At 43.5% G+C, this 72089-nt stretch overlaps 2 protein-coding genes and 1 long non-coding RNA gene across 4 annotated transcripts; all 3 read right to left on the reverse strand.

Moving 5' to 3' along the window:
• Window positions 1–6002: 6002 nt before the first annotated feature.
• Window positions 6003–43496, reverse strand: LOC119658270. The gene is made up of 4 exons (XR_005250206.1): window positions 43384–43496; window positions 6280–6733; window positions 6183–6203; window positions 6003–6120 (listed from the first exon to the last, which is right to left on the reverse strand). It is a non-coding gene; the product is annotated as an uncharacterized LOC119658270 (long non-coding RNA).
• Window positions 43497–52558: 9062 nt separating this feature from the next.
• On the reverse strand, window positions 52559–53379 carry LOC119658438. Its single transcript, XM_038065841.1, has 4 exons — window positions 53282–53379; window positions 53161–53222; window positions 52957–53106; window positions 52559–52887 (listed from the first exon to the last, which is right to left on the reverse strand). Exons 2-4 carry the CDS (start codon window positions 53218–53220, stop codon window positions 52759–52761), a joined length of 339 nt encoding a protein of 112 aa, XP_037921769.1. The 5' UTR covers window positions 53221–53222; window positions 53282–53379; the 3' UTR covers window positions 52559–52758.
• Window positions 53380–61205: 7826 nt separating this feature from the next.
• LOC119657835 lies at window positions 61206–62264 on the reverse strand. Of its 2 annotated transcripts, XM_038064955.1 has the most exons (5): window positions 62174–62251; window positions 62115–62118; window positions 61969–62036; window positions 61749–61913; window positions 61206–61694 (listed from the first exon to the last, which is right to left on the reverse strand). In XM_038064955.1, the coding sequence occupies exons 1-5, from the start codon at window positions 62231–62233 to the stop codon at window positions 61518–61520; spliced, it is 474 nt and encodes a 157-aa protein (XP_037920883.1). In that variant the 5' UTR covers window positions 62234–62251; the 3' UTR covers window positions 61206–61517. The 2 variants fall into 2 exon arrangements, with proteins under 2 accessions (XP_037920883.1, XP_037920882.1); XM_038064954.1 differs by having other exon boundaries at window positions 61969–62118; window positions 62174–62264.
• Window positions 62265–72089: the final 9825 nt, after the last annotated feature.

A 72089-nucleotide genomic window follows, 5' to 3' on the forward strand; every position in this document is an offset into this window, starting at 1 on the left:
CGCCCAGCGTTGACTATTGCTTGTACTATACTTGTATGATTGTAATCTGATTTCACACGAAAAGTTTCTTTTCGATTTGAATGTATTTCATACTAGCGATTTCATTGTCCTTTAAAGACAGCATCAAAGCCGAATGAAAAGCGAAGATGAAATATGCAGGATAATTTGACTAATTAATGTCTCGACATTCAGAGGGAGATGGGAATCAAATCAAGGTCATGCTAGGGGATAGGTAGGTATCAGTGGCCGCTTCCAGGAGCCCAATTAGCGCTTTGGTGCGCCGTTTTGATGCCACAAACTCCTAAGACCTTGACTGTTGTTATGGGAGCAGGGAGGCAGAGTCCAGCCGGCTCGGATCTTCGTAGTCAGCCCGTAGCATTCACGAAGGAAAGTAGCTCTCCGAAGCTGCAGCTAGAAATCTCTCTGAGGTCCCCAAAGATTGGTTTACCCAGTGTCCGCAGCCGATTCTAGCCAGCCAGGTAATCGCAGAGAAAGTGGATGAGGGTTTCCCTTCCTTCTCCGCAGCGTCGGCAATGCGAGTTGTAAGGTAAGCTGAGCCTGGCGGCATGGTGCCCTATGGGTCAGTGCCCCGTGCAGACCGCCGTAATCTTGAATGCATTTGCACGCATCTGGCACAGGAGCTCTAGTGATCGGGCCAAATTCTCCTTGACTTTGCACAGCTTGTAAGCCTTCGCCATCTCAGGCCCGCGGCTGTTAGGTAGTGCGAGTAGACTCCGCCCCGGACAGCCGCCAGCGCAACACCGACTGTATTCGCCGAGGGAATGCCAAGAGCAGAGCCTTGCCTGGCCAATCCGTCAGCCCGCTCATTCCCCTCTATGTTCCTATGCCGGGAACCCAGAGGAGAGTAACCTTGAGCGTGCCGCCCAGACGGTTGAGCGCGTCTCTGTACTGCCCCACTAGCCGGGAAGATGTCGTCGTTGAATACAAGGCCTTGATGGCCGCTTAGCTGTCGGTCAGAATAGCTATGTTACGCTTGGGGCTCGAATCACGCTCCAGCCATCGACAGACTTCTAATATCGCCAGTACTTCCGCTTGGAATACACTGGTGAAACCTGGGAGACCATACGACTTGGATAAACCGTGGGTATTCGAGAAAACCCCCGCGCCGACTCCATAGGCCATCTTTGATCCGTCCGTAAAGAATGCTGTGTCATAGTCTTGCAACACGCCGCCGGTCTTCCACTTTGTCCTGGTTGGAGGTTCCACAGCAAAGTTTCTCGTGAAGTTCAGCTTGCGTGTGACATAGTCCGTAGGAGATGCCCAGATTTTCCGAAGTATTTCATCTAGGATATTGCTGTAGCCGTAGGACTTCGCTGTCCAGCATCCGGACTCACGTAGTCTGAGCCCACTGCACGCTGCAAGATATTTAATGCGGTGGTCTAAGGGGAGATGCAAGAGTACATTGAGAGCATCTGGCGGGCAGGACTGCAGAGCCCCAGTAGCACCTGCACACGCGGTTCTTTGAATCCTATTAAGTTTTATCCTATTCTATTTTTGCTCAAAGCCTGCCACCATACAATAGAGCCGTACGTTAGGAACGGACGCACTACAGCGGTGTACATCCAGAGGACCATGCTCGGCTGGAGACCCTATTTCTTTGCAAAGATTGTCTTGCATGCATAGAAGGCTATACAGACCTTCTTAACCCTCAGTTCTATGTTCAGCCTCCAATTTAGCTTAGGATCCAGGATTACATCCAGATACTTTACATTAGAGGAAAGAACCAATCTTTGTTTATTCAGCCGTGATAGATGGAATTCAGGTTTCCTTGTCTTGGTGGTGAATAGTATCCGTTGCGTTTTAGTTGGGTTTATGCTGAGTCCGCATCTTGCGGCCCACAGGCCGCAACGCTCCTTCCATGATGTCGCTCCTAATGGACAGAAACATCCCTGACACTAATATCACCAAGTCCACGCCACCACCTTCACCCCGCTACTGTCCAATGTACGTAAAATTTTGTCCATTACTATTAACCAGAGCATCGGTGAGATGGCGCCACCCTGGGGCGTGCCTCTGTTTACAGCAAGGTCAAGTTAATTATCAATATTATTTCCCCCATTGCATTGATGAATGATAGAAAAAACAGACTGGCAAGGATGTTTTGGTGAATACCAATCCGAGGGTCCTAATTCAAACAAAAGACAAATTTCCCATCAGGTACGCCTCTTTATGCGGATAAGGAAACATTCTACGGAAGCGTTATCGTCATGTACATGTACGCATCACGAAGTGTGCGCACAGGGTCATGCAGACGCGCAGGCCGGGTAGGTGGAAGCAAACCCTCGCCTGTTGATAAAAATTCAAAGGAAAATATACCCAGAAACCAAATTTAGTGTGGGAGAGGGGAAAAGAGCTTGTTTTCCAGTACAGGTCTTCGGAACCCAGTACTGGAAGGGAAAGATGAAAGCGAAACCTAATTGTAGTGTGAGCCACGTCAGACGAACGGGGCAACGGGAGTCAAATGTTCGAGCTGTATAAATCCAGCGTAATCCAGGGCTAGTTTTTGCAGCCGGAAGTCGAAACTAAGAAATAATAATTGAGTGCAAGGACCTAGACGAGGTTACACCCTCAGAGGATATCTGTGCTAAGGGAACAATATAACCTTAGCGGAATTGAAGATAATGCTACAAGGAGGCCGAAGAAGGCTTGTCGGTGAAATCAGCGGTTGAACTGATGGTGTGCCAAATTAGGCAGCTTGTATTTCTCAGGAGATGCCTTATCTTCCGCCATTTTGCAGCAGCATGCTCTGTCAACAGATAGATCTAAAAGTTTCTGGAAGTGTGAAGAAGAGGACCTGCTGATCAAAGATTGCACTGAAGATCCATGGTGAATATGGCGCTTAGGAAAAGGGGGTTAGATGTACGGCACATTGCAGGTGGTGGCAGTTTTCCGACATGTAAGCAGGAGCTGAGTCGTAGGGCTAAATGAGGTTAATGCAAATCGACCTCGACCGCTGCAAAGCAGCTCAGAAGTTAATCTCAAAAACCAGGAAAGGGTCATATTTGGAGGTGGCGGACAACTACGAACCTCAAAAAACTCTCAAAATTACGGTAGTGTTCCGCGGATGGACGATCCGGCTGTAAACGCGGCGATATTGATATGCAGAAGCTAAGCCATACAAGAAACAATGGAATTCGTAGGAACCGGGTGTATACAGGCAAAAGTCTACGGTGTCTAAATCTAGAGCTGATACATCTCTTCCTAGTGCAACATGCAGAAAGGTTAGAGAGTTTGGTGTTGAAAGCTATAAGCCACAGCTATAAAATCATTCTCGGCGATTTCAACGCGTGAGTCCTGGAGTAGCGAGCTCGGCTCTCACAGTCCTGGAGTGCACGCCCACCTTCTAAGCTAGGGGGCTAGGCTCGATCGTCGATTTGACCTACCCCAGTACCTCGTTGGAGAGAGAGATCGTCTGGCGGGCGAGTGAACACCACACCCACAATGACCAACAACATTGGAAACGGAGGAGGGCACAGTCGAAAGCTCAACAGAAGTGAATAAGTCGATTCTATGTATTTGTATATATAAAAATCTTTGAGTGGACATTTGCTACATCTGTACCTAGTTAGTAAGGTTTATGCATTCAATTTGTCAAACTATTCACTTTAGTGTGATTGCCAGTGCCTTCGATTGAAATAAATTTGCACAAAAGAGAACCTATTATTATAAAACTTCGTTAGGAATTGTTCAATTTCCAACGAACATATTTATATATATATAAAATATATATAGCTCATCAAGCCAGGACTTACTGGCGTGCTGCGGGAGACTACTCATACTCACTCACAATGTGGGTTTAGAGCGATGTGATCCACAATTGATGTCATTAAGGAGGTTGTCCAAGCTGTAAAACTGTGTCCCTCGATGTAACAAACACCTTCAATTCTGCGAGGTGGTGCGACATGCTTGAGGCACTGGAAAATCCTACTCTACGAGACCGGGGAAGGATAGCGCCGAATGAAGGTGACATCGGGAGTGCTCCAGGGATCTATCGTTCATCTTAGTCTTATACGGCTCGTGATCCTTGATTAATCGTATCTGGTCGGGTATGCGGTTGTTGTTGCGGCACTAGTTATCGCACGCAAGTTCAGCGCACACTGGGAATGGTGATGCCACGAGTAAGCACTTGGATGCCTGAGCATGGATTCTTCCTAGCTCTGGAGAAAACCGAAGTCTTTGTGCTGACTAAGGAGAGAGTTCTCACAGTCCTTCCTGTTAAGATTGGTGAAAACATAATGAAATATCTAGGCATCATGATAGTCGCAAAGATGAGCTTCAATAAACAGATTCGCAACACCACAGAAAAGGCAGCGACTAGAATATTTGTCGGCAATGTCGGAGGTCCCTTATCCAGCAGGCGTCGCTTGCTGATGAGTGCGGTTCAGCCTCAGCCAGTCCTCTTTTACAGTTCCGAGGCTGACTTGCCAGGACAAAGACGAGGGAATCTGCGAGTTTTATCCGCCTGTCATACCACCTCGGGGCCAGCTGTAATGGTTATCGCGAGAGTGAACGAGCGGAGGTTTATACACCTCAGAAGTAAACAAGGAAGCTGTCGCTTGTGAAGACAGAGCCCGTACTTTCTGCGCATGGCAACTATTATCTTATTCCTTTCTATACTTTCTTTCATTCGGTAGCAGAGTTGAAAAGTCTAGATTGAATTCGCCATATTTTTGATCATAAGTTTGATCCAGGTGAAGTTGAAAATGTCTGGAGTCACCATCAAGTGTATTAAGTTATCACTGTTTTAGTGGACCTTTCGCGGAGACTTTGTTGGTCAAGGTAATCTAAAAAATAGTGAGTTCGCAATTTTTTTCAACCACGAATGTCCTCATTTCAGATGCGACCGAGTAAACGACATTGTGGTAGCAACGCTGATGTAATTTAATCGCTCAGCATACCGTCGGTTGGTAGCATTAATCTGAGGTACTTATACGTAAATCGCTCAGTTCTTGGCGGATCGCTGCCCATTTTATTGGAGTCGGTTCTCAAAAACTCTGTTTTATTCAAATTTAGTCGCAGACCACGTTGAATGAGGTGGTCATTCCACTATTCGATAAGTTTCTGCTTTGCTTTGAGACGCTTGGAAAATATTATCTGCTTAAAGTAGTATACAAAGCGCTGGACGTTAGATATCCCGCGTGGCAGGGTATGGTTATTATCGGAAAATACCAAGGGGCGCGACTCGATTGTTTTATCGACTTGCCACCATTTGAACTTTACCCTTCAAATCGCGATAGAGGCATTTTACCAATTGCACAAGTTGCTCTGGCCCCAAGTGTTGTTACAGTGTATATCAGATGAATTTGCATGCAGTCAAATGACCTTCTCTCTGTCTCTCTGCGCCAAGTTAGTAACGTACTTGCAACACTCATTGTATATATTGAAGGTTTTACCTATATGACACCAGCTGCCATCGGTCCTTTTGTCAATATAGTTGAACTGAAGTCACCCGCAATCATGATATTATTGGTCGACAGGTATGCCACGATGTGGTAAAACGATAACGATCTTCATCAGCCGCTTATCAAATTGCTTAACCTTTTGAATAATGTTGCGTAAATTCGGAGATGTAACGATGCTGGCGACATAATGAATAGGTGATCAAAGTAGGGTAATACTATTGTAAATGATGTACACCTTATGCTTTTATTATGTGAGGAACTTTGAGAGAAGTCTGTTCCATTTGGGAGTAGTTAAAAAATCAATAGTACGCCATTTTGCTGTACTCATTTAGACAACGAGTTCGTTCTGGAAAGTACTGAAATTTAGAGTCAACTTTTACCTGCACCAGTTGAACACTTTTTGACAGCCATATAAAAAATGACAAATAAATTTATTCACTAGTTTTTATTCCAAAGAAACTAACTAATTTACAATTAACTAAAAAAATAAATTTAAAATGATATGTTCCCATCCGGTCACCCATCTCACCGCTGATCATCTCCAACAATGCTTAACCTCGATAATTGAAATGAAGGATGACCTTATCCTTCCACTTCAGTTGCTGTGTGGATTTGTGTGTGGTATATATGTAGTGATACCATCAAAGATCACTGTCGTTTGTTAACAAATTATCATCTATGATATCGTTTACTTTCCCTAATAATAATAACACGTTTGCATTTTTAGAGCCAACAAATTATATTCTCAATAATGATTACCCTTGACCGCGACGAAATTGCCTGGATATGAATAAAGTAACAACAGAAAATGCAAATTCCTGCAGAATATATTTGAATGCAACACTTTTACACTTACATTGGAGTAGTTTGACCCTGATCTCTTGCCAAACACATGCATTTCAGCACCAAGTGTTAACCCTGGAAGTTGGAAGTCATGTTTCCTCCAGCTAAAGTTCAGCACCTTCTATATATGAATTAGTTCACTGGTGGATACCGCACAAGATGCTGAACCCACTATCAACTGGAAACTGAAGCTGATTGCATTAAAGCAGGGATTTTTATGCCCTGCGGTAACAAAGTTTTACTTCTGTGATATTATTTAGAGTGCGAACGAAACTTATTGCATCAGTGCTCCACCCCAACTTCAAGGATGTTCGAGACAAGCACTTTTCATGCTGTATTCAATTTTATATCATCCACGGGTGGAACTGAGCGGTTAGTAGATTATCCTTGTGGTGAATTTAGTATTCAAGTCAGCCAGTACATTGCAGCCATAACAGCCTGGAAGTAGAGAGCGATGGAGAGTTTGCCTGGAAAGAAAATTCGAAATTCATTTTGGATTTAGCAGGAACCTAATCAGCGTAACCTTGGAAAAGTTTATGAAGGGTGGGAAACGAGTTATCATTAGTAATATTCCTAGTTGCATTTCTGCATGCTAATCAGGACGTGGTGGGGTTATCTGGACCAAATAGCCTTTGTGATTTATAAATTTGGCACATGGAAGATACAAATATTTTAAAGCAGCTTAAGTACAATAAATTAATTAGTTGCATTTGTTGTCGGTTAAAGTTGACTTTGAATGAACTTATTGTTGCGCAATGAAGCAAGCGATCCACATTCGTCGATACCATATGGTATCATGATATTGCATCGTATCCCTTGATATATGCTATAGCAGTTTATCAGAAACCGATGGATATCAAACTAAATCATACTAACCGAAAGCATTCAGGTTTCATCTTCAGGAGCTATTGTGCAGATATTCCCGAGATATCTAAGTATTGATTGTCTCTGGCTCTGGCTCGTAGTGAATATTAGAATGGCGAAAAAAGTTACACTCACTAAGAGCCCTAAGTCGCTACCCCGCCCAGGGCACGCACTGAAATTGGTGTTTCACTGGTTTGGATTTAAGTTTCAAAACTATCAAGGAGGGCATATCTAAAATATGATAAGAAGGGTGCCTTACGTAAAGGATAGATCCATTATGAGAACTAGGATAAGCCACGTTGGAAAAGATAAGCGTATGTAGGGCTTCAGCTAAACGGAAGTTAATGTTATTTACCTCCACGACAAGGATACCCAAATTTCACCAAGGCTAAATGGACCAAAATTGCACTTTCTTCTAATATAAAACATAAGGTCTGTGTAGTCATCTATGCCTGTAAGGAGGGCTTCGTAAGGAGATGGAGCCTCCAACCGAAGATGGTTCTTTGAATGCACGCCCCTATGGTTACTTCCATTCCAATATATGAATATATTGTGTGGTGGCAAACGCTGAGCAAGAAATATAACAGAATCATGCTTCATAAAATCCAAAGAACAGCATGTATAGGAGCCACTGATGTAACAATGAGACAATGTGGAAAACCAACGATGTGTTTCAAGGTTTGGCACACTGTTCTTTACCGACTAATTAAAGATGGCTTGCGGAGTTGGTGCGGAAGTTTTCTTGGGAGCGGGGGTACTGCCGGTACTGGAGGTCTATCGATGGCTAAGGCCTGATCCAACCGCCAAGCGATCTGCAGCCATTCTGACCAAAAGTTAAAGTTTTGTACTTAATGGAGGCGTCCTTATTGCGGAGCAGTGCAATTACCCGCTAAACAGTCTGGGCGGCCCGCTTTAAGTTATCCTCCCCTGAGTTGCCATAGGAATAAACCAATGGATTGGTCAGGCCCAACTGGGCCTTAGACAGTTGTACTACTAAATAGCGCTAACTTTAGATGACGAAGGCTTACCACTTGCGCTAAGCCATTGACCCTGCTACAATAAGAACCCTTTGCGAGATCTCTTAGGGTAAACGCCCACAAATATTGTTGAAAATTATTTTTCGAAGTTGGTCAGAAGCAAGTTAGGAGTTGAGAAAAGTACAGGAAAGTGCTCAACAATAATACAGATTAAGTTAAAGGTTAATGACCTCGATAAGGAACTAACGTTCGAATTGTAGGTTTTTTCCAAAAAAAAAAACAAACAAAGGAGAAAATCAGCTTTCAAAGAGTTGCCAATAAAATTTTTGGTAGACGTTGGCAAGTAAATATCATAATTTAAGTTTTGAAGAGAAACGTACAATTCTCACGCAGAAGGAACAATTATCGAGTCAAGAATTATATAATCTTCGGAGAACCCAGTTTTCCGTAGCCAGAGCTTTTGCGGATTGGTAAATTGCGTAAGCAGGAGATGAGTGTGGAGAGCGATATTTATTATTTTTATTGATGTTTCTCGCAAAAATAGATTGAATTATTTGGAGTAGGCAGCATCCTGACTTCCAGTAAAATCGGGAAAAATCTTCATACTTTCTTCCGCTCTTCCCAGACTTCGTTTCTCTCGCGAGTTACTTCCGGGTTGTTTTGCTTCCCCTTAATATATCAGTAAATAGAATGGAAGCCGGTGGTTCCGTCAGCTTACGGCTGGATGAAGAGACAATTGAACATGTCTCCAAAGCAGCTCATAAAGCGCCTGTCAGTAAGTGAGGCAGCCATATTTAATCACTTACACTCGGCGATCGTGCGCCAAGCCAATACGAAACTAAGCAGTTGAGTGGTGACAAAGTCGGCACCGGTCTGCTACAGTCCTTGTGGATGCATAGACTTCCGGAAAGCACACAGGCTGCCCTGGCATGTACGGAATCATGGTTTCCGAAGAAGTTGGTCGCCACCGTAGATAAAATCCATAAGATCGACGTGACTTCCAGAAAGCACACAGGCTGCCCTGGCATGTGCGGAATCGTGGTCTCCCAAGAAGTTGGTCGCCACCTAGATAAAATCCATTAGATCCACATGACATGTCAAGCAGGTGGCTTGACTGATGGTGGCAACGTAAACAGCCACCATTTCTAAACAGACATAGGTAGTCGGTGCTTCCTGTACGGGAAGTAGGACTAGATCGCATTCAGTTAGTAGGTCGCTGGCACGATCGACAAGTACTGGAGCATGGTGGTACCATCGTAGGTTTGTTGAAAAGTCGAGGAAATGTACCAACCTGCACTTTCTCTTCGAAAAACTAAACTTACCGGAGCCTAGCAATTTCCGCCCCTTGAACTGGCGCCACTATTTTATCAATACAACCGCTGAAGTTTCCCTTCTTTCTGCAATCCGGAATAGACCGCAATCATTAAAACTCGAAGCAGTAAATTCCTCGTAATCCGCGCTTATGGCTACAGGTATTTAGACATGAATTTAGGGCTTCGACGAGCGTTTTCATGGCGCTTCATCATCGCTGACATCAGCATCCGCTTCTTAGACGCAGATTTTCTATTCCGCTTTAGATTGCTAGTGGATCTATACAGGAGGTCCTTTATTGCTAGATAACTTCCCTTAGGTCCTCAGAAAGAATGCAAAACTTTCAGTCTTTTAGATTTTTTAGAATGGCTTTTGGACCGTGTTAAGTGGCGCAATCCTTTTAGAGATTTCTCTTCTTTGCGCGGCAAAACCCCCACTCCACTGTTTCCTATATTTGGATGTCGTTCTGGTCGCGGCTCTGATTCCGAGCATTTTGAGCACCTCCAGTGAATTGTTCAATGTCTTTTTCAAGCCAGTCTGGTACTCAACGTAAAAAAAATGCAAATTATAACAATTCCAGGTGAAATTTCTCACCTACGTGTGAAGTTCAAGCTATTTAGAACATCCGCTTCTGAAAACAGTTAAGAATCTGAGGAGGTTCTTGAGCATGTTAAAGTCCTACCGGCATTTCTTCCTCAAGGCCGTCCCCGTCGATTGATCCTTAACACCTACTTGGCTGGTTCAAATAGTAAAGACCAGTAGAGACAAGACCAGGCATTTGAGGTACGGGGTACCGGTTATTTGGTTGTTGTTTCCTTTATTTTCCTAATTTTTGTAATTTCACTCATTTGATTCCCACGAGTATGGGCGTTAGGCCCCATAACACGGTAAGGTTAAACTTATTCACTGAGGCGACCAGGTATTAGTGAGGTTCCGTTCGAATACAATCAGTTACCCACGACTACAAACTATCCAATGGGCACACCATGGATTGGGGACGTGTTTTCGGACTCCTTAGTATAGATCCGTAGCCTTTTGTTAATAGTAGGGTCATCTCGTACAGGGTGTGGCTACCACCACTCACAAACGGCCTTGGTAGACAAGACGCTTGGCCCCTGAAAAGCCACACATCATCTTAGAGGAGAGTCAAACCACTCTCAAAGAGAGATAGGTTGACCCCTGGAAGCAATATTCTGAGTCAGTCTATGCTGCAGTGCACTGCTTGACTTTAGATAATGCCTCACAATCGCCAATATGTTCACGTGATGGTCTGAGCTGATACTACTGAAAGACATTTCTGAACAATCTTTTGGCGAGGCTCGCTGTTGAGAGTGGATTCTACAATTTGCTGTGCCGGCAGTTATAATCACTAACCAAAGAATGCAGTTGCGTTCTCCTTTTTCTCACAGTTGGGCAAACTCAGCGGTTTTAATTCCACGGAACCGTCTAATGGGATGCTCGAGAAGCGGCACAGGATGGTGAAGGTCGCTTTAGTGGCCCAAGATAACCTTTCTTGGCCGTAAATCCTCCCACTCGTTCTGCTTGGTCTCCGGACAGCCAATTGGAAGAATTTTCTGCAAATCTCGCGGAGCTGTTATATAGGACATTAGGCCGGGCCTCAACAATATCGGATTGTTGCTTCTGCGAGGTGACGCAGTGCGGAAGCTGAAACCACCATCGCCCGGCACTCACACAAAATACGTAGCCGATTTGCGCAGATATCTCGGCTGTTGCATGCATGTCCGAATCAGGATGGATGCCTTCTGGAGGTGACCTCCGCAGTCCTCGAGTGATTCCCACACGATTAAGTTTTGATGTAGAGGGTACGATTAGAAGGGCCTTTCTGGTACGGTTAAAGGCATCCTTCCTAAAAGAAACAGCTGTCAGGAAGGGAAGCGCATGACGTGTCCACCATGACAGCCGAGTTGAGGGAGCCGTGCGTTTAGATCCTAGCTGAAACTCCCTTCGGTGACAGATGAGGGTGGTGTGTTATAGCGGAGTGAACAACTTGTATGGGGAACGCACGCAATTGTGGTTAAGTCAGCCATGACCTTTTCGCTGTCAAAAATTGTATTTCGAAGTTATGAAATCAGACACTAATGTAGCAATATATCCATATGGATGGAACACTAGCTGCAAAAAATGTTTGTGGCTGATCGGTTGCGATCGCAGGGTGAGATGAGGACGATTTCACCAAACGCTGCATCGCGTCTCCACCCTGAGGAGCAGTGTGACCGAAACCGGGTACGGATTGCATTTTCTTTTATTTTTGTTGCGTATTGTGTATCCAAATCCCGACAACAGTATAAATTATTGTTCGAAAGCGCAAGGTTTGCACCTAGACTAGTTTCAGGTAATCAATAAACACATCTTCTCCTGCGGAGCGGACTGAGTTACTACTCAAATTATTGCGCGCCGTCATTAGTAGATGGCGGACTCAGAACCATTGGAATACAATGAATTCACATGAAGTACAAAACTCTGACCTTCTATAACTTTCTTAGTAATAATTGAATTCAAACTATCCAGAATTATGTTCTATATTATCACTTATACTGGTGCCAGTACACTAGAATTACTTCTAGAATGAATTTAAGGGGGTTTTCTGGCAAATTTATAAAATTCATTCAATATAAGGAAGGAGATCATTTTTGAAAAGTACTAATCGAGCGCGTAGGTCAGAACGCCCGACAGTTTTAGGGATATCGAATTGGTGGACCTCGGCACAAAACCGGTGTGTCTGGAGTTCCTTATTAAGGCAGGCCTAGACCGGATACCGGTTGTTGCGCCGTTGATGATGATAACTAATCGAGCCCTTTCGTTTGATACCCTACATAGTCCATCCTTTCGTATATGTGAGGAATCGCCCCCCCCCCCCTTTAATCCCAATACAAAATGATGTTACTTGCTACATGGAAAGGGACACATAGACCACATGTTCACACCAAATTTCGTGACAATTGGTTCAGTGGCTTCCGAGTAAGGCGGGTGTGACAGACAGACAGGCAGACATTGAATCGATTTTAATAAGGAGAAAGGGGTGTCAAAAGTGGGATAAGTAGTGTAAGCTGTTGGAATTTTTTTTTTACGGATGACAAGAGTGGAAAAATCATACCACAGCTTGCAACTGGCCCCCGGAATTGGTTTAGTCGAAGTCCTGTGTTTCCTTGTTATAGCATTTTGACCTCTTCATTATCATAATCAACGGCGTAATAAACAGTATTCGGTCTAGGCCTGCCTTAGTAAGGAGCTCCAAACATCCCAGTTTTGTGCCGAGGTCTACCAATTCGATATCCCTAAAAGCTGCCTGGCGTCCTGACCTACGCTATCGTTCCATCTCAGGCAGGCTACCAGAGATATTGCCCTTATAGACTTTCCGGGTGGGATCCCTAACCTATTAAGCCGCATTTTATCCACAATTTGACGGTTATGGTATCGCTCATAGATTTCGTCGTTATGTAGGCTACGGAATTGTCCATCTTCATGTGGGGGGCCCAACATTCTTCGGAGGATTCTTCTCTCGAACGTGGCCAAGAGTTCGCAATACATGAGGACTGGCAAGATCATTGTCCTGTACAGAAAGAGCTTTGACCCTAAGGTGAGACGTTTCGAGCGGAACAGTTTTTGCAAGCTGAAATAGGCTCCGTTGGCTGCCAACGACCGCTTCGTCCGCGGAATTAGATGCTGCAACCTTCGTGTAATCGATAATTGATATCGGTGGCAACCTGCCTGATATAATCTTTTTATGGAAGGCAAAGATTAGCGGCTTGTGATTAGTAAAAATGAGGAACTCTCTTGCCTCAGCCAGCATCGTAGAAAATTGATCAGGGGTGCGTTGCCTGTTCCAATGAGTTGTCGAGAGCTGCGGTAGATTCATTGCTCCTGTGCGCGTGGCCCTGAATTTTTTCGTTTTTTTTTTGGGTTGGGTTTTGGGACAGTGAATCCTGTCTTACTTTAAACATGCAAATTTTGACTCCTTACTCGCGCATTTTGCATTTTACGTCAAAACTGATGTAAATATAATTCGAACCCTTATTGTGTTTTACGAATTATAAAAGAAAGCGTACAACACCTGCCAGCCGGTTGGGGCACGCTGGTCGCAGGGTAGAGGTGAGGCAGCGTCTGATGAGTTACCTCTGTTTTGGTACGAAACTATAGCCGTCTTCATATCTCTTTTCACTTACCTGGTGATTCCTAAAGTCTAAGTCAGCTAAATTCTACTCCTCTTATCATTCTCATAGCATTCATGGTCCTTAGAGATATCAAAACTGCATACCACAGTATTAATTGGGTTCTCCAGAGAGGTCACTAATACCTACCAACCCATATAGTAGAAAAGTTAAAATTTAATGATTTAAAATTCATTTTCATCCTAAAGTGAAAGGAAAATTAAATTAGTTAACTATGGAACCTCAAATAAGAATATATTGGACTCAAAATAATATGTCATCCTGTTTTATAATGGTAGCGCATTTGTTGAAGATCAACTTTCCCATAATAAATGGATCCTGAATGGGCATACTTTTGCAATTATGTTGGATTGTGACCATTCTGTCACTTGATTTGTGATTCAAGCCGTATCTCGTCAATAATTTATTCAATGCAATTAAGATTCTTCTGAAAAGTTTCTTAATAATTACCTATTTTCTCAACAGTTCTAAAGGTTATACTCCTCGGTGAGGAAAGGTCAATGTCCGATTTTAATAAAATGCTGACGATATCCCTGGGGCCAATATCCAGCCACACCAACAAAACAATTTCTTAGATATACCGAACGTTACAGCTCAATCTATATCCCACAGATTTTTAAATACAGTGATTCAGCTTCACCTAAAAAATATTCATGTATTCCTCCCCGCTTTCCGTACTCATTCAGAAAGGGATTTCCTTGAGTTTCTAACTTGACACCACTCCTCCGATCCTTTTGCCGGGAAATTTGCATGACAAAATTGCAACAATCAGCAACTACTGAACAACGAACAGGAAATTCTCCCAATTTTTCGATGGAATCGGTTTTGTTTGAAAGCAGATATGATTCGCAATAAATTACCAACGCTAGGGGATTTCGCCTCAATACTTTCAATCGAATGATATATGAGGCGCGGTTTTTCCAGGATATGCTTTTCGGGCTAAATACATCGGAAGAATAGGATTGTCGGCTGTGTCGTTTGGGCCGTTCAGACACAAGTTCACAGACCTCCCCCCATTCAACTGATAAATGGAGAAAAGTTTTTCACTTAATATTCACTTTATTTCGTTTGTTTGCTGGAGGGAAATTAATGTGGAAAGCATATATTGTAATGAGACGGCTTCATTATGACCGAGATAGCCGAGGACATAATGTGAGGATACGGCGGACATAGGTTCAAATGTGAACTAGCTCGATGATAGGCTGCTCAATCGATAAGAACAATGACCGCTTTATTTCATTGTTTATAGTCGTGATTAGACTTAAATGCTCCCTATCTTATCCAAGGATATAAGTACAAGTATCACAAACGGTCGTGTTAAACTTTAATTCTTGTTGGCTGACAAAGTTCGGTAATGAGCTCCTCATCTTAATCCAGTTTGATAACTTCCAATCTTTGCCGACAATTTAACTCAGGCACTTTTGTCTGTCCTGATAGCATTTAATTGTAAGCGCATATTTGTATGGTAATTTGCAGGCAAATTGGCAAACTAATTTATGGTTTCAAGTTTTCTGCCCCCTCCACCGCACCTTATCTTTCAGATGAGTTCCTCAAAGTACGTACTATGAGTCTATTGACTCTAGGCAAATACTTTGAGTAAAATTTTAGGACTTTCTATTTCATGTGTACGAATCCTCGTGCTTGTTGCAAGGTTTGCAGAAATTCACAATTTCCGATAGGAAATCTAGTTGGCTGCGACGAGATAGATGTGATAGCATCCATTAGTTTTACCTTCAAGACATCATCGCTTTCATACTAAAACTTGTTATCATTTTAATTTACTGCTCTCAACGCAATGTCTATATTTCCCACTCTTATTGAAAGTATCTGATTAAATCATCAGATCGGACTCTATATCCCAGTGACACCTTCCCCGAATATAGGTCACCGCATGCAAAAATGCTGTGGAATAACTTTTCCCTTTTTCACAGCCCCAGTGTCTGTTGCGGAATTTTAATATGAATCATCAAACCAGCTGCCAAAATAACACAAGTAATTTTGAGCTGGATGCTCAGCATTTCTCCCTTCCTCCGGGGGAGTATTCCCGAAATTTGGTATGCCTCCGGAAATGAACATTTTATTGATGTGGCAGCTCTTGCATTACATTTACGTGGTGTTTATGCACACCCTTCCAGCCTAAGGCGTGTTCATATATAGCCCACGTTACGTTTGATTGACGTATACGGAAAGCGGGAATTGTTCTTATCATACCTGACATGATAGTCTTATGTAGGTTTTTTCCAAGTTCACGTACTTTGGTACGTGAGTTATGTCCTCATTGAAGTCCCACCGTCGACAGCACGGAAACTGGGTCAGAAGACATTACCATGTTGTCTGCTTAGTGTTTCCGGGATTAGGAAGACGATTTTAACCTTGTACTGGTGATAAATGATTTTCTCGCCTGAAATTGTGCTCAGAAAAAATGATGTATTGGAGCTTTCATTGCCCCCAAACCACCAGATGCTGAGCAGTAAATCTATATATATTCCAAGCAATTAATCGCTGCTTATCCGCACCTATGACATCGTAACAATTCCTCCCTTTGGATGATATCCTTCCATTGTTTCATTTACGTAATTGTTTTCATGTGGTTATTATTAGTATCGAGTTTATGAAGTTCTATTTCTATTTCGATAACCATTAAATAACAGTTGGACCTAGTTATGGAACAATCTGGGGATTAGGACCACATAACGTTCTTTCTATGCGTCCCACATGATACATATACTGTCTCGGAAAATAGGGTAAAATAGCACATTTATATTAAAGCGCGTAACATTTCTCTGGAATTATGATAAAATCAAAACCATGGTAATTCGGAAAGTTTTGGTGCAAATATAGCCAAATAAGAACGATATCTTGATGGCCTTGCGAAGTAGGTCACGGTTCAAATCTCACTGGCAGCAGAGAGATTTGTATTATGACTGGATGTCGGATATCAATCAGTGTACTGTAATGTAGTGTATCGTTACAGTCTCGAATTAGGTGCTCTAATCCACTTCAAGGCGCTGATCCAATCGGTTTGTCGCGTCAAAGGTTAAAGGTTATCACAATCTCGGTAGATGTCGTATTATACTAGTCCAAATGACTGTTCGAAGCAATGCAGGAGACGGGGAGTGGAAGGCCATATCAGCAAGGACTGCGGAGCTGACCCAAATTGCCTACTGTGCAAAAGGAAGGAGGGTGTAGATCAACAGCACATTGCAGGCAGCAGTAGGTGCCCAAAATACAAGAGAACCCTTAACACAAATCGCAGATTAGATTGATACAAATCAACCTCAACCACTGCGAGGCAGCGCAGGATCTACTATTGCAAACCATCCGAAAAACATCGATGTGGCCATAATAAGTGAGACATATCGAAACGACGGTAGTAGCATTTGGGTCCAAAGACCAATCAAGCTAAGCAGTGCTATCGGCTTGTGGAAAACAAGCTTTTGAGGAAATAATGGAGTACTCTGAGGAAGGCTGCTATGCTCCACCCAGCGCTACACTCGCCGAGTATGAGCAGATGCTTGCCGCTCTGGTTTTGAATGCAAGAGGACGTTGGCCGACCGATAATAGCAAGCGCTTTTAATGCGTGGGCCTTTGAATGGGGCAGCCGGACAACTAATGTGAGGGGATGTGTTCTCCTCGAAGCATTCGTGGAACTAGACGTGGTACTGACGAATGTTGGGGCTTCGTACACTTTCGAGGAAAGGGGCCTTGCGTCTATTGTGGACCTGACATACGTGAGTGCTGCTTTAGTCAGTAGAACGCCCGGTGGTATGCTCGGCTGGACACCGAAAGCTTTCGAGGGAGACACGTTCTCCGCGGCGCTAAAACCCGGCATATCCCTGAATTTTACGGATAGAGAAAAACCAACCCAAATCACCCTATGGGTGACGGAAGCATGCGATGCTACTATGCCCAGAAGGCGATTGCTCCCCAGTAGGCAACCCAACTACTGGTGGAACATCGAAATCACAAGCTTGCAGGTCGCATGTTTCCGGACAAGGAGGCTTTGCCAGAGGATCAGGGAAAAACCCGGTGGCGACGGTCGAGAGGAGGCATACAGGTAACTGCATGGCCGCCTGAAAGAAACTATTTGGAGGAGCAAAAAGAACTGCTTCAAACAACTGTGTGACCATGCTGACATAAACCTTTGGGGTGAGGCCTACAGAGCGGTATTGAAAAGGCTGCAGGGGTGGCCGGTCCGCACCTCCTGAAACAGGTTGTCGCCACTCTGTTCCCTCACCACGAAAATAGGGGAAGGCAAATGGTTGTTCAGCTAAATGAGGGCATAATACGTCCAGTAACTGTGGAGGAGCTGCGGGAAATATGTGGTAGGATCGGTGACAACAAGGTCCCAGGGTTGGATGGTATTCCTAACCGAGCTTTGAAACTGGCGGTGAAGACTAGGCCCGACATTTTCGACAGCACCTTAGAGGCGTGTCTAAAAGAAGGAATATTCCCTGCTCAGTGGAAGAAGCAAAAGTTGGTGTTGCTTCGGAAACTAGGCATGCCACCTGGACACCTAGCGTCGTATCGTCCTATCTGCTGCTGGATACAATGAGGTAGATGATGGAGAAGATCATCTACAACAGACTCCTGCCTATCGTCGAAGGCAGTAGTGGTTTGTCGGAACGCCAGTCTGGTTCTCGACGTGCCCGCTCCACGGTGGACGCAATTAGCATCGTAAAAGGCATGGCAAAAGGTGCACTGATATCTGGCGGCCACAGTACAATGTTGGCACTGAATTTCAAAAACGAATTCAACACGGCCAACTGGAACAGAATTAAAGGGTCGTCGGCTGAAATAGGTGTCCCCGGATATTTAGCGAATTTAGTGGAAAACTACCTCTCAGAGAGAACTCTCTGGTACGGGACGGATGAGGCCCCAAGGAGTACATTGCCACAGCCGAAGTACCACACGGATCGGTAGTTGGTCCCCTGTTGTGGAGTATCATGTATAATGGGGTGCTCTTCCCGTCCCAGAGGGGATTACGATTGTCGGCTTTGCTGATGACCTAGCTGTGGTTGTTACAGCAAAACACCCAGTGCCACCACGGTACTTGCAGAAATGTTGCCGAATATTGGTGGGTCGAAACACTGCCGGAGGTTGGTGCTAGCCGGAATGGTGCGCTTCATCCTGCTCTAGTCGTCACCTGTGTGAGCAAACATGTGTGCAAACATTTTAGGCTCAGACGATTCTACCTACTTGGAAATGTATTAGAACTCTCCGGTGGTATTGGCCGGTGGTAGGTTAATGGGAGAATCTTTTTAGATTTGCCAACACCTTGGAATCGTATATTTCTGCACAATTTGCACCAGACTCTTCCCTCGACAACGTGAACCGCAACTCTGGTGCAGTGCCCAATATGTCACGAACTACTAAGTTGTCGCTACCTAGGTGTTCCCGGCGGCTTAGGAATTCGTTCGTCGAGACTTTGACTTCTGAAAAGGCGCCTCCTACTGTGCCTAACATTGCAGCCTCAAAATCTTCTCAGGATTCTATGCACGAGGCCTCTCAATTTAGGTTGATTTCATCTGCAGTACCATCCTACATCAGGATTGCGTCAACTGGCTCTACATCCCTGATTCAGCGGTCGAGCTTAATCTTCCTCACAACAGGAAGCACCCCAAAAGGAATACGCAACAGGACTCCATCTGGCAGTGCACCCCCTATATGTGTACATAATTACACTGCCATTCCACCTTCCACAAGAGAGAGAGACCATAGCAGAACACTCAACTAGGAATCATACCTTCCCAATCTTGTGCAGGTAAGACTGAAAATTTCAATATCACTTAGAAGTTGCGTAAGGAAATAATCAATCTCATCATATTCACCATTCATCCTTGGATCTAAGTTGCTCATGCGGCGCTTAGCCAATCTGCTTCTTGACTCATTCTATCAACAGAGTTGCAACTAAATTAGTGTAGGTTGCCGTTCTTTGTGTTTTTTAGCAAGGTGAGCAATGGTGATCACATCCACATTCGGTTCTTAAACAAGGCGTAGACGCCACCCGCAAAACAAACCAGTGTCTCATAAGCAAAAAGCAGTCTATCACACACTTCAGTAGCCACGAAAGATAGCTAGGCACGTGAAATAAATTTTCTAACCGTACATTCTTGGGGATATGTCCCTAGCAGAATGTAAATAAGAGTTACGATAGGGATGTTTCCTTCGCAGCCTAGGCGTCAGAACGCTGGTAAGCGTCCCGTGTTTAAAACAACGACCCGGTTTTTGTCGCCATCTCTGGGATCCGTTTCCTTCCGTCTGTGGTTTGAGTGAGGCATGCTCTATTCAAGTGCCCTGACATTGAAGTCACTACCAACAAGAATCTTCCATGTCCAAAGCGGCGTCTTCGAAAGTTTCAAACGTGGGTCGAAAGTCCACCATCCTCTCCTTCAGTATTAACAAGGCGTAAAAAAACGTTAAAGTCGATGTCAGGTACCGTCCTGAAACCAGATGGCAGCGATATTTTATAAGTGGAGATGCTATGAAGTACTGCCTTGTGCCGGTACTTTCGCTGATTAGCACTAGATAGCTTTTAGCTCGGCAGCAGTTGTACTCCAGTTCATGTTAATTTATACTATGCAGATCGTGCTAGCCGCGCTCAAGGCCTTTTCTGTTTCGCGTTGAAGACTGGACATCGCCCCCAGTTCGTAGTGTATTAAAAGCTATCACTAAACGCGTTACGATCACTGCAAAGAACGCAATTCGCCTTTTCCTTGGAAGTTTTCGCGTTGTGACTTACCTAGCTGCATCTACGGTATGCTAACCTCCTGTCAAATCCCCCGGCAGCTACCCTACGTACTACCTATCCAATTTTGATTTTCTTGCTGTTAATGTGTTCCCCCACTTTTGGACGGTCACTTTCCGTAAAGCGAGTTTTTGGCCTTGAGAATTTGCGGAGATCATGTCTATCCAGATATTGGTTTTGTCTGAATATCTGCGGTTGACGACCTCCTATATTGCAATCTTCCCTGTCAAACAATCAAGATGTCGGATTTCAAGAGAGCACATAGCCTCTAGACGAGAAAGCAGAGCATTCTCTACCAATAAGCCCTTGACCGGTCAAAATACTCTTGTTAGTTGCCTTGGAGCCTATTTAACAGGGACTCCGCTACACTTCATTTTTCTTATAGAAGACGTTTCTGCTCCTCTCCGAGGTTAATCTTATACCGACATGGCGTGTTGTTTACTTATGTGTTTCTTTGACTTCTTTTTCTAGGCCCTGAAAACTACTTTTAACTATTATATTTGGATAAGTTTCGCAAGGGGTCAATTCAGCTACGTAAATCCATTTGTACCCGTTGGTAGCAAAGATGTTTTCACCTCTGTGTAATCGAACAGATCCACATGGTGCGATGTTTCGCTATATCATCCGGAAGAAGTGCAGGTTCACCCGATGAAATTCTCGTTCCACTTCTACAGCTGGTCATCATCATGGACGAGAAGTCTATAATTAACGTTCTTCGTAGGACCATCGAGAGGATTATCCCAGAGGACTATTTCGTGGCGTGCTTTGGAGATGCTTACAGCAACTTTATCTGCGCCGGAGATGAAGACAATGGCCGGGGCGGGTTATAGAGAGTTTGTGGGGTTTGCGCAGTAAGGAAATTTTCTCACAGCCTGACAACTGCCAAATCGATGAGGCGCCCATATTGAATTTAGAAGCCGATGTTTTCTTTTCTTATAAGCAGACCAACTAACGACACGCAAGGAAAGGTAAGCGATAATCAGGTGATAATCCCTTTCGATACCAAACCCAGAAAACAACTCCTATGTCTTCTACCGGTTGCAATGAGAACAATCCGATTGGATGATTGTTGCCAGTAAATCAAAACTCGGTTGACCCTGTGCTCGAGTAGAATGCCACTATTAGCGAGGCGATGACAGTTGCCGTAATCTAAAATCTTTCACCGGTTTCTATGGTATTCAATGTTATGCCTCCCTATCACATGTGCGATGACCTATGAGATTGGCTGATGGTGAAAAGACCACCCGGGTTGGTGAAATAAGAGGACAGAGCTATGCCAAAAACCTGAAGAAATAGCCAAATTGTCCGCGGAAGTTTGCTAGAAAATACTGCGACTCCGTTAGAGTTTACTATGCACGCGATTGCGCACGTCTGTACTAGCCAGTTTCCAGAATTCAAAGGGAGGTACTTCAGTCTTCAGTCTTTTGGCTGTCATTTACAAAGGCTTCGCAATTCTTTAATCCGATGTGAGGAATTCCATCTAAACCCGAGGTACAAAAATGGAGTATTGCACTCGCTCTCTATTATTTGGGAACTGTGGCTATGATTCTATACAGCGCTTTTTGTTTAAGAAGACTTCCTCGGACCATCACAATTCTAAACTCATTCAATGGCACCAATTGCTTGGCAGTTATTCTCCTTCATTCTGCCCTACTTCTCTTGGCAAGATGATATTTTGACGTTCGAAAAGAAACCACATTTCTGCGCCCTTCTCCATCCCTTTTCGGATATTGGCGGCTGATTTTTCATTACTTTGAAAAGTAAATCCGCGAGCAATCTTAAACATTTTGTAGTGCAGATAAGCTGTGTGAACGATTTCCCAAGGATCTGTCATAAAATATGCCATAAAGTATGCCGCAGGATTCTTTACTACGCCACTTACTGGAAAGTCCTCTATAAAAATCTTCCCCTACATTTGGCTTCACTACTAATTTGCGACGCGATTCATTCAAAAGTTTCGCATCCCTGCAAATTATAAAGCAAAAACCACATAAAGGTTCCATTCACCATTAGATACAATAATCTATTCATTTGCCCGCCAAAGACAATGCAAACCTGGGAGGTGCCTTCTTGAGCAATCGTCGCACGAAAGCTTTCACCACATCATTACATCAAACTTTCGCAATTGTCCATGACGAATCCGTATACAAACTGCATTTACTAGTACACAGCGTGGGCATGTATATGGCCCAGCCATGTAGTTCACGGAGAAAGCTACAACAAAATATGTTAATGATCATTTTTCGATGTTTGATAATTTATGTGTAATAATTTAGTAATATTTATATTGGACGATTCGTGGAATTGAACGATGAGAGGATTTTGATTATGCCAACTTCGAAATGGGTTAGAATGATTTTAAAGAATATAAAATACGTTAACGTTTTCGCGTGATAAAAGGTGCTAAATATTGCGTACAAGGAAATATGAATTAATAGAGCTCGCCTTGGCATTCAGATTACTTATCAAGGCTCGCAAAGTCACCCTAAGGAAGCTTCTTTTGAACTGTATTCAATTGCTCGCAGAAAACAATCTTCCCTTCTATGTCGGGAATGTTTCTTTGTATGCAATATCTTGCACTTCACATGGATCGCAACCTTGCAGTTCCTGTCAGAAACTGACTCCCAGATGATGTAAACCTGTAGCTCCTAAATATGCGTTATGGTATAGTCAATATATTTACATATATAGAATGCCAAAATGTTTCTGAAAATTGTTAATATCGGAGGGCAAGTGTTCTTTAGAGAATTATTAATGTCTTTTATTAGATGATGGCAATAAATTAAAATTCAAGTTTAAATCTATTTTTAGAGCCTCTCACCGTAAGTGAAATGTATACTTCTCGACTTACCGAAGGTTAATTTTTCCCACTCAAAAGTTTCCGATGGGTTCTAGAGTTTCTCCTTTATATGCGTTAAAGATGTTGAAAGGAACCCTCCACGGTGTAAGCAAAAGGAATTTCGTCTTAAATTTCACCCATGACTAGCGCCTCCAAGACGACTGACTGGTTATTGACTTTGCACAGCAGAGAGCTTGTGGGGTGATACGTGATTATGTACTCTACCCTATCTCGGAAGCACCCAGCCGTCTGTCTAAATAAAAAGAACATTACAAGAAGCAGGAAATCAACACTTTGTGGCACTGGGTCGTGAGGCTGCAAAGATGAATATATCCTTGGCTATGACGTCCTCCGCTGGAGCTGTTGTCACGACATCAAAAAGCCATTGACAAAAAATATTCCTTTAATGCTGATGTAATGGGAGGGGAGTTCGATGACAGTGACATATTTTCAAGAAAAGAATTTGAAATTAGTTGACCCAATTCCTGGAGAGTGTCTGGTGTGGATTTTTAAGTTATCGATATCGAGCCCGTGCGAATTACTTTGTGGTTGGCTTGTACAAAGTATGGATAGTTTCAGGATAATGGATTTTACAAAAAATATGTTTATTCATGCTTAGTCACGGAGCCTAGCCACTCGTGAAATGTTGAATGTTACGCTCAACTACTCAACTGGAGTGTGTTTAGAATAGCTCTTATGATGGTGACTGCCGTTTTAACTATGAATAATGGGTTCCCTGATCCATTTGAGTCGAGTAATCAATCAGTCAAATTCCTGCAGCAGACATGTAATATTTGGCCGGATTATATGGTTGTTTTGACGACTCCTTGGCAAGAGCTTCTGGTCTCCTTATTTCAGCATGAATAACTTATATTCCACAAAAAAATGGATACTCACCATTTCGTATCTTATACGTGTAAAGTAATAAGGAAACGTTTGCTTCTGGAATTCGATAAGGAACCATGAATAAATATCAGATTTGTGAGTATCAAATCGATTATTATTATTTTTAATGTTTCGTCGTAATTTAATTGCTATTCTGGCATTTAACCTGTTGTATCGACGGCCACGTTTCATTAATGTATTTGTATTTGATTCTGCCTTAGTTATTGATGACACTGGGTGCTTCTCATGTCTACTTGTGTTAAAAATCAAATGCTTAATCATGTTCCAGAAGGAGTCGGACCCTACAGATCCGTCCATGGTAAGATAAAGGTTGAATTCCTAACTCCATCTTCGAAGAGGGTTGAAATTCTATGGAGAGGTAAGAGCAGCTCCCATTTCTTCAAATCAGGTGGAAACTCATGGTGGTCGCCCCACCCGCTTAGAAATTATGGCTCCTTAAGGTGTGGCTTTCGATATCATCACAGCAAAGTTTGAATAGGGGAATGGGAAGTATACGTACATAGAAAAGGGGGGAGGCCCTTCTCATTCTAATCCAGTTACCAGATTGCGCTAAGCAATCCTCCTTAAAAAGTTATAACGCCTTGAAATAAGGATATTTTCGCATCCTAATTGACGAGCGTGATTTTGAATCCAATCCCCACAAGAGGAAAGAAGAATATGAGAAAAAAGTTGGTGTTGAACTCTCTCAAACACCACTGAAAAATTGTAACGGTTACCACAAGTTATGGCGAAGTAAATCGAGGGTATTGTGATATCAGGCTTCCAACTCCACCCCTGAATAGAGAGGGGGTAAAGAAATGTATGAGAAAGAAAAAGTTCCGCCTTCCCCTTCGCGCCCCGCTAAAAACCCAAAGCAATCACTTCTCCTTTAAAAGTTAGGACGCCCGACGCCCTGGAAGAGAAATATTTTCATATCATTAATAAGCCTATTGATACAGAAATCACCGGCGCAGTGTGTAAGGGGGCTACATATAGAGACCACTTTCTTGCCCCTCCACCCCTTCCACACCCGAGATTGCCCTACTAATGGGGTTCAAATTGATGATATCCAACTAGCGGATCGCGAATTCTTTGTGATAGTAAATGAAAGTGCCAAAAATAGCAATAACCCAGTTCCTGACTAAACGGACCAGTAGTCCAGCTCGAGGGAAAATGGAGTCGAATAAGAAGATGTATAGCCATCACAGATAACAGTTATTCCGGGTTCTAACTCTGATACTGTCTATTACTTCGTCAGTGCACTAAAATGCGGACCTGTCACGTTTAAGTTTTGGAAGAATAGAAGAGGCAATCAATAAAACCAAGTCCCTAGGGGAGCTAAGGAAACCCAGATCAATACCTTGAATCGCCGCACCAGTTAAAATGGTTCAAAAGATCTCAACGACAGCCCCGAGCCAACAACTTCACCTTCAAATCCTTCTGCCAACATAACGAAATCGTATCTAAAAACATATCGAGATAAGTAAACGTCCTTTCCAACTACCTTTTGGAGGAACACCACTTTTGACTTGCTTAGCCAGCTGGAGTCAATGCATTCCTTCAATCCATACCAAACAGCAAGCTAGACTAGGCCATATCAGTACCCCCTATTTCCAAATACCCAAGCCCAAACAATAACAATTAGCTTCTAACAGAGCAAAAACAAAAGGTCGACCGGCTTTGACAGAATCCGACGGTTAAATAATTGCTTTCTAACCTTTCACTTCCTCAAGATCAAGAACAAGTCTTCTCTTTCCGAATAACTACAGACCAATCCCACTTTTCTCAGCCTCCGCTAAAATTTTTCCCATTTTTGACCAGACTATCATATTAACGATAAATGAGCACCACGAGTTTGCCAACAGATCAGGTAAATTGGTTAAAAGTATCCTTACGTCAACAGGAATATTTATGTTTGAACATTGTCCAGCTCCTTTTCCGATTCATCAAGACTAGGTTTTTCGTATCCAAGAATAGTTAGCAAGTTAACTTGGAAACGGTGTATCGCTGTGGTACTCGCGTATTCATACCACCTTGGTAGATACTCCGTTAGTTGGGGCGGTGCAGCTTCGAGCTCTTCAACACTGAAGTTCAATTTCGACATCCTCAATGGTTGCCAGCTACATTCAACACTTTCAGAAAGTTCTGTCTAAAATGGATCCACTACACCTCAGGCGTGAATTCTTCAAATTTTTAAGTTCTACCAGCAGGGGACTGCCTCCTAAGAACAACTGTTGCTTATCCACTAACACGACCTCTATTGAAATTTCTACCCTCAATGTGAAGTGCATATGCTCCAATGCAGTTGTAGGGAAAATAATTAATCAAAATTTTACAGTTTTTCTTTTTCCGCTTTTCTCGGTGGGGCGAACAGACCAGTTTCGAGATGAGTAACTTGCGATGTCAAACAAGTCATCCCATTTGTTTGAAAGCTTTTCACGCTATTGTATGCAGTTTACCTTGCCTTTGATAGCCTGGGACTGTACATTTCCAGGAGGGTTAAACAAATTGTTTCTTCCGCGTCAGGAGTCTGGACACTTCAGGCAAAACAGCAACAGATCAGATGGAATATGAATAACAATTGCAACATCCGTTCATCGACTTTAAAGCCACCTGTGACAGCATAGCCAAGGTAAAACGGTACACGGCCATGATAGAATTCGGTATCCCGTGAAACTTATAAGACGGACTAAGCTGTCCATGGGCAACGTGCGAGGCCAGATAAAAGCATCAGGATCACTCTCAAGACCATTCGACATCAACAACGGTCTACGACAAGCGAATGCCCTATCATGCGTCTTCTTTAACCTGGCCCTGGAGAAAGTGATTCGCGATGCAGATGTGAATGCAAGAGGCACCGCCCTCTTCAAGTCCACCCAACTACTGGCCTATGCTGACGATGTTGACACAATGGGAAGAAATACCTGAGACATAGAATCTACCTTCATCTAGATCAAGCAGGTAGCGCGAGATTTCGGGCTGCACATCAATGAAGGCAAGACGAAGTATAGTCGCAATATCAGCGCAAAAACCAAAGAACCACCAACATCGAATTGCACTGGTCAAACGAAAACAATGAAGATAGGAGACTACAATTTTGAGACCGTTGAAAATTTTTCCTATCTAGGGTCGAAAATCACAACCGATAATAACTATGACGATGAAATCGGTTGTTGGCTGCCAACAGAGCCTATTTTAGCTTACTAAAACTCTTCCATTCGAAACGTCTCACCATAGGTCAGAGCTCTTACTGTATGAGACTATGATCTTGTCAGTCCTCACGTATTCCTCGGAGACCTGGGTTCTTAGTAGAAAAAATGCGAACCCTTGGCCGCGTTTGAGAGAAGAATCCTCCGAAGAATTTTTGGCCCCCTACATGAGGATGGATGATTCCGTAGCATACATAACGACGAAATCTCTGAGCGATACCGCGACCACCTGGTTCTGGATAAAAACCGTCTCAACAGGTTGAAGTGGGCGAGTCACTTAATCCGTATGGATGAGGATGATCCCACCCGGAAAGGCAATATCTATCGTGGAAAAAGAAAACGATGCTGACGCTGCCTGAGATCGAACGATGGCGTAGGCCAGGGCGCCAGACAGCTTTTAGGGATATCGAATTGGTCGACCTCGGCGTAAAACCGGGGTGTCTGGAGTTCCTTACTAGGGCACGCCTAGACAGAAGATCGGTTACTGCCCCTTTGATGATAATAATACATAAATCATGCCGAACTGGGTGCGTGAAGCTGGAAAACTACTATTCCGAATGCTGCGATTGACAGGAAAGGCACACGACGGTTCGCATCCATATTGATGCTTCCCAGGCTTAAAGATACGTAGGCTTCGGAATCTCTACACTACCGTGGCATCTTCCGGTCATAAAAATTGGGGATGCCTTATGAAGTGTAGTGTGAGTTTTGCCATTTGTTAGGGCAAAGTGATGGAATCCTTTCGTTAAATAATTATTAAAAACTGCAATATAATTGTTGTGCTACTCAAAGGCGAAAAGAAGGAAAGAAAAAAATATAAAATTGAGTAACAAAATAGAGACTATAACTTCCACGTAGCCGGTCCCAAGTACGTTTGTGAATGACGGTAAGCCCCCGCAGCGTCTCATGCGGTAGATGAGGAAAGACCAAGAACTTTCTGGTTTTGAAGATTATTCGCTGAGGAAGCTATTATAACACCTGAAAGTTAGGTATAAAATGCACTACCAAAAATGGTTAAAAGATATGTAAGACCTGGTACAGGTAACCGGCAGGGTCGTGACTGGTGACTGGATCGGGTCTCCGTAATGGATAGTAACGTCTAAGCGTTACAATGATCTTCAACATGGCTCTGTCTGCTGCAGCAACCTCTTTAACATTCGGAGAATTTCGCTAACAGATTTTATAGCTGATTAATACAAAGTAATTAGAAGATAAATTCTTCGGGGTAAGAGAAACGACGGGTTGTGCATTCGATTGAATTCGAAGTACGTCTGTTTACCTTCATTATCTCCTTTCACTCTCGGACGATCATATACACTATTATTCTTCACTCTCTCGAAGTTTTAACTCACCTACTTAAAGCCCATAACGTGTCTCTCTCGTTTCATCATCTCTCATGTGGCCGCACAATCGCTACAGGCATTAGCTATACTTTCCTCGTTATAGCAATAACTGCCCGACTTTGTATATTAGGCAAGTGTAGTGTGTATTTGCAATTTCATAATGTTGCCCAAATAAATGAGTGTATCCGTAGTGGTTGAAGGAAAATGCTTTTACAAAATACATGTAATTGCACGCTGAAATCGACAGGTACATAGCATTGTGACGATAATTAATAAATGGGATTAGTATGTATATTTAAAATATTTTAAATGTGACGTCCATTGTTTATAATCAAAATGTTGCTTTACAAAATATTGCCTTCAGCTTCTTGTATTTAAAAGCATTCTGATCAGACTCAGACATCCAATTTTGTCAGAAACTATCCAAACAAAAATCAAAAACAATTTCAATATTTCATTCCATTCCATCCCCCGGAGTCAATATAAACGTTACCCACATAACTGAGATTCATTGTGATACCATCTAGAATTAAATGGTCAAGCACACCAAAATCTAGTAAGCAAATGCGTTCGTTTCCTCGAGGTTATTCCAAATTGTCACATAAAGGACTTCAGGACATCTTATACCTGGAGTCCTTTGCTTACATAGTTTTTGACCTGTACATCTAATTTTAGAGTTTAGTTTTTTATCACAAAAATTGACCAAAGGATCCATTTATCCACATCATCGTTAGCCCACTTTCCGCAATATTTCCTCCGGTCATTTTCATGGTTCATGTCCTGGCCCTCGGGCAGCTAGACCGTTCGGGTCTCTGGATAGCGATGTAAGTGGCGTTGCATTAAGAATTGCTTCCACTTATATGCTCAAGGTATATAGTTCCTCATAGGTTAACGCAGCTAACGAGATTTTCTGCTGAAGCAGATGTTTGGCCGATTTAAACCTCCAAAATGTGGTGCTCTTGGGGGAATGAAATGAAAAGTAATCTGTCTTGCACTAAATTGCACAAAATTCTCTTTTGTACATCTTGCGAATATATTGTTGACATTAGCTCGTTTAGTTGCGGTTTTGCTCCCACAAACTTAGTGGCATTATCGCAGTAAAGGTTCGAGATAGGCCCGCAGAAGTCCACTCCCCAGTTGATGAATGGATGTACTGGTTGCACTCGCTGTGGTGGTAAATTATCTATCAACTGCGCATACATCCTTTGCTTTTGTTCAATGGATGCACTGTTGTAAGATTGACCGCGCAATATTTTTTTCCTTTCAGAGGCCAAAATCGTTACCTTGTAATTGCCGCGAGTCCCCTCAAAGCGCTTCTCTTGTCGACCTCCTTGTGCTGTCTTAAATGAGTTACGTCACCTTCGAAACCTTTCTGCTGGATTGCTTCCACTATAACCCATAAAGCTTCATCCAATTCTTGTGGGGTCAATGGTTTATTGTTCACCGTCACCTTTGAATATTTCTGAGTGCCTTTTGAACTATATGTTGTCACTCTTTGATGTTTTCCAAACGAATTAGAATGTTGGATTCTGTCCACAAAACTGCCTTCTTCCGGCTGCGAAATTACCGCTCACACTATTTTCTCAACCTTTTGCTTTTCCTTGTATATTTCGCTTTCCACATTGTCATTAAGGGGTGAACTTAATTGGTCTAGGTTTGACCTTTCTGGATCCTGGCTTATGTGTAGTTTAAAGATTGAAGGCCACAATGTCCCTCGACTATGCAAGAATGACAGTCCATAGAACCATAAATAATGTTCAAGAAGTTTCTCTGGGGACGTGTTCCTTGACAAAACATCGGCTGGATTATCAACTGACCTCACATGCCGCCAGTGTTCCTTGTTCGATAGTGCATGAATGTTGGCAATTCGAGAAGATCGGCCGAGTTTTGGATTGAGCGTGGATCAAACTAAGAACTATTTGGGAATCTGTCCACAGATATGAAGCATCTCCTTCTATCTTGAAATCCATCTTTATGCGAGAGGATAACTCTATGTCTGACACCGCAGCACCGTTAGATTTGTCTCGCTTGTTGGTGTTTTGTATATAGGAGCTCCTCGGGATCTAGAGCACAATAACCTGACTATTACTGTGCGGTCAGTCTTTACAGATCTAATGTATGCTGCAGCACTATACGCCCTTTCGGACTCATCTGCGAGTGCATGAATCTGTACGGACGCGGGAATATTTTGAACAAATACGTGTCTTGGAATCTTCACCTTGTCTAGCGATTGCAGCTCTTCTCGATATGTACACCATCGTGTCCGCATTTCCAATGGGAGGGCTGCGTCCCAATCGTATTTGGGGGCCCACAGCTCCTGAAGGAAGAGTTTAGAAACCAATACCACTGGTGCCACCATACCAAGTGGATAGAAAATTCTTGCCATCTCAGATGCAACTGTCCTTTTGGTTGTCCTACGCGGCTCTAGACAAGTGGCTTTGCTTAGAGCTCCAGTTCCTAAGCTTAAAGCCTCCTTTTTCCAGGACTGTCACTACTTGTTTTTGAATTTCCTTGGCGATTGCAATACTGTTGGCGCCACCCATTATATCGTGCATACAAAAATCTTATCGAAGAACTTCACAGCCCAACGGATAACTTGTGTTGTAATCATGCGCGAGTTTCTGAAGACATCTTGTAGCTAAATATGGCGCTGATGAAGTTCTATATGTCACAGGCCAAAGTTCGTAACATTTTAAGGGCAGGCCTGGATCCTCCCTCCACCAGATCAAAAGGAATCTTCCATCTGCCTCCTGTAATTGAATTTGCCGGTACATCATCTGGATGCCTGCTTTTAACACGAATCTTGGCAGTCGAAATCGCAATAGATCGTAAACAACTCATCCTGCACGGTTGGTCCTACATGCAAAATGTCGAACACGATCCTTAACTTTGTAGTGCTGCTCTCTGGTCGTAGCATATAGTGATGCGGCAGGAAATAGTGATGATGAGGTATCTGATTCGGGTTGATTTCCTTCATGTAACCGAGCCTGAGATATTCCCTCATGAAGTCGACATACTGCATCTTCAGGTTTTTGTTTTTTGCTAGTTTGCATTCTTGTGTATGAAACCTCCTCAATGCTATATCCCTGGAGGCTCCAAGTTTCCTGGTGCTGTCACAAAAACGTAGGCTTACAATCAATCGGCCATTCTCTAAGCGGGGTTTCTGATGGAGCAACTCTTCACATTGCTGTTCTGCTAATGTATGCGTGGAGGGTTCTCATAACTTCTCGGTCTGCCAAAAGCGCTCAATACTGCGCTCTAGGGGTTCGTCCAAAGTATAGATGCCGCATGTCGCAGAGGACTCAGCTGATCCCATCAGATTCCCCGTGACTATCCGTTCGGATTTCGTAGCAAGTTCTCCCCGAGTTTAATTTGTCCAATGCACAACAGTTGATGATAGTATTCCGCTCCCAATAGCATCGTCTGAATTCATTGAATCAGGGGTCAGATAGCTTAATGTTTTTCGGGAATATTCCATGAAGAAACATCAAATGTTCTTGAAGGAAAATGCTTTTACAAAATACATGTGATGAAACGCTGGAGTCGGCAGATACATAGCATTGGGGCTATATGAGGTCAATGATCATTTCTACATATATTTAAATACATATTTGATAATAGATTAGATGTATCATTATTAAGTAAGATTAGTATGTATATTTAAAATGTGTTAAATGTGATGCCCATTATTTATAATTTAAATGTTGTTTCACTAAATATTGCTTTCCGGCTCTTGTATTTGAAAGCATTCAGATCAGACTCGGACATCCATTTTTCTCAAAAACTATCCAAAGAAAAATCCAAAACAGTTTCCATATTTCAGTCCATACCATCCCTCCTTAGTCAATATACTTATATCATATATATACATTACTCACATAACTGAGATTCATTGCAATACCATCTAGAATTAAATTGTCAGGCATATCATAAACTAGTAAGCAAATGCGTTCGTTTCCTCGAGGTTATTCCAAATTGTCACATAAAGAACTTCAGGACATCTCATACCTGGAGTCCTTTGCTTACATAGTTTTATCACAAAAAATTGACCAAAGGATCCATTTCTCCATATCATCGTTAGCCCACTTTTCGCAACATTTCCTCCGTTCATTTTCAAAGATTCAAAATTCTAAAATTTCCAATTCATATATATTTCCAGACAGACCTAAGCATCCATCAAGTCTTTCAGTTCATCTTGGCTTCTCAAGGCTCTGAATCAGATGCCTTATTCGAGTTATGTTTGAAGACGCTATTTAGGTTGCCTCGTTAGTGAGGAAGCCATGAATACCTAAATTAATAGCAGCAATATAAGCCGATTCAATATTCAGTTCCAGTTGCTTGTTATACTTCATCCAATGAGTATTACACGAAGCCATTGTCATTCTGCAAGAATGAAAGTATGTGTCACCGCTTTTGAAAGTAGGCCACGCTTTGTTCCTACATTTTTCTCCTCAGTCGAAACCACTGCCGCCTCGGCTGTGTCGTGTATGATTTGTATCTTTCTTAATTATATTACTTAGATACCATCATGGAATCAATTGAGGTCATTTTTCTCATGCACAATCCAGAGTATAAGATAATATTTCTTACTCTTTGTTCACTTCCTTCTGCCCAGTGCGAAAACTATCGTCCTGATTAGTTTAGCTCTGAATAGGACCGGGAGGGTATTATACAATATATTCCCATTTCGGCAATTTATTCAGCAATCGGGAATTGATGTTCTTTCTTCTATCGCCATTTACATTTCTACTCCATTCAATTTACACAGAAAAGTTCCACTTAAAATGATTCCCGACACATTGAACTTCTCCCTTTCGTCCTTTTTGAAATCCGAGAATCCATCTCTAAACTGAACTTTCCAAATGGGACTACAGCAAAACTACCTCATATGTTTGTGGAAACCGGTGGATCTCCAGAAAAAAGTATATGGAGCACGTGCTATTAGGATTAATGTGACCAATTTTTCTCAAGTCATAAATGGTTGCTTGTCTTGTGTCGGAATTGTGCTAAATTTTGAGTCTTGCTATTTTCCCACACCTCGGCCAAGTGAAAGTTTAGATGAATGGCATTGCTCCATTTTGCTATCATTTCTGCTCGGCATGTCGGAGAAAGCATTCCGGGAGGATTTATGAAATTATCATTTGCAGATAAGCGTCTGAGCGACATGCGATCTCATTTATAATACGATTTTATGAAATTTTCACAGCTCCGGTCGTATATCATTTTGACTCTACGATTATGATATTTATTGCAGATGCTCATAAAGAGGACTTCGCAGGAGCAGCGAGATGGGATGGAAAGGACGCCGCGATACTCTGGGCTTACCCTTTGAATGTACCATAATATGATGGCAACGTGGATAACATTTCATAAAGGGGGAGGCTAATTTTAATATGAGTTCAAGGCGTTAAGCCACTCGATAAGTGTGGGAGTATGAAAGTGTACTGCAGTCCTCACAAAAGACTACATAAAAGTGTCGCGACACAATAAAAATTCATTTACGTCATGGGAGGGGGTTTAAAGTGTGCAGGTCGTCGAGGAACATGATAGGAGCATAGAAGCTTGTGATATCCAATATAATTCGAAACACATCAATTCTGGGCGAAGTGGCTTGAAAGAATGTAACAGAGACGATCGCGTATAGTACGCATATGTATATTTATGCATTTTAGCTGAAACATTAGCTTTTTATTACGCTTAATATAGATTAAGTGGTAAAAAGATGATAGTAATAATAAGTTGAAACGCTGATCTAAGAGTAATGATAAATGGATATCCGCAGAGCCCATAAAAGTATAAAAGAAAAACATATGCAATGCGGTATATCTACTTCCACCAAGTTATCATTTCCATAAAGCAAATTTGAAAATAAGTGGAAAACCTGCGCTTCAGGTATGAAAGGTGTTATGTAGTTCTTATATACGAATATTTGAGTAGACATTTGCCTCATGCATACATAGGCCATAATAGAGATATATGCACATACTATGTGTAATGATAGAGTGGATATTGGAGATCAGGTCGATCATCCTGAGTGGCCGATAACGACCTAGAGGGCAGAGCTATCCCAAAAATCTAAACAAATTGGCTAAATTGACCGTGAAGGTCCGCCCACAGGCTCGGGAATGTGGGGGGTCCTTTGAGCGCTTTGATCCCTCACGCTTCACTACTACAAATCAACGTGTCTATTCCGATGCGTGGGTCCGCACCGGATTCTAAAATGGACGTTAATTAGGATTTCGCGACGGCCTATCGAATGATAAACAGAACGCGAACTAAAATTGGAAATTAGAAAAGAAAAAAAAAACGGCTCGACCGCGCGCGTGGAGCGATCAAGGAGGGGAAGATCCACGACGGATCACCGTCTCAATTATTGTCTCTTCCGCCTCAGATCTTGTATGAGGCGCGGCCTCTGAGGTTCCCACCCTTCCTCAACATCCTCAGGTCAGTTATTCATTTTGAGGATGTCCCTTTCCCACTGACTTTCCTTATGATGGAGAAACGATCTCCTCTAACACGATTACGAAGTGAAATTAACCATTGTTAAAATATAAAATAAAATAAAATTTCATTCCGTGATTGAAACCATGGGTCTCTGGTTTTCGAATCGCACATTTTTTTGTTAATCACTGTTAATTACAACAGTTTTCGACCGTTGTAGAGATAATATTAAGAAATTTCCAAATGTGGTCCATTTTAATTAGCGTAAACTCATTTGCATTTGAAGGAGGGCATTTTTCCTTGTCGCTGGAAAGTGACCAGACTCGCGTTGATCAGTAAGGGTAAAGGAGACCCGGAGCTCCCGTCTGCATACCGACCGCTGTGTATGCTTGACACGGCCGGAAAAGTGCTCGAGAAGCTCATCAGGAGTAGACTCGCTGAAGCGATCCGTGCTGCCGGGGACTTATCCGCAAGGCAGTTCGGGTTTAGAACAGGGAAATCTACAGTGGATGCTGTTATGGAGGTCGTAGATGCGTTTAATCGAGCCGGGGCACACAGCCGCCGATCTCGACGGATAGTGCTCCTCATAACGCTTGATGTCAGAAATGCCTTCAATTCCGTAAGATGGACAGATATGCTAGGCACACTAGAGAACTTCTTTCACGTGCCAAGCTATCTCTTGCGGATATTGAGGGATTATCTGAAAGACCGCTCCCTGTTCTATGAGACGCTAGAGGGCCAGAGGAGGATGGAAATCACGTCGGGAGTAGCGCAGGGATCCATCCTAGGGCCGGACCTCTGGAATGCTTCCTACGATAGTCTGCTGAGACTCGATATGCCCGAAGAGTCGCGCCTGGTCGGTTATGCAGACGACGTTGCGGCACTTGTTGCCGGACGCACTGTTGAACAGGCGCAAAGCAGACTTGGCATATTGATGCGACGGGTAAGCGGATGGATGACTGCTCGCGGTTTCAACCTTGCGCTGGAAAAAACCGAAGTAGTCATCCTGACCAGAAGGAGAATCCCGACCTTGCGTCCCATATCGATCGGCGAGTTGACTATAGAGTCAAAACCAGTGATTAAATACCTTGGTTTAATGCTCGACTCGAAGATGAGCTTCTTCGAGCAAATCAAAGCAGCAGCGGACAGGGCTGCAGCAGGAGTCGCGGCCTTGAGTCGGCTAATGGCGAATGTCGGGGGCCCTATATCAACTAGGAGACGTCTCCTCATGGGAGCAACGCAGTCCGTCCTTCTCTATGGTGCGGAGGTATGGGCTGATGCCCTTGACAAGGAGGTGCATCGTAAACGCCTCGCTCAAGTGCAGAGGCGGGGAGCTTTGCGAGTGGCGTCTGCTTATCGCACGGTCTCCGAACCGGCTGTGATGGTGATTGCGGGAGTGATCCCCGTTGCCCTCCTTGCCAAGGAGCGCAAAGCTATCTATCGCCGTAAGAGCGAAAGCTTAAGAGAAGTGGTTGCCCGTGAAGAACGTCAACGCACCCTTAACGAGTGGCAACTTTCTTGGCAAAATGAGCCAAGGGGCAGGTGGACTGCGCGGCTCATCGACAAATTAGATCCGTGGTTGAGCAGAAAGCACGGTGAGATTGATTACTTCCTTACCCAACTTCTAAGTGGGCATGGAGGTTTTCAGTTTTACCTGCACAGGGTTGGGAAGGCGCCATCTCCTGATTGTGTGTTCTGCAATAGAGTGGCGGATGACGCTGAACACACCTTTTTCTCTTGCGAGAGGTGGGACGGCCTCCGCCAGCAGCTTTATGCAGACACGGGGGAGCTCTCTCCAGATAACATTGTGCGAGAGATGCTGAAGAGCGCTGGCAGCTGGAATCGTATTGCGCATTATGTTCGGGCTCTTCTTACTACGAAGAAGATTGAACTCGACCGGCAGAGGGATCGGACGGTAAGGGGTTCCCTGAGCTAACAACTCCCTTCCTCCCGTCCCCTCCCGTTGGTGAAGGGAATTCCCTGACTTGAAGGCTCCCAAAGCCGGGAGAGCGGGAGGGCTAGCCCGAAGTAATGTGTCAAACGGTTCCAGGCTAGTTCTCTGATGACAGGGAGGTGTTTAGTTGGTAGTCCGCCAGCGTGCTGTTGCGGGAGTCCAACACTCTGTGCGTAAACGCATTCACCTACCCTACTACCAAAAAAAACTCATTTGCATTTAAACGCCTCGAGCGATTTTTCTCCTCGTCAATTTTCACAATCAATTTGCTTTTTCTAGAAACTTCTCAGATACATTTCTATCGCTTTCGCCAAACGCACAGTACGACAAGAACCCTGCGAACTAGGGATTTTCAAACTTTGGTTGCTCGAAGCAAAAGGGCGGACGAGATTCACGAATTCAGAACATTACACCTAGTAGAACTTTTGGAAATGTTTTAAAAAGGAACCCTTTATCTTCCCGCGCTGCTTAGCAGTCCTCCGCAAAGGAAGCTTCTCAAAATCTTTTTCCACAGCGTTACTTCACGGCTGGTCCCGTTGCTAATCCAACCTTCCACTCCTCCACGAAAAAAAACTTCTCCAAAATCCTTTTCCACTGCGTCACTTCACGGCTGTTCCCGGTGCTAATCCAACCTTGCCTTCTTCCTCAATCGAAACTCCTCCAAAATCCTCTTCCCGCCAACCAACCTACTCTTACAAAAGCAAAACCAAAACTCCCCGTTCTTTTTTCGCGCACCGCTTCACTTCCCGCTACATAGCCTTCCTCACTCGCTAGGCAATGTTGCCGCAACATGCGCATGCGCCTGCAGATGCGGCAAATCATTCGTCTTTTGTCAAGATCAATTCGCCCGAATGCATTCAATAATGTGCAATTTGCGGCGAACATTAAGGCAATTGTACACTACTAAATGCATTGTTAAAGCAAATTAATTAAGAAAGAGCCGAATGAGATTCCGCTCCCGTCGCGCAGCCGCGGTCACTACATATGTCATCATCAACGGCCCAACAACCGGTATCCGATCTATCCCTCCCTTAATAAGGAACTCCAGACTCCATCCAGGTCTCCAAAAGCTGCCTGGCAAGATCTGCCTCGTCTTTTTTTTAAATGGATGTTGCCCTTATAGACTTTCTAATGAACCTAGGGAAAATAAAATGATCAGACGATCATCCTAAGTGGCCAAAAACAACTTAGAGGGAGGAGCTATCCCAGAAACCCAAAAAGTTGGCGAAATGACCGTGGAGGTCCACCCACAAAGACTGAAGCTCCATCAAAGTGCTCGGTTGATACGTTCTTGCACCCCACTGTGCTAGCCAGGCTCAGGAATGGGGGGAACGGGGTCCTTTGAGCGCTTTGATCCCTCGCGTGTCATTAGTACAAAATTAACGTGCCTATACCGATGCATGGGTCTGCACTGGATTTAAAAATAGACCACAAACAAAGAAATTCGTGGGGGCCTAACGATAAAACACAAAACGCGACCTAAAAGTGGAAAATAAAACATGTCGGGGAATCGGAAGCTGGACGCTTCAGGTGTGAAAGGTTTTGTTTGCTTCTTCTGTGAGTATATTTGAGTGAGTGAGAACTATCCCATTTGTACGCAGCCTGTTATGTATATGCATTTAGCATGTCAGACTACCCACTTTAGTGATATTAATACAATATTTGGTTGCAGTAAATTTACACGGTAAAGTCAGCTTTGAGCTACTGTGACTTCGTTGCTAATAGTATGATTTTCATCAAACTTTTATAACTCTAGGATAAACTTAAGGGCGGTTTTACTCAATTTCTCTAAAAATATGGTAATATACTATTATTAACTTAATTTGGGCAGATGTCGATATGGAGAGAATTTTGAAGCCTGGCCACCATATAGAGGCAGCTTTATTATTTTTTTTCAGATTTTTCGGTTGAGTAGTTTTTGAGAATGGGTCTTTTAAAGAAATCATCACTTTCCACCCCTCCTACTCCCGACCTTTCTTACAAATGTCAAAACCGCTTCGAAAAGTACTAATTGAGACCTTTCATTTGATACCCCACATGACCATATTCGCTAAAAAAAATTGACACCCTCCCTTTTGCATGTATGGGGATCACCTCCCCCCCTTAATCTCAACATAGAAGGATATCACTGCATGTCTGGGTGTTCACAGTTCCCACCTTCTTACTAATTTCGTGTCGATCCGTATAGCCGTTTCTGAGAAAAGTGTGTGTGACAGACAGACAGACCGACAGACCAACATTCATCATCATCATCAACGGCGCAACAACCGGTATCCGGTCTAGGCCTGCCTTAATAAGGAACTCCAGACATCCCGGTTTTGCGCCGAGGTCCACCAATTCGATATCCCTAAAAGCTGTCTGGCGTCCTGACCCACGCCATCGCTCCATCTTAGGCAGGGTCTGCCTCGTCTTCTTTTCCTACCATAGATATTGCCCTTATAGACTTTCCGGGTGGGATCATCTTCGTCCATACGGATTAAGTGACCGCCCACCGTAACCTATTGAGCCGGATTTTATCCACAACCGGACGGTCATGATATCGCTCATAGATTTCGTCATTGTATAGGCTACGGAATCGTCCATCCTCATGTAGGGGGCAAAAGATTCTTCGGAGGATTCTTCTCTCGAACGCGGCCAAGAGTTCGCAATTTTTCTTGCTAAGAACCCAAGTTTCCGAGGAATACATGAGGACTGGCAAGATCATAGTCTTGTACAGTAAGAGCTTTGACCCTATGGTGAGACGTTTCGAGCGGAACAGTCTTTGTAAGCTGAAATAGGCTCTGTTGGCTGACAACAACGGGGGTACTGACTTTCGACCCTAGATAGGAGAAATTGTCAACGGTCTCAAAGTTGTGTTCTCCTATCCTTATTCTTCTTCGTGTTTGTGTTTGACCACTGCAGTTTGATGTTGTTGGTTGATTCGTCTTCGGTGCTGACGTTGCCACCATATATTATATTTTGTCTTGCCTTCATTGATGTGCAGCCCAAGATCTCGCGCCGCCTGCTCGATCTGGATGAAGGCAGTTTGTACGTCTCGGGTTGTTCTTCCCATGATGTCGATATCGTCAGCATAGGCCAGTAGTTGGGTGGACTTGAAGAGGATCGTACCTCTTGCATTCACCTCAGCATCACGGATCACTTTCTCGAGGGCCAGGTTAAAGAGGACGCATGATAGCGCATCCCCTTGTCGTAGACCGTTGTTGATGTCGAATGGTCTTGAGAGTGATCCTGCTGCTTTTATCTGGCCTTGCACATTGGTCAGGGTCAGCCTAGTCAGTCTTATTAATTTCGTCGGGATACCGAATTCTCCCATGGCCGTGTACAGTTTTACCCTGGCTATGCTATCATAGGCGGCTTTAAAGTCGATGAACAGATGGTGCAACTGTTGTCCATATTCCAACAGTTTTTCCATCGCTTGCCGCAGAGAGAAAATCTGATCTGTTGCTGATTTGCCTGGAGTGAAGCCTCTTTGGTATGGGCCAATGATGTTCTGGGCGTATGGGGCTATCCGGCCTAGCAAGATAGTGGAGAATATCTTATAGATGGTACTCAGCAACGTGATACCTCTATAATTGCTGCACTGTGTGATATCTCCCTTTTTATGTATGAGACAGATTATGCCTCGCTGCCAATCGTCAGGCATTGATTCGCTGTCCCATACCTTGAGCACAAGTTGATGAACCACTTGGTGTAACTGGTCGCCTCCATATTTAACCAATTCGGCTGTAATTCCATCGGCTCCTGACGACTTAAGATTTTTTAGCCGAAGAATTGCACGGACTGTTTCTCCTAAACTTGGTGGTGGCAGTATTTGTCCGTCGTCTTCAGTTGGCGGGACCTCCAACTCGCCGATGTTCTGGTTGTTCAGTAGCTCATCAAAGTACTCAACCCATCGCTCCAATATGCCCATTCTGTTGGAAATCAGATTTCCCTCTTTGTCTCGTCAGGATGAGCATCGAGGTGTATAAGGCTTCATCCTGCTGACTTGTTGGTAAAACTTCCGCGCCTGGTGCGGTTGCTCCCTGTACTTTTCTAGTTCACAGACTTGTTGGTTCTCCGAGGCTTCCTTTTTCCGTCTGTGAAGTCGCTTCTCCGCTCGACGGAGTTCGTGATAAGTCTCTGCGCGTGCCCGCGTTCTTTAAGAATGCAACATTACTCGGTATGCGGCATTCTTCCGTTCCGTTGCTAGCTTACATTCATCGTCAAACCAGCCGTTCCGACTCCTTTTGCGGCTGGGGCCAAGTATATTTGTGGCCGTATCCATGATAACGTTCTTCAGGTGGTTGTGAAGATCATTAGTTGATGCTTCATCTCCAGGTCCTCTGTTGACTGCGGTTATTACGGCATCCATTTCCCTCTTATAGGTGTCGCGGAGGGTTGTGTTGTGGATGGCTTCAGTGTTCACTCTCACCTGATTGTCAGAGGGGATTCTAAGTGGTATTGCTATTAGAGCTCGGAGCACCATGCCAACGAGATAGTGATCCGAGTCTATATTGGCCCCCCTATATGCTCTGACATTCATCAAGGCTGAGAGGTGGCGGCGTTCGATCAACACGTGGTCAATTTGGTTGAAAGTGGTCCCGTCTGGAGAGGCCCACGTATGTTTGTGGACCGCTTTCCGCGCAAACCAGGTACTTCCAACAACCATTTCGTGTGACCCTGCTAATTGAATAGTCCGCAGTCCGTTATCATTTGTTTTTTCGTGTAAGCTATGGGAGCCAACGTATCGTCTGAATACGGGCTCCTTCCCTACTTGGCTGTTAAAATCCCCAAGTATGATTTTGATATCATATCTGGGACAGTCTTCGAGGGTTCTTTCTACTGCCTCGTAGAAGGTATCCCTCTCCGACTCTGCAGTCTCCTCTGTAGAGGCGTGAACGTTTATGAGGCTTATATTTCTAAACTTGCCTCGCAAGCGCAGAGTGCATAGCCGTTCGCTTATGCTTTCAAAGCCGATAACAGCAGGTTTCATTTTTTGGCTGACTAAGAAACCTACTCCGAGCACATGGTTTACTGGATGACCGCTATAATATATGGTGTAGTGGCTCTTCTCCAGGAAACCGGTCCCTGCCCATCGCATCTCTTGCAACGCTGTTACATCAGCCCTATATTGGGACAGGGTATCGGCTAGCTGCTTATCAGCTTCATCTCTGTACAGGGAGCGCACGTTCCATGAGAAAATGCACAAATCGTTGTTCCTTTGTCGTTGCCGGGTCCGTCGTTTTAAAATCCGTCCTATCAGAGGCTCCTGTTGTGGCTTCGTAACATGTTGTTTTCCGTGTAGGGATGTCAGCCCTACCCAACCTCCAACCTGGAGGACCAGTTGGTACAATTTGTCCCGTTTTTAGGCGCGGGAGACTCGCCTTCATCCTTCTCCGTCTGCAGCTTTTCGTCAAGAAAGAGCTCCCAGCGGTCACCACGTGGAGGTGGAGATAGGGTTTGGTAGTAGAGCTGTTGGTGTTGGTTCAGCAGGCATTTCCCAGGTTTTATGCTCCATCGTTGGTACCGATCCACGTTTCGCCCCGGGACCTATACTACCCAGACCAACATTGAACTGATTTTAAAAAGGTTTTATTTTGCAAACAAAACCTTAAAAATTGAATCAAAACAAAAAATTCAATTAAAGCAAAAAAATTTCGAGCTCACCATGGTGTGTATTTGTTGCTGTTTTATTTCTTTCTGTTTAATACGGAGATTGTTTGACTCAAAAGAATGAAGAGAAAAAATATGTATACGGAAATATTACTGAATTTAATGCAAAAAAAATATACCGAAAATCTTCTGGTTTGTTTTTAATATTCTTTCCAGGAGTCCTCCCAGCGACGCACACGCGAAGAGGAAAATGTCTCGCACACACTCAGACCAGATATTTTTTTAGAGGCCACAAATGCAATCTTCTATAAATGTCGCACACTCAATGGCGGACGTCTTCCGCAGCTTGAAACTAGAACTTTAGCACAAAATCACTAAACGATTGTTCCCGCGAGAAACTGAGGAAATCCACGTTCATCACAGAGCAAACTCTTCTTGGACAACCGTTTTGCTGTTCGTGAATTACGTCCTCTTGACAGACTATGATTTCTCTGGTTTTTTATCCTGCCATCTAACGCCCATGCACAAACTATCCAAAACTCAACTTCGTTATGACATCCAAAATTTTGCACCGCTCTCTCAGCAAGCCAATTCCCCGACCTTCCGACTACGCCTCCACGTCAATGATTCTTTTTTCTCCACCAACTCTCCTTCCGATTCACAGAGTTATCTGACTCTTGTTTGATATAAATTATCTATTCCGAGGATGGAATCATTCCTCAAGGCAGTATATTATTTTTCGAATTCTGGAAAAGGGAACTTACCTTCCTCTTGCCCAAAACCGAAATTCGGAAGATCACGAAATTAACACTAACTCTACTCTTTACGGCTCCGGCACAAACAATGACATTTTGAAATCCCACCGACGGTTGCTCAGCTGTCCACCCACGAACTGGTTCCCATGCCGCTACGTTCGCTTTGAACTCAGTTGAACTGCGAGAGTTCCTGTTGCAGCAACATGCGCGTCCGTCTACGCATGTGGCCAATCATTCCCTTCTGTCAAAATCAATTCAATAATGTGCAATCTGAATGAGATTGCGCTCTCGACGCGAAGCAGCCACTACAATTTTCTAGACTGGATCATCCTCATCCATACAGATTCAGTTACCCGCTCACCGCAACCTATTGAGTCGGATTTTATCCACAACCTGACGCTCATGGTATCGCCCAAAGATTCCCTTGTTATGTAGGCTACGGAACCGTCCATCCTCATGTGGGCGGCCAAAAATTCTTCGGAGATTATTCTTTCGAACACGGCTAAGAGTTTCCAATTTTTTTGCTAAGAACCCAAGTCTTCGAAGGGTACATGAGGACTGGTAAGAGCATAGTCTTGTACAGTAAGAGCTTTGGCCCTATGGCGAGACGTTTCGAGCGGAACAATTTTTGTAAGCAGAAATACTCTCTGTTGGTAGTCAAAAACCGTGCCCGCGTCATAGCTGTTATCGCTTGTGACTTTCGACCCTAGATAGGAGAAATTACCAACGATCTCAAATTTGTAGTCTCCTGTCTTTTTGCTTCCCGTTTGACGTTGCTGATTCGTTGGTTTTTGGTGTTGACATTGCCACCATATATTCTGTCTTGCCTTGATCGCCTGCTCAATCTGGATGAAGGTAGTTTGTATGTCTCGGGTCGTTCTTCCCATGATGTCGATATCGTCAGCATAGGCCAGTAGTTGGTCGGAGTTAAAAAGGATCGAATCCCTGATTTACCTGAGCATCACGGATCACTTTCTCGAGGGCCAGGTTAAAGAGGACGCATGATAGGGCATCCTCTTGTCTTAGACCGTTGTTGATGTCGAAGGGTCTTGAGAGTGATCCGGCTGTTTTTATCTGGCATCGCACATTGGTCAGGATCAGCCTAGTTAGTCTTATTAATTTCGTCGGGATACCGAATTCTCTGGCTATGCTATCGGCCTTAAAGTCGATGAAAAGATGGTGCAATTGAGGTTCATGTTCCAACAGTTTTTCTATTGCTTGCCGCACAGACAGTGAGTGAAGACTCTTTGACCTAGTAAAATTGTGGAGAATTTCTCATAAATTGTACTCAGCAACTTGATACTTCTATAATTGCTGAAGTGCGTCATATCTCCCTTTTTATGTATAGACAGATAATGCCTCGTTGCCAGTCGTCAGGCATTGATTCGCTGTCCCACGCCTTGAGTATAAGTTGATGAACCGCTTGGTGTAATTGGTCGCCGGTTTCTTCTGAACTAGGTGGTGGCAGTATTTGTCCGTCATTTTAAGTTGCCGGGACCTCTAACTTGCCGATGTTCTGCTTGTTGAGCAGTTCATAAAGAAAAGGAAAAGTTGATTAACGGTTTCATCCAGGGCAGAGGCAACTCATCAGACGCTTCCTCACCTTTGCCTTGGGAGCATTGTCACCGAAAGTAACGACAGATGGTAATCGCTCTATTTATATATAATCGCAAAAGCGTAATGGTTTCGAATAGCGGCAAAATTCGCTGCTAATATACTATTATTAACTCCATTTGTGCAAATATCGGAACGGGATTTATTTTGATGCCTAGATTTCGTTCAGATACACAACGGTGATTTTTTCAGATTTTTCGGTTGGATAGGTTCTGAGAACGAGATCTGTTGCACTTTTTGAGGGTCATGTTTTTAGCAGTCACTCCGCTACGTTTCACCCCATATCAAATATGTGGCCAGTATTGTACGGTGCTAATTGAGTCCTTTCATTTAATACCTCACATGGCCCCGTTCTGTAAAAAAACATTTTGCAGCCCCCCTTAAATTTAGCACGAAATAACTTGACATGCTTTGTATAAAGGGAACAACAGACTACAAGCTGTCACCAATTTTTGTGACAATCCGTCCACCGCTTCCGAATAAATCGGGCAGATAGACGTTTGAGGAGTTGTCAGATCTCCCATCAGGTTCTAACCCAGGTGGCAGAGACGGACATACCTATTGATGTGTAAATATGTGTCCATGCACTTTTCTTTTCTGACTGGGCATGGACTAGTGTTTGCTCATCTCTTGTGCGTGGACCAAAATGGCTATGGGCAGGAAACCAATATGGCCAAAATGATAAGGAGTAAAATTACAGAACCTCAGTACCGGCGACTTTTGGGAGTGAGAAAACGGGGTCTCGGCCGTCGATATCCCTCGACTGCAGAGCCTTAGCTGTGGACAACTTGGCTACCGCTGCATCTACTATTAGAAGTGTTTTAGATTTGGGTAAGGTCGCATTCAAACGAAGCACGACTCTGCCAAGAACACCAATTGCAAAGACAAAGAATGATGAGCTGAAGGAAGATAGCTGGCTAAAAAAGTCGTTTTCAACACCCATGGAATCTGACCAAGAGGTAGTCCAGCAGTGGGAAATAGATCCATTCAGGAGAAGATAATCAATTTTACGATCTTCTCCAATACCAAAGACGGCAAAAGGAAAAGCTAATGGGAGCTTAGCAACTGGAAAAGGTGAAGGTGTCAGTAAATGGGGTAAAATGGCCAAGACTCACCGAGATGAGAGCCTTTACTCAGAACAACTACCTTTTATGTAGTTTGGGAATAAAATAGCGGAGCTGTCCGAATTCAACAAGGACAAGTGCAACGTGCACCAAGGCGTTAAGAACATGGTGAGAACCATCAGGGTGCCTTACAATAGGTGGCCGCAAGGGGAAAGAAAACCTAAGGAAAAGCCGAACATCCCCAAAAGTATCACAGACCAAGTGCCACCAAAGCGCAAGGTCATCCACCCACGATCAAGTTAGAGAGTGCGAGACAAAGAGGGGGAAGCTTTAGAAAACCAGCAGGCGCTACAAAAGAAAAAAGTCCAACAAACGGAATTAAAAGTTCAGAAGGGGAAAAACATCTGCCCAGAATGGTAATGTGGGCAAACGAAGCGAAATCGAAGGAAGATAAAAGCGGTGGTTGGACTAAGGTCGTAAACAAAAGAAGGAACAAGAAACCAAAGGTGCGAATTCGCCCAGAGGCAATTGTAATATCCGACAAAGGAAATCTATTGTATGCGGAGATACTGAAAAAAGTGAAATCTGACCCCGACCTAGAAGACCTAGGCGGAAATATCAGCCAAATTCGGAGAACCCAGAAATGAGATGTCCTGTTTGAAAAAAAAACTGACGGCTTTCGTAATCAACTTATAAACTCACTTGGGGAGAATGCCGCAGTACCTTCCCAAAAACATGAGATCAATATACAGTGCAAGGATTTCGATGAAGTAACATTTGGAGAAGAAATCTGCACTGCATTGAAACAACAATTCAATTTGGAGGAATTTGGGGAAGAATCTATTGCGAGCCTAAAGAAAACTTATGGCGGTACTCAAACGGCCAGTAGAAAACTTAATTTCGAGCAGCGCATAGAGCATACTTTTAAAAAAGCATCCACTGCGAATATAGCTCTAGCAAGGATAATACCGGACGTAGGAGAGTCGCGGCATATTTGGAGGCTGCTCGTAGCCAGGGTGGTGGGTTCTATCTTGTTGTATGTAGCGCTGCATGTTTTAGGCAATGCACATAAACTAGGCGCGGTCTACAAAAGAACAGCTTTAAGGGTGTGTTCTGGCTTCAGGACCGTCTCACATGACGTTCCTCATCTCGGGAATGGTGCCGATTGACATCCTGGCAATCGAGATGATTGAATAAGCCGAAAGGGAGAGATCCTTTGGCAGATGGCAACAACGATGGGACCATCGGAGAGTGATTGGAGAGAAAGCATGGGTAGATCAACGACAATCTCATCCAGTTTTTCACTGGCCATGGAGGAGGCTATTTATACAGGTTTCAATTGGATACTTTTCCTAATTGTCCAGATTGCGACGGGGTCCCAGGAGAGGTGTTTCTATGAGGTAGGGGGGAGGGATTCGGAGCTGGATTTAGTGGGTAAAAATCCCACACTTTGGCGTGGCCGGGCCAGAACCTTTTGAAGATTTCCACCATCTTAAAAAAACAAAGATAGACAGACGGACAGATTTCACAAATTTAAGTAATAATTTCGATCTATTAGAGCGATTAATTCAGTCATTTTCGAAGTTGGTAAGGGTAACGGCACACACCCTGCGCTTCGTAACGAGAGAAAAAAGACCTCGCTCTTGGAAGGAGCGTAAAAATAGTGGATTATGGATGCTTCGTGCGGTATGATGAACTAAGTCTAACAAGGAGTTCGAGGACATCGTAAAGAATAGCTCACTGCCATAGCCCCTTCGAGTCCATCTAGTTATCTTCAAAGGCTGTTTGATCTAACGAATTATCGGCGATTGCTACAGCTTTTTGAACCACTGAGAGAAGAACTATATTCCCAGTGTGGGTCACTCATAACCAGGGCCCACTCTGTAACGACATAATTAATTAAAGCATTAAATCACTAACACTGAAACCTCCTTATAACCAAAATATTTTAGATCGTATCTCATCTCAATTCAAAAGCAGCGGAAAATATTTACTAAATCCAATAGCGTGACCGAACCCATTAAATTAACTTTTGGATATGAATACATATCACGGACGGTCTCCATACTATGTGGACTTTGGGGCGGTTACATTAAATTGTGTTGATTTATATCCCATAAAGCTTTCGCCAGTTCAATTTACACTGGATAACAGTCCATATTAATAAATCATTCATTCCAATTACACGATATGTGTGCATCCAATATTTAGTTCTGATTTGTGGTAAATGAGAAGTCATTGCGATTATAGTTCAGCTTATACGGGAATAAATTAAAAACGAGTGAGAGGAAATGTATTGTTGGAAATCATCTAAGATCAAATTATTAAAGCCGTGATTAATAGCAATTTTGAATATATAATGCATAAATAAATTGGAATCAAACATATTGAGTTAGTCACAATGTATGACAGCATCCTAGCACCTCCAAAGTCCTAATTAACTGTAACGTTCCTCCGAAGCTCCTCCTTCCTCAGCAGATTGTGGATCGCCCTCATTAATTTTTTAGGCACAGTACCCTCCGTGTCCGCTTAGGAATTGACTTAGGCCGTAGCTAACTTGACCGTTCCTTGGTTTGATCCATTTTGGCACGTCTGGAAATCTGGTGAGTCCAGTCCCTTTAGCAGAATCATCCCATCTTTTTGGCAACTCCAAAATCGCTTCACTTCGTAGTAATTGCCGACGATAAGTACAGGACTCGTGGATTGCATATGATGAATTTTATGCTCTACGATCGCCAGACCTGCGTCTTTTATTTCAAAAATTGTGTCGTTTGTGAGAACCTCGATCTCCTCAATATCGTGTGCCATGATGATTATTCCGATGTTGTCTGCGAAGCCAATGATTGTCACTCCGTTGGGCAATTGCAACTTCCCGAGCACTGATCCTTGTGGAACCCGCAAGGTGCTTTATGCGTCTTAGGTCCGTCATCCGAATCGTAACACAATAGCCTCTCTGGAGGAATATTTAGGAGCGCCAAATTTGACTAAACCCAAAATTATTTTGTTCCATTTTTGAAGTATTTTTCACGTCGACAGTAACCATCGCGCCCTCCCCCTCGGACACCACCTTATCGTGGTGGGGAAGCCTATGGTAGTCTACTACCACACTAAGGGTGTCCAAAATATGAATATGGAAACGGAGGATTTCAACTATCCAAGTGGTAGAAAGTCACAGACTTCGAATCCACCCGTGACCATAAGCAATCATGTCGCAGCCGAGGCGCGGATTTTAGACACACCCCATTCATACCCCCCTACGAAGAAATCTGTAGAAGGCATGCGATTCAATGGAAAGCTTGCATTTAGGGCCTATGGCGAAGTTAGCTAGAAAGGAAAGTACGGAAACTCTCAATTTAGGAGACACTGAATATACGACTACGGTCGACGCGTCCGCGGTACTACAGCCCAAATCTACCCGTAAACGGAGGAGGGAAGCTCGGCAGGAGGGAACTTCAGCCACTAAGGAAGAGAACTACATGCTGAATCCTGCCTGTCAAAACCTTCCCTTTCAACGTTACTGAAAGAAGCGGAACCAGCTCCCCTGGCTACGTGGGCGTTACTGGTTTAACACCACTATGTGGAAATAGATCCAAGCGGCCCGGACCCCATGAACCTGGAAAGACCGGGGCAGGAGAAGACACTGCGAAAACAGATGAAGCATCTTGAGAATGAAGACATGGCCATGGCTGTACCACTAGCTGCGGTAACGTCCAAAGGAATCGGACGCAAGAAAGCGGAATCTTCGCAGAAGTTAGAAATAAACTAATAACCACGGTGAGATCCAAACTGGACGCACCAGACCCCTCTGTCAGCGGTAATGCGCGCAAGAAGTGGAACACCAACATATCTGCGGTGGCCAATGCTTCATTGTGCTCCGCACCAGGGCTTACATCCACGCGTCCTGCCGGGATTAGGACCGGTTTGTCGGGATCAAATCAGCGAGAGAGATCTCAATGAAACTAGCCCTCGCATAGGAATACGGATACGAAGGCCGGAAATAAGAGGACGTAAGCACAAACAGGAGCCTCAGTTCTGAATTGTGCCGTGGGAGTTTCCTCCAAGAATGGTAAATGTCAGAGGGACAATTTACTATCCTCCGGGAATGCCTGTGGGAAAAAATGCTGGAGCCTAGAATGAAGTCAAGATTTAACAATCAAGGTTTTCGTGATGGGCTTCTCCATTTGGAGTGCACTGATGAGGTTGTCTTAAAGTGGCTCCAGCAGATAATCTCATCATCATCAGCAAGGGCGCAACAACCGGTATCCGGTCTAGGCCTGCCTTAATAAGGAACTCCAGACACGCCAGTTATGCACCGAGGTCCTCCAATTCGATATCCCTAAAAGCTGTCTGGCGTCCTGACCTACGCCATCGCCCCATCTCAGGCAGTCTCTGCCTCGTCTTCTTTTTCTACCATAGATATTGCCCTTATAGACTTTCCGAGCTGATCATCCTCATCCATACGGATTAACACCTCCATTTCGCCGATATTCCAGTTGTTCAGTAGTTCATCAAAGTATTTAACGCATCCCTCCAATATACAGATTCTATCGGAAAACAGATTTCCCTCTATGTCTCAGCAGGATGAACATCGAGGTGTGTAAGGCTTCATCCTGCTGAATTGTTGGTAAAACTTCCACGCCTGGTGCGGTTGCTCCCTGTAATTTTCAAGTTCGCGGACCCGTTGGCTCTCCCAGGCTTCGTTGTTCCGCCTGTAAAGTTGCTTCTCCGCTCGACGGAGTTCGTGATAAGTCTCGGCGCGTGCCCATGTCCTTTGAGAACGCAATATTACTCAGTATGCAGCATTCTTCCGTTTCATTGCTAGCTTACATTCATCGTCAAACCAGCCGTTCCGACTCTTTTTGCGACTCGGGCCAAGTATGTTTGTGGCCGTATTTATTATTGTTAATGCTTCATCTCCATGATCTCTGTTGGCTGCGGTTACTGCGGTATCCATTTCTCTCTTATAGGTGTTGCGGAGGGCTGTGTTCTAGATGGCTTCAGAGGTAACTCTCACCTGATTGTCAGGGGGGATTCTGGGGGGTGTTGTTATTCTATATGTTCTGACATTCATCAAGGCTGAGAGGTGGCGGCGTTCGATCAACACATGATCAATTTGGTTGAAAGTGGTCAGTCTGGAAAAACCCACGTATGTTTGTGGACCGCTTTCCGCGCAAACCAGGTACTTCCAACAACCATTTTGTGTGACCCTGCTAATTGAATAATCCGCAGTCCGTTAGCATTTGTATTTTGGAGTAAGCTATGGGAGCCAACGTCTCGCCTGGATACGGGCTCCTTCCCTACTTGGCTGTTAAAATCCCCAGTAGAAGATATCCTTGCCCGACTCTGCAGTCTCCTCTGCGGGGGCGTGAACGTTAATGGGGCTTATATTTCCAGGTTTCATTTTTTGGCTGACTAAGAAACCTACTCCGAGCACATGGTTTACTGGATGGCCACTATAATATATGGTGTAGTGCCTCTTTTCCAGGAAACCGGTCCCTGTCCACCGCATCTCCCGTAACGCTGTTACATCAGCCCCATATTGGAACAAGGTATCGGCTAGCTGCTTGGCAGGTACAGGGAGCGCAGAAAATGCGCAAATCGTTATTCCTTTGTCTTTACCGCGTTCGTCGTTGGATTATCCGTCCAGTCCGAGGCTCCTGTTATGGCTTTGTAACTTCGGTTTTCCATGTAGGGTTGTCAGCCCTAGCCAACTCCCAACCTGGAGGACCAGTTCCGTTTTTAGGCGCAGGAGATTTGCCTTCATCCTTCTCCGTCTACAGATTTTCGTTAAGAAAGCCCTCGCAACAGCCACAACGTAGAGATGGAGATCGGGTTTGGTAGTAGAGCTGTTGGTGTTGATTCAACAGACGTTTCCTAGGTTTTATGCTACATCGTGGGTACCAATCCACGTTTGGCCCTGGGACCTATACTACACTTTGACCACTGTATCCCTGCTTGCATGTATCCAGTATTGGAAATAAGGTCTCAGTCAATTGAAAGCCATATGCTGTACTAGATTCGAATAGCATACTCTGATCATGCGCACTGCCTGGTGCACTCTCAATAAAAGGAAACACTATTCCTTACTTGAGACCCGGCCGAAGTACCCTATTTAAACCCCTGCCAATTATTATAATGGAGGGTAAAGACTTCAGTCGTAATTGCTGAAAATTATGTCGATTTCATGAAAGTGTTGAAGATATATCAGAACAGTTTCACCATTCCCGAAAAGTATCTATAAAACCTCTGGGGATATTCCTTGATAGTTGTTGGCCATAACGCCAATCCAAACCGGTGAAGAAAAGATTGACACTTCGTTTCTTCGATTATTCGATTCATTATAATCAACAAAAAAGTTCAAAACTACATATCTTGTGAAGTTATTTGCCTATTACTGAACTAGAAACATCGAAGGCTCACGAATTGTTCTCCCTTAAATGCGGTTAAATCTGCAAGGGTTTAACGAAATGAATGATTTATGCCAAAATCGACGATGATTGTACCAATCCATTTGGGTTTAGATGAAGTTTCATTGAATCCAATGCTTAGACGATACCTGCCTGCTTCAAGGAGAGATGGAAGAAAGGACAGGTTTGGCGAGATCCCATTAATTTTAATTTCACCTTGAAAAAAAATAAAAATATGAATTTGCCTAAACTTGTGAAGTTACAAACATAAGGACATGCGTGATTGATGTTAGAATGCATCAAAAGCAAATTCTTAGCCATCTTTTCGAGTAGTTTGCCTGTCTCCCGAAAAGTCGACAAACGTTAACGACACCATTGATCACAAAAGGTTTCCACCCATTATACCATCGAAAACTTCTTATGTGAGCCTATAATACGTAATTTGTAAATATTCCATTGCGAGTACCAGATGCTGGTTTCGCACCAAAAATGCTTACATTAAACTTATGAACTGTTTGTTTGAGATACGTAACCGCATTGATTATCCCAGCTGTCCCACGAACGGCTTTTATGGCACAGGAGGTATTTGTCATCCATTCCTCACTGACTAAACAATTTAAATCTAATACTTTGTCGCCATAGACTCCCTAGAAAGCAAATTTTTATCTTTTTATTTTTTTATTCCCTCAAAATTTTCTCACATGGCTTAGTATGACCGTAGAAGATAGTGACGAGCAGAGAAATGAAAGGACCAGGAGCATATCTAATGAATGTCCTTTAGTTTTGGTAGTTTCACATTAACTGTTGTGAATGAACACCTACCTCTTTTATAAGAACGGTTTATTATGTTAGATACCGAAAAGATAAACGTATCCAGATATTTTCAGCTACACTATGAACTTGTATATTCATTGTTATTGACAACGCAAATTATCTAAAATTATCAAATGGTAGATATTTAACGTAATTGCGTTCGGCCGGAAGTCAGCAACATGATCTCCAAAATCAGGGTAAAGCTTCATAATATCACAATGCATCGGTTACAACCTGAACACAAGAATAGACTTCAAATTGACAATTCATACCACTCTAATTCCCAAAGTTATAAACGAATTATGTCTATTAATTGCCCTTAAATTAAAACACGATTTACTACGTTTAAACATTTTTAAAAGATTTACTACGAAAATCAAAAAAACCAAAAAATGACTGACGGTTTCGTCTGAAGCCACTCATTAGACGCTGCCTCACCTCTGCCCTGGGAGCAGCGTGACCAAAAGTGCCAACAGGTAGAAAAACGCTCCCTTTTATCATCGCAAAAACACGACGAAACCGTCAGTCATTTTTTGGTTTTTTTGATTTTTAATGCTTGGGGTGCTATGCTCCAAACTGGGGATCCATGAACTAGAAAACGTGGAAGTAAGTTACTCCTCATTTAGTCCGGTCCACCATCAAGTGGATGTGGACTTAGGATCCCGCATATCTTAAACAACTACCTAGATTTACTACGTTTAAAACAGGACTGGATTGTTTATCACATGCAATTTATTTGAAAATGGTTAAACCTATTGTCACCTACTTCCATTCATTCGTTAGCACTGGAAATAGATTTTTCTCAATAACAAATAAAAGGAGATAGTGCAAATTTGGAAGTAGGATACGACAACTAGGATGCGACAACTAGAGGAGTATTTGCAAGCTCTCTGTTAGAATTACGATATTAGCTGAAATAATCCTGAACACCCTGAAAGATTGATCGAACGAAAGCAGGCTCCGTTCGGATCATTCCCGAGCGTCATAGCGACTATATGGCAGCGCAGCCGAAACCGCTTTGTATCTTGTCACTTGTCACCGGTTGTATCTTGTCACTCATACTTTTTATCTGGCTATAGAGGACGTTCTTCATACTGCTTTCTCATATACCTAGTCTGGTCAAATATATATTTCGTCACTACGATCCAACATATTTTAAACTACGCAAATGGTAATCATACAAAGCAGTGTTACAACCTTCCAAACACAGCATAGTCCGCAATGTACCTGAAATCCCTCCTTAATGTGCGGCATATTTACAGCCACTTGCATCTTCCGATCACAGTTGGTACACGTGCCAGGCCTTCATGGTTTCCGATAGTATCAGGCCAGTGTACTCAGATCGTACAACGTACGGAGGTGTTCACGAGGACCTGGAGCTTTTGAGTAGTAGGAAGTTCAGCTTCCTTATGCCACATCCGCAGAGCAACACTGAAAGAATACTAGCACAGAACAGTCTAACCTTGATCCTTGATCCTTGATCCTGTTGAAAAGTCACTTCCAGATTTTATACAAGGCAGCGAAGGAGAATCTAGTTCTGTTAATGGATCGGGCAACATCCAGTTTGAGGTCACCGTCACCAGAAGATATACAAATTGAACGACCTCTTCGATGCTCTGCTCATTAATACAGATAGGAAGGGTACGATAACTTGTCAGACTAAGAACCTTGGCTTCGTTGATGTTTAGCTCAGCCCAATTCTATTTGCCTCTCATTTCATTCGGCCTCTCTAGAGCCATTTTGCTAAAGTCCATGACCCTGTGAGAGAGCAAACAAAGCGTAGTTGATGTGTTCGTCCATTAGATTCCTCCACGTCTTCTGGACAAGGTAGCTTGAAGAACGTCACCGATAACAAGGGAATTATTATTGGTAACAGGATGCAACCCTGGTGGGCTCCGTATTGAACCTCAAAATCCTCCGCGATTTTACCTTGGTGTGGCACATGCCATTTCGCGCCATAATATGTCGTTTTGGGAATGGCTATTAGAGTAGAGCACTTCAAATACACTCGCTATTCACGCTATCGAAAGCTTTCTAGAAATCGATAAAGATTAGGTGCATCGAAGATCTAAACTCCGCACTGTTCTAAAATGATCAGTCTGATGTTGATGTGGTGAATACAAAACGATCCGGAGCGGAAACCAGCCTGGGCTCAGTCAATCAAGCGTTCGAGATGTTCTTTGATGCGTTCCAAGATTATTTTAGCTATTATATTTGCGACGGCAGGAAAAACGGGTGCCCCCTTAATCTTAATCTAAACGATCATCTCCTTCTTGCTCTCTCTTGGATAGGTGTCGGATTTACACACGAGTCAAACCAGCACATCTCCAGTAACTGCGGCAACTTCCGCTTCGCTGACAAACGCAATAGCAGATTCTCTCCTGTCATGGCGTGCACTACAAAGAAATTCTCGGGATTTCTCTCGTTGTCGGAGTTTGAGCACATCATACTCGCCATCGCTAGCAACGGTTAATAGAGCTTTCCGCCCCTTACGTTCATCAATCTGCTTTCTTGATTCCGCAGTCAACCTAACCTTATGACAACCCTCCGAGACGGGACGCAACACGCAAGTAAACGTAAGCGACCACCAGATGGTGATTCCTTTCGAGACGAATGTTAGCGCCCCTTTTGATGAGACAACTTCTAAATCTACTGCCAATCGCGAAGTGGTAGTTCTGATCGCTCGTACGGTGTCGGTCACTTGATACACTTGAACATAACTGACCTTATGGCAAACATTATTCTCGAAACATGTGCCACTAATAACGAGGCAATGGAAGTTGCAGAAATCGACGGACCTCCCACGAAGGCATATCCAAGCAAGGTATTGTCAGATCCCTCCTTGGCATTCAGATTATTTATCACGCCCATGATGTCACCATTGGGAAGCCTCCAAAAGCGTATTGCCACGAATGTACCAAGAGGAAGAGGAGTGTTCACCGGAGTCCCACCATCTTAGTTCGCTTAAGCCCAGAATATCCAACAAATTAAAGAAAGCGAGCATTTCAAGGACTCTCGCTACCGTTTTCGGGGATGTGCTATAGTTCCGTTTTTGATAGCCAAAGGTCATAGTCCTAAGCTCAGTCTCTACCCGAGGTGTTGTTGACATTTCGGTAGCAATAGAGTTTCAAAATCTGCAGGTTTCTAGTGCACAAATTTCTATCCCTTTTAGACGCCTCATAAGGCAACCTGGGCAGATTTGAAGTATATTCCTAAACTGCGTTTTAAGGCTTTGTAAGTTCAAGGTCCGGAGTTGCGCTTGTATTTTATGGCGGTTACAAGGAAAAATCTTCTTTACAGATGAACATTGTTTTACGATAGAACAGAAAGTAAGACGGTCTGCAAAACCTCTGAAGAAGGTTAAAGGATCCAGTACGGTCAGTACCTTTCGTCTGCGATGGTTTGGTGGGGGATATCATGGTTGTCCCATTCATTTTTGCGAGAAAGGAATCAAGACATCGGGTGCTATCTACCGACATAAAATATTAAAGCTATATATTAAAGGTTGTAAAGCCTATGATCGGTACTTTGTTTGCTGGCATCGATTGGGTCCTTCAGCAGGATTTTGAAGGGGCCCATTCTACGAATTGCGACTCAGCAATGATTTGAAGACAATATCTTCAATTCGAAAAGAAGAGTGAACTTCGGACAGCCCCGATTTGAATCTACAGGATTATCACATTTCAGATAAGTTAGAGGAGATTACCTGCAATAAACCTGACCGAAATTTGGATTCTCTGAAGTGCGGTCTAGCCGCAAATTTCACGATTGCGTGGTTTCAATCGAACGGCGACAGAGTAACGGCTGAAGCGTTTGGAATTTTATATTGCGAAAGGTGGCGATAATTTTGAATAAAATGCTGTGGTTTATATTTAGAATTGTCTCTCCATTTATAATAAATTTACTCGTTGATGTACGACTGCCCATCCTTTACACACAGTTGTTTAAAGTACTGACAAAACATAACAAGAAAAAGTGATCCGTGGTGTCGATGTAAGAGAGAGGTACTTTCTTTTCGAGTCCACTCAACTATTGGTTTATACTGATATAATGAGAAGAACAACCCGAGATTTACAAACTGAATTCATCCAGATTAAATAGATGGCGACACACATGACGGCAACGTCAACAACAAAACTTCAAACAATAAAAACATCAAATGGTATCTCCTTAAAGAGTCCCTGTATTGCTGCCAGTATTTGCGCTTGTAGCAGACGTTGAAAACTTCTCTGGTCAATCTTCTGAGGATGGACACATTTTAATTCCACCCCGGTGACAATATCCTTTTGCTATATCTGTCAGATCACGAGGCTTCAAATACGGTTTTGAATACCTTTGAGCGGCCCTTAACCTTTGACTCCAGTTGCCCACCGGAGAGTTTCTGCTTGATAGCTTGACCAAACTTCCTCCAGTCGATCCTCGTGGTGTCTCTGAAAGGTTTGGAAACCTCTACAGCAATATCTAGACTAGAAAGTATCCAACTGTGATCTGGAAAAGATCTCTGGTCAGTTACTCACCAGCTCTCCACCCTGAGTAACCCCTAGTCCGTTAGTTGGCTGATATCAAGGACCTCGTTCAAATCGTCACAATTCTCCGAGCTCGGAAAATGGAAGGTTGGTGTACTGCGCCTATTACACAACGGTAAATTTGTATTAATAATAAAGTCAAAGAATAACTTAACACTTTCATTGATTTCCGCGTATCTTTTGTATTGGTATCGCAGCCTATCGACTGGTTGGCCTTTTTTTGCTGGGATGGTGGACATCAAATGTTGTAGTTCTTCTAGTGGAGCTGATTAATTGTGAGCCGCTCAACCCGAGGAAGTATACACGTTCTCCGCTCCCCCTGTTCCAGATGTGATTAGGTCTCTGAAACTCAGGTTTGATTACACACGCTTTTCGAAGAGAAGGTACATACATACACTCTTGTGCTGTGGAATAAACTATAATATATACTTTCAAGCCATTTGATGGTTTGGCCTCTTGCATTTTTGCTTTGCATTTCTGTGTCCGAACCGCTCTTTGGGATCCGCCTTTTTCATTGCCTCCAGGCACTCTCAGTCCATTTGGAGCAAATAGGGTTAGCTTCTCTTGGATATCTACTTAGTCGTCTATGGGTATTCTGGCGTTTTGAAGGCGCACGAATTGGATTAGCTTGTCCTTATCCACAAAGATCTTCGCAATTAGATGCGAACGATCGGTCTGCTGGGGATCTTGCCGTATGGGGTATGTTTCAGCTTTACGCTCTCAGAAGCGTCGTTTAAAGTCTCTGGATATCCTTGTAATAACGCGCGACCCATGGACCTCTTAAGACGAATGGAAGCAATTGATGAACCGCTGTGATCGCCTTTGCCTTCCAGGAGATGCTTGATAACCATCACCAATAGCCTGGCTTCAACACTGGTCAACACCTCTGATGAAGTTTACGGTCAGCGGAATCATGGTCCATCAATCTTATCCGTTATTCCTGGCCATGTCGTTGGAGTGTTTCGGATTTCGTCCACCGGCCTTTTTCACTGTTTGCAGAGGTTGCTTGTCGTCTCTGCTTCTTATCTCTCTCTTTAGATTGATCGCATTTGCAGGTAGAAGGTTCCGCTTTCTGCTCGGCTTTTGTTGTTATATATTTCGAAAATCGCCTGGTATCTAGCGAAGTCCTTTTCATCCGATTTGTCGATAGTGTTGGTCTTCTTATTCTTCGCAATCTTGATCAGAATATGTACGACTGACTGGTACTGTTGACAGCATATTTTTGCCAGCCCGTGCTTTTACGAGAACCCCCTACGTGGACAGTTTCATATTAGGAGCACTAGGGATCGCACTCACTACACCCAATCCGACGACAGCAGATTCGAAGCTGGAAACCACTAGTCCGTCCACAGCCTCGCTCCAATAAGACCATGTTATTAGTTTCAGCACAACGGTGATACCGTTTCCAACGACTGCATTGCTTTGACAGCTACCGACTTCTGTTTGGATGCCCTCAGCTCGTCCTCCGATGATACGCCTGGTATGACGACTTCTTCTTGCACTGTTAGTTTTTTGTTTTTGTTAATTGAGTCCATGACTTGGCTTCACGAGCAGTCTGGGAAAAATGGGCACTGAAAGCGCCCACGATATTTAGTATTCGCATACGAAAGATCGAGCTCACCATTGGTCATGTGGCTCGGCGTATGTTTTTCCACCTTAACTTCAAGTTAACATATTTTCCTGTGCAGGGAGGACGATCCCCCAGCTGATTCTTCGACTCATCCTCCCGCCCCATAACACATGACCTCCCCACCCTAACACATGACCAGCAAGCAAACAGATCCTCGTCAGCTGGATTAGTCTACCTCCGTCCCCGGCCGCATATACTCCAATAAAATGACGAATAGAATCACGAAAATACTAGAGAAAAGAATAGATTGCACGCCGATAAGACGATTTGTGAAGTGCTAAATTAGAGGATAACCAATGGGAATATTTGACGACCTTGCAGTTAACGTATGGACGACAGTCGCATGCCTAAAGGGCTATACGAAGGGAGAACAAAAGACTGAAGATCGACGCAAAAAGATTCTGTTGGGGTAAATAGCGCATCAGTGCTCAGATTTTGGAATTGAAGGATGCGATCAATGGATTGAAATGATTGGAGGCAGGACAGCCTTAAGGCCAAAGCCCAGAATGGGCCCGGAATGGGACTATCGATGACAAAGCCTCAAACCTTTCACTTTTATTTGGGTTTTTAGCAATTATCGTGACTTATTTATATTTGATATGAAGGACAAATGAATAATTGAGTTTTACATGCAGCATCTTCATCTACTCGTCTCTCTAATTCAATGGTCAAGCAATGCACGATACCCCAAGTATTCGAAAATTTTTCAAGTTACTGGTTAGCCAGAGCAGCTTCTCCATTATCTCTCTAATAATATATCTTGTGACCGTCAGGTTGCGGATAAAATCCGGTTCAATAGGTTGCGGTGGGCAGGTAGTTACCTAATCCTTATAGATGAGGATGATTTAGCCCGAAAAGTCTAAAAGGGCAATATTTATGGTAGACAAGGAAGACGAGGTAGACCCTGCCTGAGATGGAGCGATGGCGTAAGTCAGGATGCCAGACAGCTTTAAGAAATATCGAATTGGTGGACTTCGGCACAAAACCGGGGTGTCTGCAGTTCCTTATTAAGGCAGGCCTAGACCGGATACCGGTTGTACACCTATGATGATCGATATATTTTATCCCATCTCTCTACTCGAGTAGACCGATCAGACCCGAGTCTGCAAGAGACTAATCTGAAGTGGCTCTTGCCACGAAGCCTTACCGAAGGTTATCTGGTACTATGGAAACCTGCATGGTCCTCTGAGAGCATATGCTCCAGGAGAATTCCTAGAGGATGTGCTCTCGGCCCGGTTATCTGCGGTTGGCCCTCTGGTTGGAGTTCATGGTGGTTGTGGTTATGCCTCCATTGCGGCCAGAGCTCCTAGGAGCTCAAGCGTAGAGTTGCGCTGTACAACTCGGGTGTAGTACCCCTTAGTTGCGGCAGGTAGACCTTGCATCTACTGGCGTGAATGTTGAGCCTGCACTCAGTATAAACCAGTACCACTGTACCAGTCATGGCGGGGCTCTGATTGTGGTCCCAAAATCAATCCGTGTCCGCAGAGGACGGTGAGATTATGCTTATACGGCAGGTACTCACGTTAAACCCCCAGGATCTTCAAACCATCTATCTAATGAAGGAAAGGTGGCACTCGAAGCGGAAATAAAGTTTCAACGCGATCCAGCGCACAACAAAAATCTACATTGTTCAACAATCAATACGTCATTCTGGTGAAGAAATTCTCGGAGCAGAAATAAATACGATCATCAACTTAATTTCTTAATGCACGACACTCAGTATATTATGAGAAATGCATATTTCGTGATACAAATGAGCTTGAAAAATAGATGTGTATCGAAAATTGAAAAGTAAAGTCCGCTTACAGTTTCATAACAGGAGAGAGGCGGCGAAAACGTAAGCCGTCTTCACATCTTAATTTTTGATAAATTTGGTGCAAAGCCGAAAAGAGGTGTCTGGGGACCAAAGAAAGAGGAAGCAAGTTGGTCTCCATTTGGTGCGCCCAATCATAAAAAATTACACAAAACCTTAATAAACGAATACATAAGTAACATTATATTGTGAGGTAGCTTCCTTATTACTGAACAGAAAATATCGGAACCATAAACCACTGTGACTTTCTCATGGATTGGTATCCCTTAAATGCATTTAAATAAGAGACGGACGAAAGGGATGGTTGATGTTGACGTCAACGGCCAATGTGCCAATCCATTCGGGTCTAGATGAAGTTTCATTGAATTCAAGCTGCAGCCGATACCGTCCTGCTTCAAGAATAGATGGGATGAAGGACAAGTTTGGTGAAATCCCATTAATTTTTACTGCACCCTGAAAAAAAAGTAAAAGTATGGCTTCCTCTAAACTAGTGTAAAACTAACGCACATTATAAGGGCATGCGTGGTTGATATTAGAATGAAGCAAAAACAACTTCTTAGCGACTTTGTCGAAAACATTCGCCTGTTTTTCGAAAAGTTGACATACGTTGACGACACGATTTACCACAAAAGGTTTCCATCCGTTATACCATCGAAAACTTTTTATATGAACCTGGAATACTCATACGAACATTAGTTGATGGCCGTTTCGGAGAAAAACTACTGACGTTACACTTATAAATCGTTTTTTTGATATAAGCAATAGCGTTTATTACACCACCGCTCCCACGAGTCGCTTTAATGACACAAGAGGAATTAGTTAGCCATTCTTCGTTAGTTGAACAATTAATATCTAAAATTTTGAGGCTGCTACCTCCCTGCAAAACAAATAAAATGGATCAAATTGTAAACGATCTCTAAAGATTTTCTCACATGCTTTAGAACTACATCAGTAGGTAGCAACAAACAAAGAAATAAAAAGATCACAAGCATATCTAACAAATATTCTTTCGTTTCACCAGCTCCACACTTTCTGCCGGAAATAAGTCTTGAGATGAACATTTATATACTTTAGATAAAAGATCGATCAGATAAACATATCTGGATTTTTTTTTCAGGCCCCCTTTGAACCTGATTACTGGTAAAACAAACTATCATTAAACGGTAGGCATTTAAAATAATTGCAAATTAACTACCACTTAAACGGGCACCAAAAAATGTGGCCTGCAAAATTGGTGCAGGCATGGTGGAGAGGGTACACCTTCATATCATTAGACATCTTTAGTTATGTACAACCTGAATACAAAATTATACCTAAAATTCAAAGTTTGATTCCCTTCAAATTGTCAGCGAGTTAAATCGATCAATTATCTTTATCTTGAAAGCCAATTTCCTACTGTAAAAGCCGCTTGATGACACCTAATTTGGAAAAACCTATTATAATGAAATTTGATGGAACTAAGTGGTCTACTAAACCCATTATGGGCTGTGAGTTATTCGATTTTGTGTAAGATTTGATGATGGAGGTAAGGTTCATACTGGCCAGGCCCTTCTTTTGCTATGGGGGAAGAGTTTACTATAATAAAAGATAAAATTTAGCTTCGTCAGTAGAAATCAGTGTTCAGACTTTGGTTTCCCGCAGATAGGGTGGATGCTCTTCGGGAGTCGCTGCAACCACAGCTCCGTCCGCAATAGACTCAGCTTTGCTGACTCGCTTACCGAAAGCCGCTTGATGAGGATGTCTTTTAACTTTAACAATGAAGACGATCTAAAAACCGGACCAGATTTTCTCATCTAAGTCAACTCGATTTTACACAAAAGTATTTCTGTTACTATCAGACCGAAGATAGCGCCATTGTTAGGGGGCTAGAGCACTGATCTCCCCATCCCGCTGCTCAGTCTCTCAGTCGTCGTGGATGGTTTGTGTTTGTCTTTTTGCTAAGCAGCAGTGCGATGATAGTGAAACTGTGATAGTCCGACTATCTGGATGCCTTATGCTTCTCCAATGTTTCAGTCCATCGTGCAAAACATATAAGAGTATAGTATAGACACCAGCCGAGACTTTCGATATACATAGAGATGAATGAGGTTTTCTATGAGTAACGAATGCAGTTCACCAAAAGCTCCCTAAATGTAAAATAAAATCAAACACATCGCGTACACCGGTAGATTTATAAGTTGTCCTCTAAATGGGCAAAACAACAGAGGCTCTGACACCAACATCGAGCGACATTATCACTTAATGGTTTGTTGCCTTCGTCTGCGTTTTGCTACTCGCAGGTGGTGGAATAAGTCTACTTCTCGGAGAATCATCTCTCTGATTGCACAACAGACATTTGGAACAAATTGCCGGTGGTCGCAGGTTTTTGGATCCTGTGTCCTGTGAGAGACGTTAAAGGAACTCATTCAAGATGACGTGTCGATTACAACGTCCAGGTATGACTTCACCTCGCAAGATTCGGACCTCACTTCCAGTGTAGCATAAAAACTATTACAACGCATCAGGGTGCATCTTAAAATCCTGATCAATAGAGGAGAGGCTGATGTCCACTTTGAATCTTCCAGCACTAATCATATTGATACCTCTCAGAAAATTTTGTACTCGAAATGCACGGCCAATCTAAAATTCTTTGGACTGTACCCGCATCATCTTCAACGGCACAACAAGCGGTATCCGGTCTAGGCCTGCCTTAAAAAGGAACTCCGGACATCCTGGTTTTGCGCCGAGGTTCACCAATTCGATATCCCTAAAAGCTGTCTGGCGTCCTGACCTACGCCATCGCTCCATCTCAGCAGGGTCTGCTTATCTTCTCTTTCTACCATACATATTGCCCTTATAGACTTTCCGGGGGGGATCATCCTTATCCATACGAATAAGCGACCCGCCCACCGCAATCTATTGACCTGGATTTTATACGCAGCCGGACGGTCATGGTATCTCTCATAGATTTCGTCGTTATATAGGCTACGAAATCGTCCATCTTCATATAGAGGACCAAAAATTCTACGGAGCATTCTTCTCCCGAACGCGGTCAAGTGTTCGCAATTTTTTCTTGCCAAGAACTCTAGTCACCGAGGAATATATAAGGACTGGTAAGATCATAGTCTGGTACAGTAAGAGCTTTGATCCTATGGTGAGACGTTTCGAACGAAACAGTTTTTGTAAGCTGAAATAGGCTCTATTGGCTGCCGTCAACCGTGCACGGAAATGATTGTCATAGCTGTTGATGTTGTTATTGGGTTAGTTTTGGTGCTGACGTTTCCACTATATATTTTTTCTTGCCTTCATTGATATGCAGTCCAAGATCTCGCGCCACCCGCACGATCTGGATGAAGGCACTTTGTACGTCTCGGGTCGTTTTTCCAATAATGTCGATATTGTCAACATAGACCAGCAGTTGGGTGGACTTAAAGAAGATCATACCCCTTACATTTACCTCAGCATCACGGATCACTTTCTCCAGGTCCAGGTTACAGAGGACGCATGATAGGACATCCCCTTGTATTAGACCGTTGTTGATGTCGAATGGTCTTGAGAGTGATCCTGCTGCTTTTATCTGGCCTCGCACATTGGTCAGGGTCAGCCTAGTCAGTCTTATTAATTTCTTTTGGATACCGAATTCTCTCATGGCCGTGTACAGTTTTATCCTGGCTATACTATTGTAGGCGGCGTTAAAGTCGATCAAAAGATGGTGGAACTGATATTCGTATTCCAACATTTTTTCCATTGCTTGCCGCAGAGAGAAAACCTGATCTGTTGCTGATTTGCCAGGAGTCAAGCCTCTTTGTTATCGGCCAAAGATGTTCTGGGCGTATGGGGCTATCCGGCCTAGCAAGATAGCGGAGAATATCTTATAGATGGTACTCGGCAACGTGATACCTCTATAATTGCTGCACTGTGTGATATCCCCTTTTTATGTATGAGACAGATAATGCCTCTATGCCAGTCGTCAGGGATTGATTCGCTGTCCAACACTTTGAGCAACAGTTGATGAACCACTTGGTGTAGTTGGTCGCCTCCATATTTAACTAATTCGGCTGTAATTCCATCGACTCCTGGCAACTTATGGTTTTATGTTGGTGAATTGTACTGACTGTTTCTTCTATGCTTGGTGGGGCAGTATTTGTCCGTCGCCTTCAGTAGGCGGGACCTCCAAATCGCCGATATTTTGGTTGTTGAGCAGTTCGTCAAAGTACTCAACCAATCGCTCCAATATGCCCATCCTGTCGGAAATCAGATTTCCTTCTTTGTCTCGGCAGGATGAGCATTGAGGTGTATAAGGTTTCATTCTGTTGACTTGTTGGTTAAACTTACGCGATTGGTGCGATTGCTCCCTGTACTTTTCCAGTTCCTGTTGGTTTTCCCAGGCTTCTTTCTTCCGTCTGTCTAGTCGCTCCTCCGTTCGACTGAGTTCTTTGTCTCTTTGCGTGCCCGCGTTTTTTGAGAATGCAGTGGCTTCCCTTTCTCGTCTGTGAAACCGCTTTGCCACTCGTTCTTTGAGAGTAAAGCATTGCCTGCTATGCAGCATTCTTCCGTTCCGTTGCTAGCTTACATTCATCGTCAAACCAGCCGTTCCAACTCTTTTTGCGGCTGAGACCAACTATGTTTGTGACCATATCAATGATAACGCTCTTTAAGTGTTTGTGAAGACTGATATTGTTAATGCTTCATCTCCAGGACATCGGCTAGCTGCGGTTATTCCGGCATCCATTTCCCTCTTTTAGTTGCTACGCTGTGTTGTGAATGGCTTCAGTATTCACTCTCACCTGATTGTCAGAGGGCTTTGTAAGCGGTGTTGTAATTCAAGCCCGGAGCAATATGCCAACGAGATAATGATCCGAGTCCACATTAGCCCCTTTATATGTTCTGACATTCATCAAGGCTGAGAGGTAGTGGCGTTCAATCCGCACCTGGCCAATTTGTTTGAAAGTGTCCCCATCCGGAGAGGTCCAAGTATGTCTGTGGACCGCTTTCCGCGCAAACCAGGTACTTCCAATAAATATTTCATGCGGTAACACTATCTGAATAATCCGCACCCCGTTATTATTGGCATCCTTATGTAAACCATGGAAGCCGACGTATCGCTTGAATGCGGGCTCCGTCCTTACCTGACTGTTGAAATCTCAAAGTATGATATTGGTATTATACTTGGGACAGGCTTCGAAGGTCCCCTCAACTGCTTCGTAGAAGGTACCCTTCTTCGACTATACAGTCTGCTTTGTAGGGGCATGAACGTTAATGAGGCTTACATTTCAATATTTGCCTCGCAAGCGCAGAGTGGATAGTTGTTTGCTTATGTTTTCAAAGCCGATAACAGCAGGTTTCATTTTTTGCCTGACTAAGAAACCTACTCCGAGCACATGGTTTACTGAATGACCGCTATAATATATGGTGTAACGACTATTCTCTAGGAAACCGGTGCATGTCCAACGCATTTCTTGCAACGCTGTTACACTAGCCTTATATTGGGACAGGGTAGCGGCTAGCTGCTTGGCAGCTCCATCACTGTACAGGGAGCGCACGTTCCGTTTTAAAATTTGTTTTCCATGTAGAATTGTCAACCCTACCCAACCCTATCTTAGAGGACCATCCTTCTCCGTCTGCAGTTTTTCGTTAAGAAAGAACTCCCAGCGACCACCACGTGGAGGTGGAGATAGGGTTTGGTAGTAGAGCTGTTGGTGTTGGTTCAGCAGGTGTTTCCCAGTTTTTTATGCTCCATCGTGGGTATCAATCCACGTTTTGCACTGGGACCTATACTACTCTTTGACCGCCGTACTGGTGATCACTAGCCGTGAAATCTTCCAGTACCATCCATCGTTGGACCGTTCACAAAAGAGGACTTCGTAGCAAAAGTTACATCCGGGTTGGTGCCTTCGCAACTAGCTCGTCGGAATGTCAGAGTGCTACTGGTATTTAGGACAATGAGTCTTGTCGTGGTGATAGTCTCCAAAATTTGTGTGCCTCAAGAATCAGGTTGAGACATGACCCATTCGAGTGCTCTGGCGTTTAAGTCTCCTACGACTGTAATTCTCGCTTCCGTGTTTCTAATATCGTTCTTCGAAGCGGCGGACCTGTTCCGAAAAGCTTGTATAGATTCGTTCGGTGTGAGGTAAATGCTGAAAAACGTCACTTTCGCACAACGAACCCAAACGAAGCCGCCCCTCGGCCATGGGCCCGCACTTGCAAGTTAACCGTGTCAATCACCCAGATAGCAGCAGTTCCAAATATATCGGAATACCATGATGGTGAGCTCCAATCCCGGTACTGTTCGCTGAGAAGCAACAAGTCAACTCTTCTTTCTTGCATAATTTGCCCCATCAGGTCATGAGCGGTTGCACTCCTATGCATGTTGCAGGATGCAGGATGTGAATCATTGTGTGTGACTTTTCGCTTTCTGTAACTCATCCTTGAAGACCTGACAACCCCAGAAAAGAGGACATGAGCCACATCTTTGTTTGCAGACCGCGGTGCTTGCAAACGGCACAGTACTTTGCCGTATCACAAGCCTTCGCTTTGTACCCAGGTTCGCCACCCTTTTGTCTTGCCCTTTGCAAGCTTCTGCTATATGTCCGCACGCCCAGCACTGAAAGCAGCGGGTTGGAACTACCCATCGCCTTATTGTGCACATAATCGACTCGATCTTTATTTTCCCAACATGGAGAAGTAGGTTTGCTGCCTGCGCAAGGATAGAGACAATGGTCAATTTTTCTTCTCTAGAGTTGACAGACTTAACTCCCACCTTAAGGTTGCCCCACCTGAGTAATCAATTTTTATCGCCTCCTCCATCTCTTCCGTATTAGTAAGACAATTCAGATCCCTTATTTCAAGGGTTTTAGGCTGGAAACCACTGCCTTCGTCCCTAGAATGCTCTGGATTGTCTCGCAGAACGTATTCTTCTTTTCTGTCTTCGACCGAAGCTCTAAAAGTGTATCGCCAGTTTAAGTTCACCGGATAGATTCAACATCTACCCCAGCGTCTTCGGGTTTAGCGTTGTTACGGACTTCTCGAAAAACTTGCGTGAAAGATCTCAATTCGTTCAGCTTAATGAGAATGGCCTCTGACCGTGGTATGCCCCTTCTCTTTTTCTTTGACGCTGATGTCGTAGTATTCTTGGACTTTGCTCCAGTGGAGACCCTGCTGTCGCTATTCAGTTTAGGTTGTTAGTGTTGAATTTTCTCTTGTTTTCAACGCTCCTTGATACGCTTGGTTACCATTTCGCGGAACTCTTCCTGATACGTCCTCGTCGGCAGATCTCCGCTCCCCCTCGCCATCTTTTGTGGTTTTTTTGTTCCTCCTCTGGAGGGCTGAGGGCACTGCATTTTGCGCAACTAGAGGTTGCACTAGGGATGTGCTTTTCCTCAGCTCCTCTTCAGCTGTCATTCAGGAGTTTCGCAGGTGTGTGCCCAATAACTTAAATAATCTTGAAACTCATCAGGGAACACCTTGAAAGTTTGGTGAACGAAGTGCAGGCTGTTTTCGGCGCTGGATCTTCCTGCACTAACTACATTGACACCTCTCGGATCGCTGGTATTGTGTCAATATAATATTTATTGGACTATGTTGTAATACTATATTTGATCCTATCGTCGTGAGGCTTTGTTTGAGGCTCGTTTCAGAAATCTAGTGATATTGACGCAACTACTACTGTACGCTTTGTGAAGCCGAACATCTTACTATTCACTTGATACACTACAGAATACACTTTGCTTAATCTTTAATTCCAAACATTATCAGTATTCAAAAACGAAAGTCCTTCTAGACAGCACGTATCATTGTAAACACATGCATGAATATTGAAATATGGAATTCATGCCTACAGTTACGATCAGTGGCCAACGACAGCAACGGAGGGGATTAGGGTGAAAACAACATATTTTTCCTCAGTAGTCCTTGGTAGTTTCTACCTGCGGAAAATGTCCTGAATATAAGAGTGTGTCCAAGAGAACGTTAATAGAGAGTGATTGTCTCGAAAAAGTTTCATCGTTATCGTAAGTTTGGATAGTATTTCTGTAGTGATAAAAGTTTCTAAATTTCTGGGAAATTTTTGTATTTCAAGCGTCTAGCGAGAGCCGTGTGGAAAAGGGAAAGTCCCGAGAGCCTTGAATATTCTCGGGGGTCTGAAATAGATATTTCAATGAAAAGAACAGATAATAGAGGGTTGGGTTAATTTTCACCTCAGGCCCGTGTAATTTTCACTTCGGGGCCCGTTCTTTCCGGATAACTTTCACCCCGGACCGGATTTTTTCTGTAGGGCTCTGCAGACTGGCAATAGTATAGTTGACACCTTAGCCCCACGATACGTCCTAATGATAATTAGCCATTAACGTTGCTGTTTCTTTAAGACACTGAAAGTCAAAATATGAAGAAACTTCCGGGCCTTCCTTCCAACTTTTTCGACTCCAAATTGGTCGCATGAAACACCCAGAAATCTCCTCCCTTCTGGACTCCTTTTTCAGTTCAATTTCCTGGAATGACAATGTCACTCCATATTTTATGTAAACACACCGGATCATTATTGAGCTTATCGAAAAGTTGTGTGTACCCAGTACCCACCTAGCACCGACCCCCGCACAGAGTAGTGCCTCCGTCCTCCTTTTGTCAACTTTACACAACTTTTATCGATAAGAAACATATTTGCATAAACAAAAGTTTATTCCACTCTCAAATTTTCTTGTTTCTTCCAATGATTTATGACATATATTAACCAAAGGATCGAAACTACCAAAAATCTGGTCCATAAATTCAATTTGGGTCTCAAGGGATAAAAACATTAGAAATATTACAGTTTTTTTCTCCGGTTAGCTGGTGGAGAGATTGAGACAATTTATTATCAGAAAATGGTGGGTTCTGAAACGTGCTGGGATTTTGTAGCTGTTCGTGGATGTACGCCCTTACGAGTGAACTGGACAATAATCCTTGACTTCAGGACTCGTTATGTGATTTTATATTTCAATCAATCAATAGGCAGCATGGGATTTTTATAGCGCCTCGTGCCTGTGCGATAAAACAAAGCGAAACTAATATTTCGTTGTATACGGAAGGAGGTAGTGAGCTGGTGTAGTTAGGCGAAAGGATTACTGTCCTTAGTATGCATCCACAATATATATTTTGCTGGTGAACGGGGAGGACTACACGAGTACATATTCGAAGTCAATTGAAGCTCAGAAAGGCGTGGTTTGATTGATACTGGGACAGGACAATAAAACTTGTTTTATGTTTTGCGCGGATGGAAGACACCCTAATTACTCTTCCTTCTAGGAATCATTTAATGACAATGACAATTACAGACTTTATGTACTGCAAAATATCAGGGAATTGCCCTCTTGTTTACCAGCTGAATTTTTGAAGGCAACTTGAGTAGTCTGAGTATCTTTGGATTTGTAGAAAATATCAGAATTTTGATTGAATTTGGGGTTCTTGTCCGAATCATTAGTTATCGTGTCCTTATTCTCCCATATCTTCTATTATTTTAAGTTCCAAGGAAACATGGAATTCTTACGACCTCTTGCACGCTTTATACGTGCTACATAATAACATTTTCCATTTGTAAACCCTCCACCTGTTGTTCCAAAAATGTATCTCAAGCACTCTACGAACTTGTGAAATTTTCCTCTAAAATTCCTGGAAATTTTCATAACACCCCATTTTTCATTCATTTCCCACGTGCTCCGGAGGTTGGAACTTTTAATTAGATTTAGCTCAACAGGTGGTTGAGAAGCTAACGTTCAACACGCGAAATTTGTAATCAGAGTCAGCGACGCGAATGAGTTTCACTGCGAAACGATTACAAGGCCATTGTCTATTTTCCAAGTTTAGGTTGTAGTATTTCCATTTTCCGCTCGTTATAAATCATAGTAGGATGGATGGAGGTATTAAGTCACACCTTAGGCAAAATTTACTGCCTGTGTGCCTCAACTGGGGACTTTCAATTTTCAACCTTCGCTCTGTGGGGTGGACATGGTTCTGTCAAAGTAGGTCAGAGTAAACAATAAAATGACAGATTTAATTGTAAAATAAGTCGGCAGTATCAGAAATTTAAATTAAATGAAGCAAGATGTCCTGCGGTTTCGAGGCAAAAGTAACTCTTTCTGTTCCTTGAAATGAAAAGGAGTGGGTAGTGTTACTTAAAATAAATAATGACATAATGGAAGTTCACCAAATATACCTTTCTAATCTAATACATCTCACAGCGCGGAAAGTAGGATGCTGAGAAAATACTTTTCAATTTATGAGTTTTGTTACTACATTTGGAATTTTTCCTTTGTAATGATAATTTCAAGTGAGATTACTCGAAATGTCACAGTGACATTTCCAAGCTTCAGAAAGGATATACTCTATTGGATCAAATAATTCATTCAGGTTGATAATTATTGTGAAGTTAGCGACGATAAAACAGGTAGTCAACATCGTCCCTTCGGAAAGTCTTTTACGACGCACAGTTTTTCTCTGCTGCTTAATAGGGCGACAGCGTTCCTTTTGCCATTGAGACGCTTTGCTTCCATCTGCCAGCTCCACGTCGTCCCGGAAAGACTACAAACGCAAGTGTCAATCCCATTGACCCTTCAAATCTGGCTCAGATCAGTATACTTCATTAATAAGGTCCAACCCTCACATGACAATAGTAGCGTTACTGATCACCCTGTTGACTTGAACAGAGTCGCTCAGGGGTCATCAGTGACCTTTAACGGGCCGCTTACGATACGGGGTGTGACGTTCCCGAGGTGCCCGAGTAAATTGTTCTGACCCTCTAGGTGGCAGTATACCTGCGTCCTAAGTAGCAGCCTCAAGAAAGCTTCACGATGAAGAGCGAACCCCGAAAGACCGATACACGTCGGGACACACTGGGAG

This window comes from Hermetia illucens, chromosome 5 (genome assembly GCF_905115235.1).
Source record: "Hermetia illucens chromosome 5, iHerIll2.2.curated.20191125, whole genome shotgun sequence".
Classification (NCBI taxonomy): Eukaryota; Metazoa; Arthropoda; class Insecta; order Diptera; family Stratiomyidae; genus Hermetia; species Hermetia illucens.

Bases quoted from the DNA above. Each gene is read 5' to 3' on its own strand.
- LOC119657835 (XM_038064954.1), bottom strand. From the start codon at position 62,233: ATGCTTGTGATCTTTTTATTTCTTTGTTTGTTGCTACCTACTGATGTA. The intron at 62,119-62,173 runs GTGAGAAAATCT...TTTGTTTTGCAG, and splicing joins CTGATGTAGTTCTAAAGCAT to GGAGGTAGCAGCCTCAAAAT. The intron at 61,914-61,968 runs GTCAGTAGTTTT...TGAGTATTCCAG, and splicing joins AAACGATTTATAAGTGTAAC to GTTCATATAAAAAGTTTTCG.
- LOC119658438 (XM_038065841.1), bottom strand. From the start codon at position 53,220: ATGCTCCTGGTCCTTTCATTTCTCTGCTCGTCACTATCTTCTACGGTC. The intron at 53,107-53,160 runs GTGAGAAAATTT...TTTGCTTTCTAG, and splicing joins CTACGGTCATACTAAGCCAT to GGAGTCTATGGCGACAAAGT. The intron at 52,888-52,956 runs GTAAGCATTTTT...TACGTATTATAG, and splicing joins AAACAGTTCATAAGTTTAAT to GCTCACATAAGAAGTTTTCG.